Source organism: Glycine max, chromosome 9 (genome assembly GCF_000004515.6).
Source record: "Glycine max cultivar Williams 82 chromosome 9, Glycine_max_v4.0, whole genome shotgun sequence".
NCBI classification, from domain to species: Eukaryota; Viridiplantae; Streptophyta; class Magnoliopsida; order Fabales; family Fabaceae; genus Glycine; species Glycine max.
Window position 1 is genome coordinate 32,862,667 of NC_038245.2, and position 72,089 is coordinate 32,934,755.

General features: G+C 34.6%; 4 protein-coding genes, 2 long non-coding RNA genes and 1 pseudogene across 8 annotated transcripts in view; 2 read left to right on the forward strand and 5 right to left on the reverse strand.

Annotated features, from left to right (window-relative positions):
• The window catches only part of LOC102661603 (uncharacterized), a 14,465-nt gene extending 1,864 nt beyond the window's left edge, over nt 1-12,601 (reverse strand). For 2 of the 3 annotated variants that reach the window (XR_005886275.1, XR_005886276.1), the window contains exons 1-6: nt 12,459-12,601; nt 12,172-12,288; nt 11,636-11,839; nt 10,888-10,988; nt 10,510-10,589; nt 8,474-8,536 (exon numbers count right to left, since the gene is read on the reverse strand). This is a non-coding gene — a long non-coding RNA (uncharacterized lncRNA). Of the gene's footprint in view, nt 1-8,473; nt 8,537-10,509; nt 10,590-10,887; nt 10,989-11,635; nt 11,899-12,171; nt 12,289-12,458 lie in introns of all 3 variants that reach the window. The other variant, XR_005886277.1, reaches the window with a different exon arrangement.
• LOC100781269 (isoflavone 7-O-glucosyltransferase 1-like) lies at nt 5,409-8,032 on the reverse strand (annotated as a pseudogene).
• An 11,823-nt stretch (nt 12,602-24,424) lies between the features above and the next one.
• On the reverse strand, nt 24,425-25,272 carry LOC106794403 (uncharacterized). The gene is made up of 3 exons (XM_014761670.1): nt 25,195-25,272; nt 24,952-25,044; nt 24,425-24,871 (listed from the first exon to the last, which is right to left on the reverse strand). Exons 1-3 carry the CDS (start codon nt 25,270-25,272, stop codon nt 24,425-24,427), a joined length of 618 nt encoding a protein of 205 aa, XP_014617156.1.
• Nucleotides 25,273-25,374: 102 nt separating this feature from the next.
• LOC102667468 (uncharacterized) lies at nt 25,375-26,436 on the reverse strand. Its single transcript, XM_006588134.1, has 3 exons — nt 26,364-26,436; nt 25,668-26,020; nt 25,375-25,572 (listed from the first exon to the last, which is right to left on the reverse strand). The coding sequence occupies exons 1-3, from the start codon at nt 26,434-26,436 to the stop codon at nt 25,375-25,377; spliced, it is 624 nt and encodes a 207-aa protein (XP_006588197.1).
• A 1,510-nt stretch (nt 26,437-27,946) lies between these two features.
• LOC100807122 (UDP-glycosyltransferase 13) lies at nt 27,947-29,821 on the reverse strand. The gene has a single exon (XM_003533922.5). It carries the CDS (start codon nt 29,438-29,440, stop codon nt 28,085-28,087), a length of 1,356 nt encoding a protein of 451 aa, XP_003533970.1. The 5' UTR covers nt 29,441-29,821; the 3' UTR covers nt 27,947-28,084.
• Nucleotides 29,822-30,960: 1,139 nt separating this feature from the next.
• LOC102661881 (uncharacterized) lies at nt 30,961-32,144 on the forward strand. Its single transcript, XR_415995.3, has 3 exons — nt 30,961-31,084; nt 31,352-31,455; nt 31,963-32,144. It is a non-coding gene; the product is annotated as an uncharacterized lncRNA (long non-coding RNA).
• Nucleotides 32,145-40,593: 8,449 nt separating this feature from the next.
• Nucleotides 40,594-41,631, forward strand: LOC106794404 (uncharacterized). The gene is made up of 4 exons (XM_014761671.1): nt 40,594-41,127; nt 41,215-41,453; nt 41,536-41,575; nt 41,611-41,631. The coding sequence occupies exons 1-4, from the start codon at nt 40,594-40,596 to the stop codon at nt 41,629-41,631; spliced, it is 834 nt and encodes a 277-aa protein (XP_014617157.1).
• The last annotated feature ends 30,458 nt before the right edge of the window (nt 41,632-72,089 follow it).

Sequence of the window (72,089 nt, forward strand, 5' to 3'; positions counted from 1 at the left end):
GTAAATGAAGTTCAAAAAATAAAAACTCACAGTTGACAACACAACGCTAATCACGATGACAAAGGAGAAGAGACTAGCGGAGGAGAAACCACGTACATAGAGGAGCCATAGATTCAAAACACACCATGAGAGGACGAGTGCTTCGCGGAGGAGAAGGAGGAAAGGAATAGATGAGTGCACTTGGATGGTGTATGTTACCTTTTAAGTAAAGTGCAAAACTGTTATTTCACTTATTTGGCTAGGTGTACAAGAAAATTGAATGGTGCTGGAAGAATATCCCTCACACCTTTAGTTCTGACAAACACCGAGGTATAGCATGTTCTATGTCTTAGAATAGGAGCAACAGGCCTAGAATAAAGAATTCAAGACAAACTAATCATTGCCTTATTTTATCTCAAAGTAATTCAAGTTCAATCCAATTTTTTTATTTGATGGGGTTGGGCAAAACCCCAAAGACTATACAACTTGAACACTACAAACCGTAGGCCCAACAACCAAGTCCCTAAGCAGAAGAAGGGAACATATAGGAGGAGGAGGGGACTAGAGAACATACAACCCTAGGGCCTTGGAATAAGTCAAAGCTGCCAAAGAGTCAGCTACACTATTACTCTCCCTATACAAATGATTTATCCTCACAACCCAATCTCTAATTGTTGAGCTAAATGCACCAACGAACTACAAGGATGGAGGACAAACACCCCTTAGAAATAATCTCCATTGCAACCTTTGAGTTACAATCCAATAGAACACAACCTTTGAGTCACAATATACCATTGTTGCATATTTCACATATTTGTACATGAATCGATTTCTTATTATGGCTTAGTGAATCTGCAAACATCAAAGTTAATTTATAAATGGCTAAAATTCACAATTTTTTATGGGCTTTACTAGATAATATGCTTTTAACACTGTCAATTTAACATTGGTTTTCATGAAAACCAATGTGAAAATTTAATAAAAGTGTAGCTTCAAATGTATTACAATATTGATTTTCAAATAACCGATGTTAAAATATACATCGGTTTAAAAGCTGATATTGAATTTCAATGTTGCTAGATACAACATCGATTCAAAAATCGATGTTGAATGTCTTTTTGAAGTAGTGGGGGATTATCAAAATTGGGATTGTGATGGGAGGACAGACAACTGAAAATAAATTAAAATCAAAGGACTCGCCACCATAGCTTATCAAGGAAAAAAATTATTATTAAAAATAAATGTATTATGAAGAAAAAGACGATTGTTGTTGTATTGTTTTTTCACCTTTTTAATATATATATATATATATATATATATATATATTGATGTAGCTCCTATGTGGAGCTTGTATGCCTTGGATATTCTTCATCAATGGAGTCTCTTGCTTCTTGAAGATGAATGGTAGCGAAATGGAGAAGGAAGAAAGATGATTGAAGATACCACTTCAAGGAGAAGATGAGTCAAGAAGAAGCTCACCACCATAAGAAGTCATGGATAAGAGCATGAAGGAAGAAGAAGATGAATGGAGGGAGAGGGAAAGAAGGAGCACGAAATTTTGTGCCTCAAATGAGGTCTGAACTTTGAAGTGTAATTCTCAAATGATCAAAGTTGAAAAAATGCACACACGTGGCCTCTATTTATAGCCTAAGTGTCACACAAAATTGAAGGGAAATTTGAATTTCTATTCAAATTTCACTTGAATTTGTGGAGCCAAAATTTTACTAATTATGATTAGTGAATTTTAGCTATGGTTTAGCCCACTAATCCAAGATCAAGTCCAAGATTCTCCACTAAGTGTGCTTAGGTGTCATGAGGCATGTAAAGTATGAAGGACATGTACAAAGTGTGACTATATGATGTGACAATGGGGTGTAACAAGCAAATGCTCACCTCCCCCTCTAAAATTTAATTGGATTGGACTTCTCCCAATTCAATTAAATTTATTTTCTAACACACACATCAAATATTCACTTAATGCATGTGAAATTACAAAACTACGCCTAATACAAAAACTAGTCTAGGTGCCCTAATAAAACAAGGGTTGAAAAATCATATATTTCTAAGGTACCCTAACTATATTATGGAGCTCTAAATACAAGGCCCAGAAATAATGAAATTCTAATCTAATATGTACAAAGATAAGTGGGCTCAAACTAAGCTCATGGGCCCGAAATCTACCATAAGGCTCATGAGAATCCCAGGGCCTTCTCTTGCATCTCTGGCCCAATCTTCTTGGAGTCTTCTATCCAATGCCTTTGGGGGATAGGATTGCATCATTCCCTCCCCCTTGAAAAGGATTTGACCTCAAATCCAGATGTTCTTGAAACTCAGGGATTCTTTCCTCAACACATGTAAAAAGAATAAAAACATATATATTAGTGATGTTGGATATGTTAGAGTAGGAAAAGGACTAAAAACCCCTTTCCTAGCCATCTTCCCATGAGAGAACATAGGTCCTCACCAACTTAATGAGTGGTGCTACAGGTATAGAAAAATATGGGACAAACCTTTTGTAAAAGTTTGTTAAGTCATTGAAGCCTCAAATTTCCCTTATACTTGGTGGAGTAGGCCACTCAGGAATGACCTTTATTCTCATAGGATCCATACGAAGCCTTTGATCATTATTTAAAAAGTTAACGAAAGTAATGGAATAAAACATATCTTTTCTTTATTTTCATGTCGATTATTCCTACAAAAAATTACGACAAACCTAAGGTGTCCGATATGAGCGCCTAGGTTTTTATTGAAACAAAAAATAAACCTACCTAATGAGTCCCTATGTACAAAAATCATGAAGATGATGGGTGCATGAGTGATTTTACAAAAGAGGGTTGCACCACTCAACACATTCAGCATACCACCTATCATAGGGATTTGGTGCCTTATAATACCTATTTTGGGCACCAACAAGACACAAGGATTTAAGCTCTTACGAACCAAACCCTCATCAAATAACTCCTTTACTTAAGGAATAACCTCAAGCTCAAGAGGTATGGCGGTGCTAAGGGATGTTTCCCTTGATAGGAGAAGGTAGAAAGATTGTTTAAGGAGTGCTCTTTTGATATCACATTTTGTTGCAAAATTATTTTCCTTCTTAACAATCTTCTTTGAGGAATCATTTTCCTCTTTTTCCTTCCCCTTGGCCTTTGAAGACAAGGCCTTACTATCCTTCTTTTTCTTTTGGTTTTCTAGTTTTTCTTTCTCATCCCTCTTATCTTTCATAGTTAGTTGATCTTTGGCCACCTGTGAAGGTGTTTGAGGATGCAACACAAATTTAGTGCCAAGATGGGTGAGGGTAATCTTATTAGTTAGGCCATTGTAAATGATCTTCCTATCAAATTGTCATGGCCTTCCTAAAAGAATATGCCCTGCCTCCATGGAAACTATATCACAATTAACTTCGTCCTTATATGTCCTAATGGAGAAAGGTACTTTCATTTGTTGGTTAACTATCATTTCCCCTTGTTCATTGAGCCATTGAAGTTTATAAGGTTTTGGGTGGGGAATGATAGTGAGCTTCAACTTGGAAACTAATCTTGTGCTACAACAATTGCAATAAGATCCATTATCCACAATAAGAGAACAAGTTTTATCTAAAATTTTTGCATTTTGTATGAAAGATGTTCTCTTTTTGGGATTGAGATAGATCACAAGATTGACCTCCAAGGAGCCTTCTAACCATTAGGAGGTCACCTTTTTCATAGAGGTAGACTTCTTCACTAGACTCTTCACCCCTTACTTCATCTTCACTTCCACTAGAGGAAGGGGAAGAAGTAGTCTCCTCTTGACTACTATAAATGTCTTAACCCCTCATAATCATGGTTTTCTTTGTGGGGCATTGAGTGGCAATGTGACCTCTCCCAAGACATTTGAAGCATTTAATGTTGCTAGTCCTTTCTTAGGAACTAGTCTTGGGGGTGGATTTCTCTATGGTCTTACCCTTATCTTCCTTGGGTTTTGAAGGTGCAGCCCCCAAAATTCCTTGGGCTTGGTCCTTCCTTGGATAAGAGTGAAAGCCATAAGATTTTGAAGAAGACTTTCTTTTAAGTTGTTGCTCCACTCTTATACAAAGTTGGACTAGCTCATCTAGGTCCCTATATGGAAGGAGTTCAACCTTATCTCTCACTTCCATATTAAGCCCACTAAGGAACCTAGCTATGCTTGTTCTTTCCTCCTCCCTAAGTCCAACTCTTAAAAGGAGTAGTTCCATTTGCTGTCTATATTCTTCAACACTCATACTCCATTTTCTAAGCCTTTGGAGCTTGTCCATAAGCCCCCTTTCATAGTAGGAGGTAATATGTCTCTTCCTAAGGGCACTCTTAAGATTATTCCAATACTCTACTGGAGGATCCCCATGAATCCTTCGTTCTCTAACAAGGGAAGTCCACCAATAGAGGACATACCCTTGAAAGCTAAGGGTAGCCAATGGAACTTTTCTCTCTTCGCTAATATGATGGCAAGCAAAAAGTTGTTAAACCTTGATTTCCCAATCTAATGTTAACCTCTTGAGGCCTTCTATCCTTTTCTTTTCTTTGGGGATGATGTTTAGTATGTGAACTATGGCGCCCTCTATAATAGTCGCTAAGTTCTTCACTTAAACTCTTGCAAGAGTCATGACTACTATAGGAGGCATGTTTTTCTCTTTTCATTTCTTTCATTATTTTTCTTCTTTCTTCCTTTCTTATTTGTTTTCTCTCATCTTAATTTATTTCTACCCTCTCTTTTCCTTTTTCTTTTCTTTCTAGTTTTTCTTTCCATAACTTGAGGGAACTCAACTCATCTAAGATTCTAGATAGAGGGTCCTTATGACTAGTACCCTCGCCATTAACACTAGATGAATGATGACTCATGTTGGTTCCTAAGTTGTGGTTCTGTCTTGTTAGGGGTTTGAAAAAGTAAAAGTTAGGGTTCCAAAAGAACTCAAGATAAGCGTGATAAGCAAGAAGAAATTATTATGCAATAACAAGATAAGCTAGGTGTGACTAGTAAAGAAAATTAGCTATGGTTCAGCCCACTAATCCAAGATCCAGTCCAAGATTCTCCACTAAGTGTGCTTAGGTGTCATGAGGCATGTAAAGCGTGAAGGACATGCACAAAGTGTGACTAAATGATGTGGCAATGGAGTGTAGCAAGCAAATGCTCACCCCCCTCTAAAATTTAATTGGATTGGGCTTCTTCCAATTCAATTAAATTTATTTCCTAACACACACATCAAATATTCACTTAGTGCATGTGAAATTACAAAACTACCCCTAATACAAAAACTAATCAAGGTGCCCTAAAATACAAGGGCTGAAAAATCCTACGTTTTTAGGGTACCCTACCTACATTATGGAGCCCTAAATACAAGGTCCAAAAATAATGAAATCCTATTCTAATATATACAAAGATAAGTGGGCTCATACTTAGCCCATGGGTCCAAAATCTACCCTAAGGCTCATGAGAACCTTAGGGCCTTTTCTTGCATCTCTGGCCCAATTTTCTTGGAGTCTTCTATCCAATGCCCTTGGGGGGGTAGGATTGCATCACTCAGTCCCCCAACTCTGTCGCACTCACGAACCCTTCTTTGTTCTCGTTCACCGCCAAAGCCACCTTTATTTCCTTCACTAGAATCACTATATTCATCTTCTACTCTGCGTAGAGAGGCCACGCCACCATTGGCACCCCTTCACCAACTCTGTCACACTCACGAACCCTTCTTTGTTCTCATTCACCGCCAAAGCCACCTTTATTTCCTTCACCAGAATCACTCTATTCATCTTCTGCTCTGTGTAGAGAGGCCACACCACCATTGGCACCCCTTCACACATCGCCTCCAACACCAAGTTCCAACCGCAGTGAGTCACGAACCCACCCACCGAGTCATGACTCAGTATCTGAACCTGTGGGGCCTATTCTCTCACAACCAGCCCCTTCCTTCTCTTTAGTCCTTTCCAAAAACCTTTATGGCAGCAACTCGTTCAGACTCATTTCCTCCACCAAGTCATCACAACCTTCCAACTCGGTCCTCACGACCCACAAGAACCTTTGCTCGCTCTTCTCCAACCCAAGAGCAATCTCCTTCAACTGAGCCCTCGAGAACCTTCCCATGCTTCCATAACAGAGCAATACGACGCTCTAACTCAGTTGCGAGTTTAACCAACTCAAACACCCTTTGTCTTATTCTCCATACGGTGCAGAAATCATGGGTCTGACACAAAACAAGGGTGGTATCGTCACATCCTTGCTTAATGTTCTGATAGGTTTTTCTTCAATCCCTTCAAAGGTGTTTGTGATAATCCCAACACCATCCTCCATGTTTTCCGGTAACTGAAGCAGGGCCTGGTAGCTTTGACTCGAAGGGTCTTTGGCCTTGTTTCAAAAATCGTTGGTGGAGATTGTGGGCAATCCAGGGATTTGAATCTGCAGCGGTTGGTCCTTCACCTTTTCTTTAGTAACAATTTGGTGAATGATTGGGAAACGAATGTTAGACATGTGACCTCAGAAATCTTAAGAAGGAGGGGTTGAATTAAGATTTTACAAATTATTCCCCAATTAAAATTTCTATACAGATTTTGACCCAAGTGCTAAGATTCATTTTAAAATGAATTTCTAAATAATAATTCAAATTAAACTTACTGAATAAAAATAATAAGCAACAATAAATAAAAGAGTTTGAGGGAAGAGAGAATGCAAACATAGTTTTATACTAGTTCGAAAAAGTTCGTTGCCTACGTCCAGTTCCCAAGCAATCCTCTTGGGAGTTCCACTATCTCGCAAATCCTTTACACTTTCTGAAACACACAAGGACAACCCTTCCTTTGTGTTCAGATGCTTTACAACAAGAGACTCTCAATCTCTTAGCCCTTTGATTAGAAAGAGAGGAAAAAGAAGATGATCTTTCTTGAAAGAGATATATGTTTACAATGAAGCACTCAATTCCTTATAGAATAACACAAGTGTTTGACCAAGGAATGTTGGATGATAAGAGATTTTGGTTTGAGAGGATTATGCCTTTTTTTGAATAGGGAAAACTCTGAAGAAAATTCGTGCCCAAGTCACCTATTTATAGGCCTTTGATGGCCATTCAAAAATCCAATGAAAAGATGTGACTGTTGACAGATTTTCTGAAAACTTGCCACTAGTAATCAGTTACAATGTTGGTGTAATCGATTACACAGTTATTTTTCTTGAACAGTTGTGACTCTTAATTTAAAATTTGAATTTCCAATGTTCAGAGCCACTGGTAATCGATTACACGTTTTGTGTAATCGATTACAAGGTTTCTCAAAATATTTTTGAATGTTATAAGCATTGGTAATTGATTACTACCTTCTGGTAATCGATTACCAGAGAGTAAAATGCTTGGTAAAATTTTGGTAAGATAGAAACTCACTCGATCAATCATTTGTGCTTTTCAAAAACTTTTCTAAGAGTCTATCTTAATTCTTATCCTGAGATCTTTGCTTTTGCTTGACATCTTGCTTTCTTCATCCTTGAAATTCATCTTGAATGACCTTTGAAATTCCTTGGCATCATCAAAATAATTCTTGAAGCTTTGCTTCTACAACGAAGGAGTAGAGAGAGTGGAGGCGCAAGAAGTGTAGTAGAAGTAAATGGGGACGTTGTTGTTGAGATTTTTGGTGAGGGCTTTGGGGTCATTGAAGTTCATGAAGTCCATGACGAGGGCTTTGAGGTTCGAGGCTTTGGCGAGGGTTTGGAGTGCAACGGTGATGTTTTGCGTGCTGTGGCGGGTGAATTCGAGGGAGAGGATGTGAAGGGGGAGGGAGGGGGTGTTAAAGTTGAAGGGGACGTGGTGGAACGTGATGGCGGGGGTGGTGGCGGTGACAGTGGTGATGTATCTAGCATTAGAGTCGCATGCGATGGTAGTGGTGGAAGGGGTGATGGGAGGAGTGAGGATGAGTATAGTGATGGAAAGTGAAGGGTACTGGGTTAGAATGAGTTTTCCTAGCTCCACCATGGAGACTAGGTGTCCCCTACCAAGATTAGGGTATAGAACAATGGTGTCTTTCATGTTTGGAGAGGAATGAGATTTTGAGATGGATTTGGTTCTTTGGATGGAGGTTAAGGCACTACTATAAAAAGATGATTCTACATCGATTCTAAGACACTTAGAACTATCTTAGAATTTATTTTTAAAAAAAATAAAATAAAATAAAATTATGATTCTAAGACGATTCTTTAGAGAACCGTCTTAGAATGTATTTCATTTTTTTAAAAAAAATATATTGAGGATTCTAAGACGATTTTCTTATAGAATCGTCTTAGAATGTATTTTCTAAAAAAAATTAAATAAAAAAATATTAATTATAACTCTAAAGATTGCTTGTGCTATTTATAGATTAATTTATCATTAAATTATACATAACCAAATTATTGCATTTTTTAGACTAAATTTAAAATATTTATCTTTTAAGAACCAATTCACCTCAAATTTGTAACTTTAGATATAGAGAAATAATAATAAAAATAATATTGCAATAATACTCACATGGTCATCCCATGGCTTATCTTGGTTGTAGATAATAGCAGCTCCAAGACTCCTAGCAAGATCCTAGACAGAACAAAGATGCATCCACTGAGAAATTAATTATGCCACTTTCAAGGTTTGAAAACTAACTAACAATCAAAGAAGTTGACTGTAGTCAAAGAAGTTTGAAAACTAGCTCGCAATATAGGGCAAATTGACCTAACAAGGTTACTTTTACAAACAATTTATCAAATAGGGTCTCTTCCTAAACTATTTACGAACGGGTTTATTTTTACATGCATCCCACCATTTGTATTGGCGATAAAGCTAAGTCGTCACTCGCATTAGCGACATACCAGTTGACGTGGAGGGTGTTTCGCCAGCAGCATTGGCAAAACAGCTGCTAGTGTCAGAAAGAGCAGGCATGGTCTCGCTACCATGGCTGGCGAAATAGCAACAAAGGAGGTCTCGCTAGCATGGCTGGCGATTCCACTTTTTTTATTTTTTTTTCTTGTTCCGTGGAACAGTGAATGCAATGAAAGGGGCTGATTTGATATCTTGTGATGTCAAAATGAAAAGCTAACAATTTTTTAATCAGAAAACGAAAGAATGACAAATGAAAGGACGAAGCTTATCTTTAGACATGGCCAGGAGAATACAAAAACAGATTTTTTTTATTAATAATTACACGTTTTAATTGTAATTACATGTAAATTATTATTAAAAAATTATTTAATAAAATGAATTAGAATCCTTATATAAAAATCATTTTTATTAAAAAATCAGTTTTACAAGAAATGTCATTAGAAAATAACCAATTCGACCCTAAACTTAATTAAATCATGAAATATCTAAGAGTTTAATCACATGACATTATAAAATACTTTTAAAACATTCTTCAATCATATTATTAATATAATTTTTGAAGTAATTTTCATAAAAAATAATAAATTTATTATACACCATAAATTTAAATTATAATTAAATTTAAATTATGGTCTAAATTTTTTGAGTTTATAGTCCTTTTTCAATAACTAAACTAAAAAAATATTTAGATTCTTACACTTTTTTATACTTATATTTTATAATTAGTTAGATTATTGGTGCATTTTATGATCTTTTTAAATTCAATATTTATAATAATTCCTATTTTTTTCACTAAACAAATATGAAATATATAATTAGTTAATAAACTGAAAATAATTAAATTGTTTGAAAAATATTTAGCTGAAAATTATTTAATAAAATGAATTAGAATCCTTATATAAAAAATTATTTTTAATAATAATATATATACTAATAATAATTTAAAAAATCATATTTAGCTGTTGTGCTTTTGTTGGCAGCACCTAGAAATAAACTGTGTCCTTTCATTTGTCATTCTTTCTTGCTCTGATTAAAAAATTATTACTTTTCATTTTGGCATTATACGATATCAAACCAGCCCCTTTCGTTGTATTCACTGTTCCACGGAACAAGAAAAAAAATTAAAAAAAAGTGGAATCCCCAACCATGCTAGCGAGACCTCCTTTGCTGCTATTTCGCCAGCCATGGTAGCGAGACCATGCCTGCTCTTTCTGACACCAGCAGCTGTTTCACCAATGCTGCTGGCGAAACACCCTCCACGTCAACCGGTATGTCGCTAATGCAAGTGACGGCTTAGCTTTATCGCCAATATAAATGGCGGGATGCATGTAAAAATAGACCCCGTCCGTAAATAGTTTAGGAAGAGACCCTATTTGATAAATTGTTTGTAAAAGTGACCATGTTAGGTCAATTTGCCCGTAATATAGTAGTGAAGATTGAAGTGGCGCGTTTCCATGAAAATTTGCAATTTAGCGTTAAAAATGTTGCAAATGCAATAATGTTTTGAAAACAAAATAAAAATAATTTAGTGGTAATTATTTTTCAAAGTGGTCCTTGTTAAATAATTTAGTAATTTATTTAAAAAAAATGAATATAATAAGCTTAATCTTCATGATATACCAAGAACAAGACATGCTGAAATAATGGTGAAAAACTGAAAATCATATATCTAAAAGCCTTATGGAACTAACCTCTGAGGCAGGACTAAAATGTGTCTCCAATACTTTGGAAGCAATCTCTACATCTGATTTATCCACTTGGCTGCCTATGACTGTATACATGAAAAAAGTGATTGAAAGGTTTAGCATATGTATTTATTCTATTAATCAATACAGAGCATAAAGCAAAAGAATTTTTTTAATAATTTAACCAAATATAGAAGCTACAATTACAATAGTTGATCGAATGAAGGACAACCCAATAATTGAGTTTAGTATTCCTCCAAGACCTAAACTTTTTATGGAAAATAAATTACGAGATTCAACTATTATTCTTACCAATTTAGAACCTCAACTTTATTAAAATGTATATTTATTAATGAACTGATGAAAAGACAAAAAAATTCTTACCAATTAAGAACCTCAACCTCGTCACTGTCTTCCTCAATTGGCTGTTGTAATAGAGATACGTTTGAATATGGAGGAACAACAAACTCAGGTCCAACTACAACCTGAAAGCAAAAAATTCCTGGATGCATCAAAAGTTGTATACATAATAAATTATTGACAAAAGACAGTCTCTATATTTCCATCTCACAATGATTAATTGAAATAATTAAATAGACAAGAAACAAAGTGAATTTCAAACACTTATTAGAGACACTAACTCGGTCAAAATGAAAGTAAATCATTGCATTCATATTTATACAGCATAAGCAAAAATAATAGCAAACTTACTCTTATCACAATATCAAAATAGAATTTCAATAGGCATTTACAATATAACTTATATATTAAAATTATTTATTTATTATAAATATTTATAATATAAAAATAAACACTTATTTGTGCATTACACAAGCTAAGATACCAGTAATGATTAATATTATAACACTATGATTTCAATTATTCTCAACCCTTTCTTTTCGTCGGAACACCAGGTTCCAGAACACCCTCATAATCATTTGGTCATTCCAAATTTTCTCTTCTACAAATATGAAGATTAATAACATCAATGTGATGGAATCATACAATACAAAGGATTATTAACTATTGAGTAAGCTTGACAACAACAGACAAGCAGATTATATTCATTCTAATCATGAAAGACTAGTCGTGATTCAAACACAAGGAAAAAACCAACTTGAACACAGCATACCTGAGCCAACAATGTGGCGAGTGAATATCTTAAGCTACTCAAAAATCCTACTCTCTCGCCGATATAATCAGATGCAGATTGGCTCAGATTCTGTGTGGACGAACCTTGAACAGTGAGTCCACACAACAACTTAACTGTTTCATCAATAAAAGCCCTTGGACCCCTCTCAAATATCATGAAACGTGCCTTCTCGGAATCCGTACTCTGAGTGATAAACAAATAAGCAGTATAACTACTTCCCGAACAGACACAGTGTGAACTACCTGATTGGATATTTTTTTTCCATAAATACCAATAAGAGAAGAAGATTAGAAGCAAAATCGAAACAAGTTTCTCCATGAGCAAAAATTAGCTTCTGCATAAGCTAATTTATATAACTTTTCTCATATATTAGCTTCTCCAAGAAGCTTATTTTTAACTAACGCATAAGCTCATTTCAATTTTTCTTCCTATTTTCTTTCTTTTCCGGTAAGTGCATATAGAGAAGTTTATCCAAACAAACTCATATATACAGATATTTAAAGCAAAAACAGAACCTTAGCTCTGGACTGCCAAAAGTGCAGATTCTTTTGGACGCTGTGCAAATTTATCAAAGCACACTCTAATATATATCCTCCACAACATCATGCACTCTAGATCTCTTGGTCATGAGCCTACAAGGGAACACAACACAAAAACCTTAATATTCATCCATTCGTTCGTTCAATGTAGCAATGGAAACAGAGCTTAGAATCATCAAATCACAAATGATATTCAAACACGAACATTTGTTTATTTTACTTATCGTTGAATTTGAGGAAGTGAAAAAGGAGAATGAACTTACACGGGAGAGTCGAGTGAAGAGGAAGGTAGCGGATGCGGGAGACATTCCCGACGCTGTGTTGATCTTTCCCTTTATTCAGTCAATGATGTTCACTTCACGAAGATTCATCATGAACCATTGTAACAATATTGGTATTTCTTCATGTGTGGTTATTGTTGTCATAGTCACTATTGTCATAATCCAGTGTAGCAATGACTACAACCACAGTACTGGGTTCAAAATTTTCTTTGTCTGATGACACTAACTGAGGGGTCATTTTCATTTCTTTGCTTTTACCCCACAGCACCATGTACAAGCCACACACAATTAGCACCCCTCCAATTACACTGAAAATGTTTAAAAAAACCAAATCATAAAATAGTAAGCTGAACATGATTTCGAGATAAGCTATAGGTACAAGCTATTTGTAGAGAATTATAATGTCATCTGAATTAAATAATGGTGCACAAAAATATGAAATGATCTTAGCGCATACCTTCCTACATATAGGTTTTCATCCAACATCATGGAAGCAAAAATAGCCACTATAACAAGTGACAAAGGGCTGAAAACCAATGCATACAATGGACCTCTAAGCCTTACACACCAAGCAGTGACAATTAAAACTAATCCAGAGACCACAATTCCCTGCCACAATATTTTAATTTATTAATAATTAATTATTGGTATACTAATTCACCATCCATTGTTATATAATTATGAAATTAGCATACCGAAAAAGCTGAAGTTAGAAGCCTAATATTCCAGCCCAACTTCCATTGGCTCCAATCCTTCTCAATACAGAGTGCAAAGATTGTGGCTTGTATTGCCCCCATTGAGGTCATCAACGTTGTACACGAGTGAGGCCTTGGGTATTCTTTACTCATCTTAGTTTACAACCACCAAAGAAAAAATCACAATAACTTCATCAAGTATTTCGTACACAAGCACAAAGTTTTTCCGTAATAGAGCTTCATCAAGTAATAATTATTAATAATGTTCCAATGTTCCATATTCTTTCAAGCTTAAAGCACATTATAATATGCTCTACCTGGATATTAGTTTTTATACAAATATTATAATCTTAACCACAGGAAGTTGTATGCATTGAACAGGGATAAAGATTACCCCAAAAAGAATATGAGATAAAACTATTACATCCCAATCAGGATTTTTTGTATCCAAGAGAACAAGGACAATATCAAACCTACTTAATAAAGGACCAGAGATAGAGGAAGTATATATCAATTATTAATCCCTCACTTCATTATTGAAATTTTTAATAACCCGTTAGAACAAGAATCCCCCCTTTTTGTAAAGAGAAAAAGAAATAACCCCCTCGGGCGAAAATTACTGAACGTGCTAAAACTACAAACAGTTTTTTCATAAAAATTGAGATGAGAAACGATTGTGGTATCAGGTGAGAGTGTTGGAGAATCTGTCGGCGACAAAAGCAGAGAGAACCTTGACGTTAGAGATTCAAATTGGTGGAAGTTAGCTAGCTAGGGTGTTCAACTGCGGAAAGCTTGTTCCTTAATTAGAAGTGAGATGACCGAACAAGATGAAAAAACAAGATCTCTAACGTCAAAGTAAAGAAAAAAAAAAAAGAAAAAAAAAATTTGAAATGGAAAAAAGGATAAGAAGAAAGAAAGAAGTAGTAGTAAGAACCGGTGATGAGGGCTTTAATCAAAGTAGCTCTGCGACCCTTGAAATCCCTTAAGACCTCTTCGACGGGGAGGGAAAGAACTGAGTTGTATTAACTGGATTTGATAAAAGTCCATCGAGCCCATTACAAACTCGACACTTAAACAAAAATAATTGCAGAAAACACAATCTAAAATCACGTTTTCAACCGTTTATTTTTATTTTATTTTTTACGAAAATAAAATCCCAGCAAGAACGAATTACAAATTAAAAAAAAAAATATCATTGAACTATGCAACAAACCTTAAGAGCTTCACTAACAGGAACCAAACCTCCATTTGCAAGCTCGATGTAGCAACTTGGAAAAACACAATTCAAAAAACACAAAGGCAGAACTCCAATCTCATTTCAAAAATAGAGAAAACAATACAACTAAAACTACAACATCGAAGAGGAAAAAAATAAAAAATAAGGTTCTAACATTTCTCAGCTTCTCAGTATTCCTCGTTGCCATCTTCAGCTTCAACAGAGAATAAAGGACATCTGGATGTTTCGGAAGAGGATAAGCTCTTCTGAAAGCTTCTAGAAGTTAGTGGAGGCGTTCCACACCCGCCATCCTCTCCTTCGTGTCCTTCGCACATGACATTTCCAGTGCTTCATCCATTTCTTTCTTCGATTAGATCTGAAGAAGAGTGAACCACCTTCTTCAGAGTCCGTTGCTTGGGTCGAGTTCGACGTCCCCGAGGTCAAGGTTTTCGCTATCGTCAATGCATGTTAATTGTGGCGATGAAATTTTAGGGTTCTTTCTCTACTACGAGTGTGAGCTTGAGCGTGAGTGAGTGTGTGAATAAATGAGACGCGGGTAGTTTTGTTGAAAGAGAAATGAAACTATGATGGTCTTAGGAAAAACCACCATGGAACGCAGGTTTTTAATATGGTTTTTATATACTCGTCTTTGTTAAAGTCATATATATTACAAAATTGTCACTGCAATCAAATTTAAGACGGTTCAATAGGGACTGTTGTCGTTTTTGCGTCATAAAATGTAGCATTTTTAGTAGTGAGGGGATATCTTAGCTCTATTTATGAAGAGCAGAGAGTGGTGAGCCACAAGTTACAATAACTTTTTCACAAATTAATGATGACTAGTTTATTTATAGGTATGCCTATGAGATTAACAATTTGATATTCAATAACTAATAATGAAATTTAAATAACTAACAATAGAATTTAAATAATTGTCGTATTTTGAATATAATTATTAATGTCATCATTATCATATTTAATATTTTATTTTTAATTTTTTATATATTTTTTTATAAAATTTAAATTTTATAATTTTCAATTGAAAGTCAATAATTATAATTATAATAAAATACATAATATGCATATAATAAAATTATAAAATATTAAAATCTTAATAATTTTTTATTCTTATATTTTTATTCACCTTAGAAAAATCATTAATACTATGATTATCACATTTAATGTTTTATCTTTAATTTTTCTTTCATACTTCATCTAGTCTTAAATAAAAGAAAACATGACACACTAACTTAGAAAATTAATTAACCACGTTTAATTGCTTCAATTTTAATTAAAAAATATTTTTTTAAAATTTATCCTTCATTAAAACTTTGATATATCTAAAATAAGAAAGAGTTATTGAAACTTTAACCTTAATTAAATGAAGAATATTTTAGAGATAGTAGTATTAAATAAGGTAAAATTAATTAACTTTTCTTATATTTGAGACTAAGAAAAATATTTTTTTTATATTTAAGACTAGAGGAAGTATCATTTATGTGTCAAATTAAAACTTTATAATTTTTAATTAAAGTTTCATATATACTAAAATACATAAATATTTAATCTTAATATGTGTGTGTGTGATTTCACATGGGTTCCAAAGGTAAAATATTCCTATTATTTAAAGTTTTTATTATTACTCTAATTCTAATGTGATATTGTAATATTTTTTATGATTTTTTTTTCTTTTTAGACTTTTATGTATTTTGCTCTTTAAGAAGCTATTTTGACAAAATTGCTGAACACAAGACATACTTTTTGCATATGGCATATTGTGACAAAGTTATTAACTTGGTTCTCTTTTCCTTTGGGGTCAAGATATAACCACTTCAAATCTGAGTTTCATAGACTATACAATTTGGAATGCGCAAATGATTTTGAACAACAATGAAAATTAATGGTTGGACAATTTGATCCAAGTACACAACGTGAAAGCAATGACATGAATTTCACCACAATTAGTATGCACTCAAAGAACAAAGTGAAATGTATTCTATCAAAATTTCATCAAATTTAAGAAAAGGGACATAACTTATACATAAGAATCTACTATAAAAAATTACTCTTCCCAAACTGCCCAAACGGATAATTCAATACAACGATTAATCCAAGCTGTTGGAAAGAATCATTATATTCAATCTCAAATAAAAAACTAAGGTTCAATCATAATGAACGTAACTTGTATATAAAGCAATAGTCATTAATCACATAATACAGGTTATAAAAATATTCGTAACAAAAAAAAGTCTACAAAGTGTATGAAAGATAATCATACATGTGATGATGGTCACTAACAATCTCCAACAATTAATGTCATGATGGCGATGCAAACAAGAAAAGAAAAAGTGCTTATAAATTACGATTGTTAAAACGCAAGTTTATTACTTTATAGCCCAAACATTTACATAGTTAGAGAACGCAATTCGGATCATAAATATAACATGGTAGAGGAAAATTAAAAACGAATGTGGATATACAAATTAAAAAGAGGACAAGTTGAAGAAAAGAAAAAGCTTCATGAATATATAATCTTAGTATATATAGTATGGGACCTCTAGGAACATGCTGGTTCTCAAATCAGTATTATCTTACTTAATAAGAGACAACCAACATTATTAATTAATCTGAGTCATACTTCATGGCTAGACAAATTAAAGCACAAAAGGATCCTATTTATAATAGACAAATGTGTTTAGAGAACAACTAAATAATGGGGAATTTATGTGGACATGGAGAGATATTTAAATGTATGTATCATTTACAAATAGCCTATGTTAACATTGAAAAAATTAAAAAAAGAAAACCCACGGTAACTTTTCAATAAAATAAATAATAATATAAAAAAGGTTAGCATAATCAACTAAAAAAAATTATATATGTAATTTAAATACATGCAGTAAATATCACGTTTAAAAAAGGGATCGGAGGAAGGAGAAGTACAAAAAAGTGCATAGACAAACCTTAGTTATATCTAACATAAAGCCCAACAATTTAGATAGGAGAGAAAAGCAGCAGTATTATAAGAAATAACAATTAAGTTTTATATATATATATATATATATATATATATATATAAGCTATTTACTTTTTTTATACCAGTTCTAACACACATAAGTTAAAAATCAATTCAATCTAATAGTGAACGAATTTACAAATTATAATCTGAAAAATGTTTTTGTGCAAAAATCATAATAATTTTATCTTTCCTTTTTCTCTTAATGTTTTATCAATGTTTTTCTCTCACAAATGAATCCTAAGAAAGTCAGGCACTTTGTCATTTGTATTGATTGATCAAATTAATCACTTGTTGGTTGGCATCAAACACAGACTCTTATCTTTAAGGGATGAAGTGATGGCTGGTATCAATTCTCAATATTAGTGCAATGTCAATCGCATTGGAAAATCAATTAATCATGCAATACTATTGCTTCCATTAATTAGGATAGTTCATATTGTCAAAGTTACCACAGAACTATACAAAACAAATATAAAGGCCAATTTCAAATTTTTTATCCTAACCAATGATATACACCAGACCAAATATATATATAGGCAATTTCATATATTCCTTGCACACTAATATATATTGGCAAACTAACTTATCAAAGTCATTACATTAATTAAGCACGCAATGCAGCATAAACAGTAAATAATAACACGAGAGTGAGGTTCTATCTTACAAAATGTATTTTTTCTCTCTCACTAAATCACTTATAAACTTATAGAAATTATTCATTCACAGTTTTAATTTATACGAAATAATTCGTGACAAGAACAAAAAACGTGGTTCTCAAAATCAGTTCTACTCTAGCAAGCATCTTTGAAACTCGTAAAACATGGAGTCATCAATCACACTTGAAACGATGAAGTATGCGAAGAATTTACGGAAATGTCTGCTCATCTTTAGTCATGGAGGCCAGGTAACTTCAGTTGAGTTCTCCTCCGTCTGCTCAGCTTCAATCAAAATGACGCTTGCACCCCCACAACCTTTTGTAACGTCGTCACTGCTGCGAAGACCGAGAGTGACAGAAGTTTCGATGCCACAAGAGTAAGAGTGAGAGTGAGAAAAGGTTCGAGTGAGAGTGAGATAGGATTTGAGTAGTGGCAATGAGAAAGGTGGCAAATTGAGTGAGAAAAGATTCGAGTGAGAGGGAGATAGGGTTTGAGTAGAGCAATTTTTATAAAAGTTTGTACAACATCCATTTTTAAATAAAATTGATGTTGTTAGTTCTCAACATTGATTTCTTGAAAAATCAATATTAATATCAGCTCGCTAACATGGGTTTTTGAAATCGCTATATTGATATTGATTTTTTAAAACTCGATATTAATATCAACTCAATCCTTAACATTGATTTTTGAAGAATTGATATTAAAATGAGTTTATTAATATTGATTTTTTTAAAAAATTAATATTAATAAGCTCATGTTACTGAGGTTTTGTTAACATCAATTTTATCACAAACTAATATTAATGAAATGATGTTAAAACTATTCTTGTAGTGAATTAAAACTTTAATTTTATGTGTAAAAAAGTATTTTATTCAAGTATCCGTGTGAGTGAGACTCCAATAGTCTCCATCCCCTCCTTGATCGTGCATAACAGTTCTTCATAGCTGGAAACAATTATTGATGGGATGATGGTCCCGAAAATAGAATGCATGATTGGGGCCGGTCTTTCAGAAGAGCTTCTTCTACAACGAGCTTTTAGAACGAACGAGTGATCAAGATTACCTTTTTTTATAAGAGCTTCTAGAACCAGTGATCATGATTACGTTTAGAAGATCTTCTAGAACGCAAGTTCAAGATTATGTGAATGTGGCACATAACATAACATTTTTTTTTATTTGTAGGATGTGAGGAACAATACTCACATGAATATCTTAATATAAATATAAAAAAATATTATTATTAAATTATAAATATTATTTTAAAAAATAAATATAATATATTAAATAAAAATAAAATTTATATAAATATAAATATTATAATTTATGTGAAAATAAAATTTATTTTTATATATATTATATTTTAAAAGATAATATATAAGATTATAAAAATATAATAAATTAAAAAAGAATAAAAATTAAATTTTGAACTATTTTCGTATAAAATTTATATTAATATTATATTTTATATCAAATATTTAAATGAACACTTGAATATAATGATAAAAGAGTATGCTTCTTACCTCAAGGATCATGATTCAAAGAAATTAATCTTTTAAATAAATTTAAGATATTAATTTCTGAATTTTGATATTCATTCAAAATAAAGAAATAATAGCCCAGCGTCAATTGACATTTTTAATATATTTTTATTATTAAATAAAATTCAATAAATTTGATTTAATAATAAAGACTATATCAATACCAAGGTATGAAAATGTAATATTAATTAATATCTCTACTAAGTCTATTTAAGAAAATACAGTAGTTTATGTCTACATATTAAATAAAGAAATAATTATCAGAATTTCAGCCCATAGTATGAACAGGAAATGATGTTTTCAATATTGAGAGAATCAGACTGATAGAATTATTGAAGAATCATTTGAGGCTGTGCAGTGTACTGAAAGTGAAGTTAATTAACGTGTAGGAAATTGCTTGTTGTAGTGGAGGTACTTTGGATTGCTAGATAAGATTATTATCTTAACAAACTTGTTGGAATGTTATGGTTGGATTGATATTTCAATCTATACATGCTGATTATACTATAAAGGCGGCGTTTGAGTGGGTCAGGGAGTGAGAATTGGACTTATATCCTATCCAAGGCCAGTGCTAGTAAAATTCTTTTTTGGCCGCTAAAAAAATTAAAAATAATTAATTGGGAAAATTATATATCACTGAAATTAAAAGTATGTGTAATTATTAAGAAAATAAGTATTAATGTATAAGAATAATATATAAAAATAGTATAATATTTAAATTAAGTAAAATATAAATATTATGATCGTTTTAAGAAAAAAAAAGTAATTGTTTATGAAATAAATTATCTTTTCTAAGACGTGTCCAATTTTGATCGACAGAATAACTTAAATATTTTTATTTGATATCATTTTACAAGAGCAAAAATACGAGGCATTAAGAAAAAATATTTCAACCAAAAAAACAAAATATTTCAATTCATTTCTAAGTAAATTAAAACACTACAAATATTAGTTGTTTAAAAGCTTCACTGTCATTAAAATACTATTATGGGTGGACCCAAAAATATTAATTCTTATTTTAAGTTAAAATGTAATTTTAATTCTCTTATTTTTTAAAATTTATAATTTAGTTTCCTATTTAAAAATAAAAACATTCAGTCTATCTATTTTTTAAAATTCACAATTTTATGAGATAAAAAATCTTATATGAAAGTGAGAAAATTAAATTTAAACTACATAACCGTAAAAGGTTAAGACTTAATATCAAAAGATCATAATTTTTTAAGTGATCATATGATATGAAATTTTAATCATTCATATTTGATTATATAATTTAGATTTAATCTCTTATTCTTATATGAAATATATGTATATAAATAATAATAATTAAATTAAAACTACGCTTTAAAACAAGAACTTTTATACATCCCTAACTGGTTACCCCATGACCATCAACCAACAAACAAAACAATCAAAAAGACATCACCATGAAAATAGTAATAATACAATAAATTCTTCCCCTTAAAAATTGAAATAAAATTCAAATTTGGGCTATGGGTATGCGGCCCATATATAGTTTAATATAGGTCGAGAATTCGTTTAGGGGATTGCTAGGGGCACCCAGTAGAATTGTTGGTGCACCCAGTAAATTTTAAAAATCCCAAAAATGTCCCTGAGCGTTTTTGTTTTATAAAAAGAACGTTCTTCCGTTGACACTCGTGAAAGAACTTCTTCCGCCGGATTCCACGGAAGAAGGTTCTTCCGTGGATTAATTAGTTAAATGATTTTGTTAATTTTAATATTATTTTGTATTAGTTAAATGATTTTTTCCTCTCAGAAGTCGACCACTGGCCGATTCTTCTACGCACCGCATGATATGCGTCGGTCACATTTTTCCTATTTTTTTACAGTAAAATTAATTTTGGACTCCTCATTCTTCACAGTTACACACACTCCACACACGCACTTCTTCCTCTCTCCATTTCTCTAACTCTGAGCATGCAATTGGCATTGGTCTCATTGCATTCTCTGTGGAAATGATGAACAAGGCCAAAGGAAAAGGCAAGGAGGCTGCCGAAAAAGGTTTTTCCGGCAAGCGCAAGGGCGCCTTCGACGATGACAAGACCGGCGGCGGCCGCAAGAGAAACAAGCAAGGTGTCCTTCACTTTTTTTCTGACGACGAATTAAATGCCGCGCCAAGAAGGATGGACATGCCAGATAAGGGCCAGAGTAACAGCCCACGTGTCGTCCCTAAAGAGGAAATGTTGGCCCAAAACCAGCTTTTTTGAGTTTTGGGCCTTCCGTTGTAGGCCCTGTTCGAATGAACCGGTCTCTCCTGTTATTTTTTTTTGGATTCGTTGACGTGCAAACATAAGACAGACCACCTTTGGAGAGTCTCATGCTTTTCCCAGATAATTTAAAAAAAAAACCCCGAACAGGGGTACTTAGGCAAGTTTACATGGCCCGAAACCAACTTTTTTGAATTTTGGGCCTTCCGTTGTAGGCCCTGTTCGAATGAACCGGTCTCTCTTGTTATTTTTTTTTGGATTCGCTGAGGTGCAAGCATGAGATAGGTCACCTTTGGAGAGTCTCACGCCTTTCCCAGATAATTTAAAAAAAACCCCGAACAGGGATACTTGGGCAAGTTTACATGGCCCGAAACCAACTTTTTTGAGTTTTGGGCCTTCTGTTGCAGGCCCGATTCGAATAAAACGGTATCTCCTGTAAATATTTTTGGATTTTTTGGCGTGCAAACATGAGACAGACTACCTTTGGGGAGTCTCACGCGACCCCCCAGATAATTTTAAAAAAACCCCGAACAGGGGTACTTAGGCAAGTTTACATGGTCCAAAACCAACTTTTTTGAGTTTTGGTCCTTCTGTTGCAGGCTCGTTGTATCTTACCTCTACCGACTCTTCCACGCAAGGTTTGATGAAATAAGCAATTCTGTGAACTGGGTTTCACATTACACAATAGTTACTGACGTGACACGACAATGACTGATGTGACACGATAGTGAACGACGAGACACGAGGTTGCTTTAGTTTTACGCTTCAAAATGTAAAATAGTCATGGGTCTGGTAAAAGTGAAGCCATGCGCCTGCCTGGGCCATCTATATAAATGACAAATGGGCATGCCTATGGTACTTAACAACAACTGGTATTCAGAGTTTGTCTAATTAATTTTCGATAAACAATGACATTCTTAGGAGAGACTTCGTCTCAGACGATCGTGAACTCGAGGTTGGCATTCATTTTTCCAAATGGAACCGTCATTCACAACGAGTGTGGGGTTTATTTTCAAAGTTCTAGTCCAGTGCCCATATGAGTACCAAACCTATGCGATTTTTCAACTCTCAAAAGCATAATACACAACACCCTTCAGCTAAACAACAATGAAGTTGTGGATGAAATTCATTACCAGCGACCAGTGGAAGATACAGGTAACAACATTCACTTTGAAAGTATGCAATTGAAAAATGACATGGATGTGAACACCATGTTAATGTGTAATGATCAATTTTCATTTGTTAGATCGATTGAGTTGTTATGTACCGTTGGTAGAACACCAGATGCAATTTTAAACTTACTTGAACGCCCAGCATCCCTACACATGATGCAGTTCAGTATTACAATGGAAGGTGGAACATACCACGCCAAAACAACTTTGTGGGTTACGCGTTCACCGGAATAAATCCGAAAAAATTTGATATTCCAAAAGGATGTAGCATAGATCAACTGAAGGATTTGATCAAGCAAGTAGCACCTAAAGGGAATCCTCCTCATGGGATTCATGAATCCCAAGTTGTAAGGCGTTTGTTTTATCAACAACCTAGCCATTTGGAGTATTCTGAGAAAGTTTTAGAATTTGAAATTATTGAGCTGAAATGTGACGACGACGTGCTAAAGGTGCTGGTAGAGTCCAATTACTGGAAACAGTTTGTGCCAATAGAAATTTTGGCTCTCTTTAGTAAAGTGGTTATGGAAAATTAAGACGATGTGGTTACGCCCTTGCATGATTGAATGGTAGTTAAATGTTGTGGTGTTTCGTGCAAATAAAACTTGTGTCCATGATGTTTAAGTCGATGTAATATGTGTTACTGTGTCAATCTGTTATGTTTGTGGCCCGTTTGTTATGTGTAGTATGTATAAAAATGGATGGTTAATGTCGTTGGTTCTAATTTTTTGTTTTTAAAAAAATCTAAAAAAGGCCGGAAAAAGGTTTATAAGGAGTTACAAAGAGAAAAAAAAAAGGTGCAAACAATACTTTTATCCACTGCATTAGAAGCAATTGAAAATGAAATAACAAATAATTTTTTTTCCTAACAGTTTAACAAATACTAAAATTAACAATTTAAGTAAAAAGATAATTTAAATACATAAACAAATAGATACATTATCTAAGTCAATGTGTTTTAACAAATACAAAAATAAATACTAAAATTTAAATACATAAAAAAATACAATAAAAAAGATAAATCCTAATCTATGTGGCATCTCTGTCGCAGCCTAAGACTGTCATTTGGGTCGTCACCTCTAGCTATCTTCAAACAAAGATCCATGATATCATATAAGTCAGTCCCTTCAATGACCATCCTGAGGTTGATGACCCGCTCCAAATGCTCAGCAATCCTTACACATCATGTGCAATCAACCTGTCTCAGTGAAAATAACAAGTCAGTATGAATTTATAAAAAATAATTAAATTAACAAAAACTACACAAGTTATGCTTACCACAGAATGCGTAGGGAGATCCAACGCGACTGGAACCTCGGGGACAGGTGGCTCGACGAAGTCATCATCATGAGGGGGAGGGGGAGGCGCAGGTCTCGGCTCAGCAGTCTCCTCCGTCGGCGTCACAAAAAGGTGCGAAATCTGAAAAAGCTACTCCATGTAGTCTGGGGCCACCTGCCCAAGAACTACAGAGAGCTCCCCTGTAGGCACCAGATGATCTGAAAAGTGTACCCATTGGTCGTCTATATCAGTACCTGTCAACAAATCACGAACCGACGGCGGAGGAACGGTCTGAATGTACCCAAACTGCCGAACCACCCTCTCTGGTCGAATGTAGACAATGATCTGACCCCATCTGACTTGGCCCGTGTACGAGGAGATCAACTTATAGCTCCGAACTCCCTGATGCTCAGCATACGACATCCAATAGACGTCGGTCACTTTCAGGGCATCAATACGTGCTCGGTACGGGGCTCCCTTAATCCCCGTCATCTGGGCCTTACCCGTAAGCCACCTACAGGCACGTGGGCTAGCCTTAACATAACCATCATCGACGACACATCGATGGACCGACGGAAAGTGCTCGTAAATCCAGCACTACAAACACAAAGTCAACATCAACAAACAAACATGGATTAAATTTTACTTTAATTTAAATTACAAGCAGCGATACTCACCTGAAGTAGTGAAATGTAATCGGCCATCTGCCGTGTAAGGGCCTGCGACGCCTCGTTAAGATGATCGTACAAGTGGACCAGGTCCCTGAAAGCCTGCAGGTGCACAACATGGACATGGGTTGCACTCTTGTTAGCAAAAAGAGTGCAACCAACCAAATGAAGGAGGTACGTCCGAGCTGCAGCAACCCACCGCTTGGCCCGGCACCTACTCTAGTACATGTCCCGAAGCCAGGACAACCGAACATGAGGCCCACCTGCTTGACGTGTCTCAGCTATAGCCTCATTTGGGGTGACCTCAAGTAGCTCCGTCAACAGGGCCATTGTGTCAGATGTAACCAGCGGCTTGAATCAATGCAGCGCGCCAGTAATCGGAATGTGCAGGAGTGACGAAACGTCATCTAGAGTGATCGTCAGCTCTCCTACTCAGAGGTGGAAGCTGCTCGTCTCCCTATGCCACCTCTCAACAAAGGTGGATATAAGTCCAGGATCAGTGGTGATTACAGAACACCTGATCAGTGGACCAAATCCGGTGGCCGCAATCATACCTTCAATCTCAGCAGCCGGTCTCCCAAATTTATCTACTTTCCTATCATAGGAGACCAACTTGAGATCGGGTCGTTCCTAAATTGAATAACAGTTTATAAATTTGTGTATTTCAAAATAAAAGGAACTACGAGACATTTTTATCTAATTACTGGAATAAAAAAAGTATGTACCTGTCCACTCCATATGCTATGTGCCACATGATCAGCAAATCCTATCAAAACAGATGGGTCGCGTGGCCCACCGGGGAACCCCTCATGATTAGCAGGTGCCCCCAAGCTCCCATCACTAGCCACTCGATCTGTCTCAACACCATCGGCGGTGTCTGTCATCTCTGGGCTACCATCAGACACATGAGGCACATCCTCAGGCAACTGAGGAACATCCTCGACTCTCTGGGTAAGGTCCTCAGGCACAGGAACCCGTTGCCTACGTGCTGAGGTAGTGGGCCTACAACGCCGAGGAACATCAGCCTTAGGCTCATCCTCACGAATGCCTCTGCCTCTACCTGTGTCTAACGCACGATCTAGACCTCATGTTCTAAGCACGATTTGAAATCATGAATAACATTTACTTTTATTCGTCAAATTGAACATTCAAATAATTGGTAACAAAGCTTTGGAATCCTAACTAATCCACATAATTTATCCAAATCCACAGATTATATATTTAGTTCAACATAATTTATCCAAATAATTGACATTCAAATGCATTTATAAATCACACCAAATATAATTTCAATTTACATATAATTCAATTTTTAAGAGCAACTAAATAACACAAAGTAAGCCATCCGCGGAAGAACCTTCTTCCGTTCGAAGACGACGACTCATTTTACACGCGCGGAAGAAGGTTCTTCCGCCGTGAACCTTCATCTTCTCCTCTCCCTCGCGCAGAAACAACTCCTCTACTGATGAGGACATAAGCAAGGGCAAGGACCATGAAGCACTTGAAGGGCCCATGACCAGAGGCAGACTTAAACAAGCCCAACACGTCATAGAGACAAGGCTGGTCATTTGTATAGCTGTCATTGATGATGATTGAAGGCCCAAGTGGAGAAAGATGAAGGCCCAGAGGCAGAGGCATTACCAAGACTACTAATTGTTGCTGAAGGCCCAAACTAACTTGAAGACCCAAGTTAAATAAGTTTTTAGTTTTAATTTATTTTTATTGTAATTTTTGCCCAAACTGTTTAGAAGGCTCATGTCTATTTTTATCTTTTTTTTCAGATACACTATAAGTATTTGTTTTTGTTTTCAATGAACAAAAACTTTTGGCATTTGATAAAATTTGGTGAGAGTTTCTCTCTGAGTTCCTTGTTGAACCAATTTCAGACTTATCAAGATAATTCTTGTGGCGTCTATCTTGACTTATCTTCCTTCACCGGAAGTGGTGTCATCCAAACTCTGTAACCTGTATCAAGCGATCCGCTCCTACTCAGGTTCACATCATCTACCCTAAGGTCCTCTACCCTAACCAGTACACTACCATTACAAAGGAAAAGAGCTTAGGACACTAACCTGGAAGGAAGAAGAAGACGAAGCTCGAAGTTGGCGGGAGAAAGGAGTCAGCACAGGCGTGTAGAAGAAATGGAACGAATGCAGAGTACCATTCAAATTTTTCTTTTTTATAATTTTTATTAAGGGGCATTTTGGTCACTTCATGTAATTGCTGGGTGCACCAGCAATTTTGCTGGGTGCACCTAGCAGTAGCCATTCGTTTATAGATATGTAAGCCCATATAACATGAACATATAAAAATATCCCTAAATGAATGTCTTTTTTTTTTTTTTTTTTTCATTTTCAGTAAAACAAATTCTCATACGTTTTTTTGGCTAATAAATTACTTACGTGCTACTATTGTATTTGGTCATTAAAAGTTATAAAACAAATTTTAAGTAATTTCTTTTATAATCATTTATCCTATTGGAAACACTCATCATTTTTAATTTGGAAGCACAATTTTAAATTTTTTTTAATTGATTTAAGACATAATTTTTTTTTATTAGATTCACCTAAATAAAAATTATAAAATTTAACTAATATTCTAGAAAAAAATAAACATGATAAAAAATTATGTGAAAAGTGAGTCTCTCCAACATTTTAGTCTTTAATTTTGGTTTTATAATTTTTAGATAAATATAATATAACAAGGTTTACATTAATAATAACAGTGAAACAAAGTGAAACTGTGCGAAAGTAGTATTTCTTAATGCTACATGGAGGGTTGAATTGTTGATAGTAGTAGTGGGGATCAAGTGCTATATTGAACAATTTTGACGAAGTGCTATAGAAACCAACCAAAGTGGCGTGTAAAGAGCATGCTTATAAATAGAGACAGAAAAGCCATTATTAGTTCATCCATCACCCAATTAACGTTTTTATACAACACTTTAAATTTCATATTCGTATATATACTCAATAGCATTTTCGTATGGATGGTTGACTCCTACTTGTTCAAACTTGTACATACCCTAATATTAAAATGCTATTTTTTTAATTGATACACAATGAGAAGTAGCAACTTGTGAACTGGTTGACCCAGTTGACTTAAAATAAAAGCAGGAAAAAAAATAATACTCTTTTAAGCATCATTGCATCCACAACTCAACCAAGTCATTCAACTCAACCCGTGAAGATCCACCATCGCTGAGTGCAGCTACAGCATCATATCTCGCGCTCAAAACTCTCTCTCTAACCTCTTTCCCTCTCCCTCTCTCCGAGTCCATAAGCTCCCTAACTCGCTCTTCCAACTCACTAGCCCTAACAAACCCATCTTCGTTCTCCTTCAACGCCAAAGCCACCTTCATCTCCTCAACCATAACCACCCTATTCAACCTTTGTTCCGCATACAAAGGCCACGACACCATAGGCACACCCCAAGAGACCGCTTCCAACACCGAGTTCCACCCGCAGTGAGTCACGAACCCACCCACCGAGTCATGACTCAGAATCTTAACTTGTGGCGCCCAATTCTTCATCACCATTCCCCTCTCTTTAGTTCTTTCCAAAAACCCTTTTGGCAACAATTCCTCCAAAATCAATTCACTTCTCTCATATGGGTTCCTCATAACCCACAAAAACCTTTGTCCACTCCTCTCTAACCCTAACGCTATCTCCCTTATCTGACTCTTCGAGAACCTTCCGTAGCTTCCAAAGCTTAAAAACACAACGGTTCGACTCGGTTGCGAGTCGAGCCAACTCATGCAACCACTATCATCATTATCATGTTCACCTCCACCGTTAGAAACAAGTGGGCCCATGCAAAAGACACGTGGGTTACGTGTTTCTGGCGTTGAAGAATGAGACTTATGTGTTTCTAATGACATGCAGATCCCATTCTTCAACGCGAAGAAAGCTTTATTCTCAAGCTTCTCGAACGTGTTAACGATTATTCCATCTGTTTTTCTCATTTGAATCGACATGTTGGCGAAGGACTCGAAGCTCCGGCGGTCGAGGAGGGAGGTGGGCATGTCCTCCGGCGACAGTGGCGGCAAACCGGGGATGCGGCGAAGCGTGTCGCTGTAACTGGAAAAGCCTTTCTTGGTGTTGTAGTGGATGGTTGGGGTGTAAAGGAAGAGAGCGACGCAACTCGCGGAGTTGGGGAAGTAATAGTAGGTGGGGATTTTTAGGGTTCGTGTGACATCAGCAGCGGAGTGGTTGAAGAAGTCTAGGATGAAGGCTTTGGGTTTGGAAGATTGGGAGATGAGGGTTTGGAGGACGTGGAGTAAGTGTTGTGAGGGTGAGAGGTGGTGGAAGGTGATCGAAGGCGTGGTGGCGGAGACGGCGGCGATGTATTGAAGGGTGGTGGAGTTGGGCGGCGAAGGGAGGAGGATTTTGATGGGGAGGTTTTGGTGGTGGTGAGTGTATATGAACTTGCCAAGTTCTACCATGGGGACTAGGTGTCCCCTACCCATGGCAGGGTGTAGAACTATGGTGCCCTTCATTTTTTTTAGTTTAGAGAGAAGAAAAATAAAACGATGTTTGAAGGATTTGTTTTTCTGTGTAATTGTTTGATGGTTTTTTCTGAGGATTTAAATGTTGTGGAAGATACAGTTTTATTTATTTATTTATTATTGTTTCGCTTTGGAGTAGGGAAAAAGATAATTGGATGCCAACTAACATGGTCATTGGTCAACCCTAAACTAGATCTGGTAAAAGGTTGGAGAAAACTTAGAAGTCAATAAAAAATGTTGTGGCGTCCGATAGTTTACATTGGTTTGATATGTTTGTCTAGAAAGAAAAAGTTGAATAACTTGTTTAAACAATCATGCCAAAAGGAAGTCTGGATGGTCTCATTGCGTCATTGCATATGTAACAATAAAATGTTGTTTTCATAGGTTTTTGTTTTCGTTCTTTTTATGCTCTTCTAGAATGCATTAGATGAAGGTTTTCATTTAAGATTGCATCTAAAAATGTGCTACAGATCTAATTGTCTTTTGTACAAGAAATTAATAAATATATAATTTATTAAAATTAATAAAATAGTTAAATTTGTTAATTTCAATCAATAACGTAATAAAGTTAAATTTTATTTTAAAAATACTTATGGAATGAATTAGTATAAGTAACGATGATTAAATATAATAACACAACTCATAATTTTTTCCACCGATATGAATTATATTGTTATTATATAATTTAATAAATACATATACTTTGAGAAATGAGTGATAGGTTTGTCATTATAGACTTCATAATAAATTATTTAGAAATATAAAAAATTAATAATTAATTACTACATTTGAAAGTAGTTATATGTTACTTATGATTAGGATAAAAAATAATTACAAAAATAAAATAATAAAGTAATTAAATCAAACTAACATCACAAAGAATTTCGAAAAACAAAAGTACAAAATGAAATAAATTACCACACATAATTATGCATGGGTGCCAAAAAAGTCATAATAGATGATAATGAATGAAGGTTATCGATCTATTTGTGTATCTCTAATCTCTTCGTTGCAGTCCAATTATGATTTATTCAAGTGAATAATTACTTGATATGGATCTCTTTTTCTTTGCGGTGGGGGTTACGAATTATTTTTGGTAAGCATATAGACAAAAATACCTGAGGTATAGTCACAAAATTTGCGAAGGGGAAATCCAAAACCAGTATAGTCTCCAAATTACCCATATCAAAGCATTACACTCGAGGAAGTTATAAGCCTAAAACAAATAACAGCCATCAAGGTTTGAATAGCAAGCTATAATACATAGCAAAAAACACTACTAGAAAAATGATTTTTGATGTCGCCAATTCTAAGACAGTTCTATAAAATCATCTTAAAATATGTCGCAGTGACAATTTTGTAAATAACGGAATATAAATTAATTTTTACGACACTTTTTAAGACAATTATAAAAAATTGTCTTAGAATATCTTTGGATGACAATCTTGTAATTATGTGAAATTATAACAACAATGATTTTTTAATAGAAGCCGTCTTCATATTGTTTTCGCAAATAACCCGAAATAACCTCATTCCCCCTCTCAAACGCGTGTAATCCTATTGTTCACCTCTGTCAACCTATGTTCGCCGTCTCTCGTGCACGTCGCACCGCTGTATGTTGTATGTGGTATACAGGTAAGCACCACGATATTGTGGGTTAGCTCTCATTTGTCGTGCTTTCATTTTGAACTAGTCTACACAAGCCTGCACAACCTTTTGTCTTGCTCGTATTCTCTCTCCTTGCTGCCACAATTACTCAACCTTAATAACATAGTGTTCTTAAGGATTTACTCTTCAAACTTATAATATTTAGAGCATGTTATGATTTTCATTATTTCTAGGGATATATTTTTTTCAAAAGTTCTCTCATAACATCATCGAAACACACTTGTTACCTATTAGGTGACTACCTACTCTTTGCTGGTTGAGGACGTGCTGGAAGTAGTATCCAAAACAGTTGTTGTGCATGTGAAGTTGCAGCTTTACGAATTTAGAGGCTTTCTAAGGTGTGTTTAGTTCAACAATAAAACTGCTACCAGGTTTGCTTGGTGATATACATGGCTTGTGTTTGTTAGCTCCTGAAATTGTTGCTTATGAGATTCTAGTGACTCTAAATCCATAGTACTTCTAGTTGTCTTGTTGGATACATAAATATACGCTCATGCTTTTTATGGATAATGCATAGAAGCATACAATTTTGATGCATGCGTTTGATTTATCCTGCATATGGCGTATTAATTATTAGGTTCATGATTTAAGTAGAGTCATCTAATTATATTTGGTATTTTTGGCTTTGTCCAATTTTATCTGACATAGTTGATGCCATAGTTTTAAAAACTACATTGGATTGGGTCAGTTTGATTATTGGGTCAAGAACCAATTTATTATTTGTAATAGTAGGCTCCATATTTGTTTCTCATGTCGGCAGATTTGTGGACCTCTCCCATCCTACACGTGGCATCGTTGTTATGTGCCTTGCTATCGTTGTTTAATTTTTTATTTTTTTTGTGCAGGCATGTTAGACTAAGAGGGACTGGTTTTGTGCACCATTCAAAAATTTGGGCCATGCTCATTATCAACTGTTATTGAGTGTGAGACAATTGCTTCAACTACTGAATTTATTTTACTTGTATACTGTTATGATTGACAAACTTGTTCTGGACAATAATAGGACCTCGTCATAGGTTTTAATTCACATGGTTTGCAAATTGAATATTTAAAAAATTCATGACTGGCCACCCTTTGATTTGAATGCAAGGGGAAATGTACGAAACACTTTCCTTGTCTTGTGGCCACTTACGTGGGTGAAGGAACCTAAAAGCACCCACAAAATGGTTATTTTGAGAAAAAAAATAACGCTGTTGGACCTTATGATCCAAATAATGTGTACTAAGATGATAGTATCATTATAACTACTTAAGTTTTGTGGTTAGCAAATTATACTTAAACTTCGAAGTTCTACAATTACATTACACCTTAATTACCTTTTATTTTTGGACAGGCAGGACAAAAGTCGTTTAGATATATTGTTGTTATTTATAGAAAATTTTTCCTTGGCATTTGATTTTCTTAAAATATCAGTCAATAAAGTGTCTGAGAAAAATTATGCGCAAAGCTTACACAAGAAAGCAAGACGTTAATGACATTGACCAAGTTTGGCAAGGACATCGTTCAGAGAAGATACAGTAGCAACATAGTACTTCTCTGCTTCGAAACTTGGCTAGATTTGGGAAAATTCACATAGAATCAGTCAAAAGCATGAGTCTGCAAACTTAGCTAGTCACTACTACAAAAAGTAGTTTTAACATCGGCTTATTAACATTGGTTTTATACAAAATCGATGTTAAGTTAAACGCAGTGACATATTTGTAAATAAAGTATCCTTCTTAACATCGGTTTTCCAAAAAACCGATGTTAATGCATACACGTTAACATCGGTTTTTGGAAAACCGATGTTAACTAATGATGTTAACATCGGTTTTTCAAAAACCGATGTTAACGTATAATATGTTAACATCGGTTTTTTAGAAAACCGATGTTAATGCATACACGTTAACATCGGTTTTTCAAAAACCGATGTTAACGTATGATATGTTAACATCGGTTTTTTAAAAAACCGATGTTAATGCATATACGTTAACATCGGTTTTTAAAAAACCGATGTTAACGTATCATACGTTAACATCGGTTTTCCAAAAATCGATGTTAATATAAACTTTTTTTTTAATTATTTAAATATTTTTAAAAAAATCATATATTGTGTTATTAATTATATTTTAATTAAAAAAATATAATAATTAAGAAACAATTATAAATTCAAAAGGTAAACATTTAAAAATTAAACTACATTTTTAAAATGAATTTCGTAATTTTAATCTTATTATTATTTAATCAACAAAATTTGACCAGACTTCGTCATATTTTTTATCATTTGACTAAGCAAAGTTATTTATAAAAAATTATAAAAATTAATTTAAGATATGATTCTTGCATAATACTAAATACATGCCGTTAAGAAGATGCATATTTTAAAAAATGTGATTATATCCCATGAAAATTAATCAACAATTTATTATATAAAAAATAATTGTTAATAATTAAAATGCACTATGCCTTGTATTTAAGGATTTTTTTAAAAATAATCTTATATTTTTAAGAACAGATGAGGAAGTATATCATAAAGAATAGAAAAATTATTGATAAATACCTAATATGCTAACAATACCTAGTGAGAGAGAAAGAAAAGTAAAAAAAAAAGTATAAATGTTATAGGTAATGAGATTTGAGATATGAAGAGATAAATAAGAGATATTGATTAGATATATAAAAAAAAACATAAGTATCCATGTATTCCTGATTTTTTTTTTAATTTTTATTTAAAAACTTTGATTATAGAAAAATAAATCAAATATTAAGTTGTATATCGATAAATTGTTGGTCCAAATAGTAGTGAGTTAAAGTAAGATTTTGGATTTGGATCTTGTAGATGAAAAAAAACATTGTTGGTCCAAATTTCTTTGACTTTATTATGAAATTTGATTTTTTTAGAAGTCGTTGGGCCGGTGACTTTTTAGTTTTCTTTTTTTTTAATATGTTTGAAATAGAGGTCGTAGAATATGTAGGGATTTCTTTCTTTTTTGAAATAAGTATTATTAAAATAAAAATTTATTTAATTTATTTAATATGATTATTTTAATATTAAGGATAAAATATTTATTTACTAATAAAAGGTAAGAAAAATAACAAAAGGATTTATTTGAAGATAAGTGGATAAAATTTAGAGTAGACAAAAGTTGTATTTAATATAGGAAATAACAAAAGGATTTATTTTCTAGTTTTTTCTATTTTACTAATAAAACAGCAAACTGATTTAACTTAGTCGGCATGTATTTAATATAGGAAATAACAAATTTAGAGTAATTACTGGTAATACTAATTATTCAACAAACTTTTCTTTCCGTATTTTAGACGACAAAGTTTAATTGGATCAAAACAATTTAACTATTAATTTGGTTTTAATGAAAACTAAACGTTAATGATGTTGATCATGATTAAGTCTATTAAACGTCTAATTGGGTTCATTTTTTATTCTAACAATTCCTTCTAGGAGCAGCCACATTGATTGTTTGGGTCATGTCGTAATAATTATGAAAATTCACATGGGTTAACTAAATTCGACTACTTTATTGGGCATACATTGTACTAGTAATTAATTAACTACCAATGTAATCCAAATTCTTGAAGAAAGGGGAGAGAAAGCAGCCACTCGCGCGTGAGAGATTTAAATATTACTTCCATTAAAATCTGGTGTAAACGGTCCACAGATTTTGAGTAAATGAAAAAAAAAATATTCTCTTTAAAATGATTAATTATCAGAACTTTTTCAATAATATTATTTTAAGACCTAAATTAAAAAAAATTGAAAAAAAAACATGAAATAATTTTTAACTAATATTTTAAAACACTCATTAACAAAAATAATTTATTTAAAATTTCTGGCAGTTAAAAAAAATACTTCTATTTAATTACATAGATTGTCGTGTATAATTTAATTGGTAGTTTTTATAATAATTACATTAATTATCATATTTAACATAATTTATAATTATTTAATAGTTTAAAATATATTTGCATTAATAGTGTATGAAAATTTAACTTAAATAATAAACACAACTTTATTATGAAATAAACCACTGAAATTATTAAATGTGAAGATAAATTGTTTACTTGCTTATTCCATAATAAATTTCTCGTATATTTACATGAATTTTATGCACACCTAAGTAAATTTAATTGCACATAGATTCTGACAATACCAATTAATTGATTCTCAAAGAGCATGCTTGAATTGTTTTTATAAATATGAACTTAAACAATTTACTTAAGGTTTAAATTTAATTCTAATGGCCACGGTGTAAAAGAATGAATGAATAAATAAATAATTTAATTATGATTTTTATATTATTAGCTAAGCATGTTTTTTTATAATTAAAATTTATTGAATTTTGTAATAATTATAATATTATATTTAAAATAATTTTAATTAATTAAAATATATTTTATAATAATAATAATAATGTATTAAAATAAACTCATAAATAAATACAATAAGAAAACGTGTTTCATGACACATATTTAAGAAATGACTGCTTATGAATAAAAAAAGTCTGATGACATTCATCATCGAATTAATTAAAGCCAAAATATGTTAATTCACGTGTAATCATTAAGTATTTGGGGGTGCTGATGATGTAGGATCCATCATGAAATTGAAAGTGTAACATTTCGTTCGTTCTAAACTAAAAGAGTGCTAGACACGGTCAAAAAAGAACAATTGTAGACAAAACCCATCAGTCACTACACAGAATCGCGCCTCTCTCGCTTCTACCCTTTTTACTCTCACTCTCTCAAACCCTCTCTTCTTCTTCTTCTTCTTCGGTACGCTTCTTCTCTTCCCTTCTCACTTTTCCTTTTCCTTATTACATTACGCATTCTCTATTCATCATACTACGGAGTCGTTGTTTGTATAGGATTATATATATATTTTTTGTTTTGAAACGAGAAATTAGAAAAAGGGATGTAATATTTTAGGTTTGGTTGGTTTGAACTGTATTAATCTAATTGGATAGAAAACCTATGTTACGTTGTGATTGAAGTGAATGTGCCTTGTTTTCCTTTTAGTGTTACCAAATCGATTGCGTGTCAGTTCTTAAGGACTTTTTTTTTTGTGTATTGTTGATTGTAATTTTAACTGTGGGATTTAATAGTTGTGGTTTTGATGTTTGAACTTGCTGAATACTGATTGATATTTGAAGTTTGGAAGACATTTGTTATGAGAAGCTTGAAAATCAAACATGCACTATTGCACAGCCATACCATTGTCCAAGAGTATAGCTTGGCCTGGCTTTCCTTTTTCACTTGGTCAGGACACATTAACCACTCCCTCCTATTAGCTTAAATGCCAAAAGGATTTATTTGAAGATAAAACTAGATATAGTTATTTATTTTTTTAGTGTTATTCTTCTGTCAAAATTTTATCTTAATAATGTACAATAAAGTTTGGTTAACAAAAAAAAAAATAAACAACTGGCACTAAGATGGCACTGGTTTCCGAAGTAAAATTTTAAAAAATCTATATAATCAATGTTTAGGCTATTATGACTGAAAAGCTTTTTTACTTTAGTATAACACATCTTTTTTGTTTTATTTTTTTATTAGGAATCTACACAGTATTATCTCCAGAGTAGACACTTCAGGATTTAAATCCCTGATATCACAAGTTACTTCTACCTTAATCAGTAAACTTGTATGATTGCCATACTAGTGACAAAATCTATAAACTTGTTTATGTTTTTTAGTTCATGATCTTTAGTGTACTTCGTAGAGTTCATTAGGCTATTAATAAATTTGCAGACTGGCCCCACCACCAAGAAGATATTTGTTTGTGTATTTGTTCTCTTTTGCCTTTTAAAATGGAATCGCTAAAATAAAATCTGACAAAATATAGCTCAAATTTAATCAATATATCATTGGGATTGATTTAGCGTATCTTGATAATGTTGGACAAGATTGAATCAATATGCTACTAAGGGGACTTATAATACACTTTACTTTTTCAAAAATACTAAGGAGAGAGGGTAATACAAAAATAGCAGATTATGATTTATTCTGAGCATTGACGGCATGCATTGCACAGGTAGTTGGAACTTGGAAGATGAGAAGAGTCGTGGGTAATTAAGATTGAAGACTAACAACTCAACTAAAGTTGACGGTACTTTTTTTGTTTTTATTATTCTGTTCTCACAAGCTGACAATAAAATTACTTGTTACTACCCATTAAAAAAAATTATATTTATTAATTATTTAGTGAGATTCATATCTTATTATTTTATTAATTTTGTGAGATTCATCTTATAATTTAACAGTATTCTGAATTCCTACTATTACCCTTTTGTTATTTATGTTCCGATCGAGTGTACTACTATTATTGGATGAGTTTGGTTATATGAATAATGAAAATTGTGTCACACGGAGACAGAGCAGAGCAGTTTATATTTTCAATAAGGTTTAACTCGTTATAAAAAATTTGATTAAAAGAATGCTTTAAAAAAATATATAGGTTTTTAACACTTCTCGTTATAATTAAATTAAACTCATGTCATGTCATTTTCTAATGAGACATGCAATAACACGACTTGATTCAATGACAGGGATACTAGTGGATGGCACAACGTTTGAAGCCATAAAGAAAGTGGGGGACCCTGTGACTGGGCCTGTCCACAGTGCAGTTCTGTGATCTTCTGAGAGGTAATAGAAGTTGTGTGTGTGCGTGTGTGTGTATATATATATATATATATATATATATATATCCGAAAAGAGAAAGAAGTAAGACATTTTTTTTGATATAATTTAGAATAAATTGTTTTCATATCTTCTGAGCGCTTGTTATACTTAATCTTACTCTTTTTTTTTATCATACACAAAATTGTCTTATGTAGGTGTTCATTCAGTTATTTCTTTGATTCTTGCTTTCATTTTGGACCGTGCTGCTCATCATCACAGGTACAAATGTTTGTTACCAATGAATATTTTTATTACGTGTTCACTGCCATTAATGACAATTGATATATGCTATACAAATTGTGTTCATGATGAGTGAACCTTAGATTCCCGTTTGAGATTGGATGCAATGATTCTTGCGGACAGTTTGCATTAATCATTGTATTCAATCTTGAATTGTCCGTTTGGACAGTTTGGGGAGACTGATATTTTTATGGTAGATTCATGTGTTAAGGTTAAAATTATTTTGTTTAATTTGATGAAATTTTGGTAATGCATTTCTAGTTGTTCTCTGAGTGCATACTTGATTATCGGGAAATTAATTTCACCGATTTCATGTCGTGTACTTAGAGACCAATGCGAAATGCTGCCAAAATTTTGTCAAATTTAACAAAATAGAATTAACCCTGATGTATGAAGCTACCATAAAAGACGGTCTTGCCGAATGGGATAGGGCCACACCTTTAATAAAAAAGTGAGATTTTCATGCATCGAATAACTTTGAGAGTATGACCGAGTTATTACTTAGATGGATCGAAGTTGGATGAATGAAAGTCGCATCAGCCCAGAATATGAGGAAGGCGTCGAGCAATTCTTACAATTTGCTTCAGAAAGAGGTCAACCGGATGAAGATGGAAAATATTATTGTCCTTGCATCAATTGTTTGAATGGAAGACGACAAATACTGGATGACATACGAGAGCATCTGTTGTGTGATGGAATTAAGAGGAATTATACGACGTGGATATGGCATGGTGAAATGACAGACATGCAGAGTGGGCAACAATCCGAACCGTTTGATGTAGAAATGGGAGATCGCTTGGAGGATATGATTCGTGACCTTGGACAAGAGTCTTTTCAGCAAGCACATGCCCCTATGTATGATACATTACAAACTGATTCAAAGAAACCTTTGTATCCGGGGTGCAAGAATTCGTTGACGCTGTTGTCGGCAGTTTTAAGTCTGGTTAATATCAAAGCCAGATATGGGTGGAGTGACAAAAGCTTTAGTTCACTGCTTCAAGTAGTGCACGACATGCTTCCAGAGGAAAACACATTGCCTAAAAGTTACTATCAAGCAAAGAAAATATTGTGTCCCATGGGTATGGAGTATCAGAAGATTCATGCTTGCCCGAATGATTGCATATTATACAGACATCAATTTCAAGAAATGTCGAAATGCCCTAGGTGTGGGGTATCACGGTACAAACTCAAGGATGATGAGGAGTGTAGTAGTGATGAAAACTCAAACAAGGGCCCCCCAGCGAAGGTGTTGTGGTATCTTCCGATCATTCCAAGGTTTAAGCGTATGTTTGCTAATGGAGACGACGCAAAAGACCTTACATGGCATGCAAATGAGAGAAACTGTGATGGAATGCTTCGTCATCCGGCTGATTCCTTGCAATGGAAGAAGATAGACCGTTTGTATCCGGATTTTGGCAAAGAGGCAAAAAATCTTAGGCTTGGACTAGCCACTGATGGAATGAATCCATATGGCAGTTTAAGCACGCAACACAGTTCGTGGCCAGTTTTGCTAGTGATTTACAATTTGCCTCCTTGGTTGTGTATGAAACGAAAATACATGATGTTGTCTATGATGATAACGGGCCCAAGACAGCCAGGAAATGACATCGATGTTTATCTCAATCCCTTGATTGAAGACCTTACAAAGTTGTGGGACGAAGGAGTTTTAGTGTTTGATGGGTTTCGAAATGAGACATTTAATTTACGTGCAATGCTTTTTTGTACCATTAATGATTTTCCAGCATATGGGAATTTGAGCGGTTACAGTGTTAAAGGCCATCGTGCATGCCCCATCTGTGAAGAAGACACAAGCTACATACAACTGAAACATGGAAGAAAAACAGTTTACACTAGGCATCGACGTTTTCTTAAACCTCATCATCCTTACCGACGATTGAAAAAAGCATTTAATGGAAGTCAAGAGCATGAAAATGCACCGGTACCGTTGACTGGTGACCAGATTTTCCAGCGGGTTCAACACCTAAATACAATATTTGGAAAGGTCCAAAAGAAAGACAAAAATAAGACTTGCATATGGAAGAAAAGGTCGATTTTGTTTGATCTTCCGTATTGGGTTGATCTAGATGTTAGACATTGTATTGATGTTATGCATGTGGAGAAAAATGTATGTGATAGTCTCATTGGGACGCTCCTTAACATTCACGGCAAGACAAAAGATGGTTTGAATACTCGTCAAGATCTAGCTGAGATGGGTATTCGAGCGTCGTTACATCCAAGGTCTGATGGTAGAAAAATATACTTGCCTCCAGCTTGTCATACTTTGTCCAGAAAGGAAAAGTTCAGTTTTTGTCAATGCCTACGACGGGTCAAAGTTCCACAAGGATACTCTTCAAATATTAAGAGCCTTGTGCATTTGAAGGATCTTAAGTTGGTAGGCTTAAAGTCTCATGATTGTCACGTCTTGATGCAACAATTGTTATCGGTGGCCATACGAGACATTTTGCCTAACAAAGTCAGGCTTGCCATAACTCGGCTGTGCTTTTTCTTCAATTCTATATGTAGCAAAGTTCTTGATCCTGTGAAGTTAGACGAACTGGAAAATGAGGCTGCTATTATATTGTGTGAGTTGGAGATACTTTGGATCAGCTTCAAGGACCTCCTCCATTGCTCCCGAATACCTGCAACAGTTGACGCAACAAATCAAGGACCAACTAGAGGATTCAATCACAGAAAAAGTCACTCGACGACTAATGTTATCCCTCAGCCAAATGCAATCACAGGGACTCGCACTGCCTCCTGAACCTGATGTTGGTCCTTCAGCTGCTCGTGTCAGCACAAAGGAGAGTTGTGTTGATCCCTCAGGGAACGATCTAGACACCGGTGACTCATACAAATGTGGGTTGTATATTGAAGAATATCCTTCTCGCCTGGTTGCCCTGGGAAGAGTTTATGAGGGATCTACAACAATTCACAACATTCCTTTGTTGCATGATCAAGTTAAGGTTGGTGTTGAGGAGATTAGAGATGTAGATGCTCCCATTCCTGTACCCACTAAAGAGGTTAAGGTCGTGGGACAGGCTCTTAACACATTCCTTGCTTGGCCGACACATCTAGTCAAGCGTTTATCAGAACAGGTATTTTAGTGTCATTAAATGCTTATTTTTCCAATTAAAATGTTTACTGTGATTAAATTATGTCAATTAATTATGTTGGATAAACAGGGAGCTGTGAGACCCGCGAAACCTGCAGATAGGCCGGATGATGAGGTCGATGATCCGCTATATCTAATGACATTGACCATTCCACAGCTTTTTCTGAAGCCATTGCAGGTTATGTGGGATGCTACCTTGTTTGGCCTATTTAATGAAAACTTTCCCTTGTACATAAAGCATGAAGATCTGTCTGAAATTGCACATGGTGGTCAATGTCTCAGCATATCTGTTATACAGTTGTGGATTCTGTAAGTCAATTTAGATTATTGTTAGTTACCTAATTTATTGTTTTACCTTCATGCATAATTTACTTTGTGTTAACAATAATAGGCATATGACTGAGACAAGTATGCGAGCTGGGAATATCGATGTGTATGGATTCCTCGAGCCACAGTCTATCCAGAGATCTGGCCAATCACAATTTGAATCAGAAAATTACATTAAGAACTGGATGCAAAATTCAAAACGAGATGTGTACCTAGGAGCCTACTTGAATGGGTAACTTAAACTCAACAAATGAATTTAAATAATGTATAATAGTATAATAACATATATTGGTCTCCACTGCAGTGCACATTGGCAAATGGTCGTCATTTTGCCTAAGGAAAATGTTGTCATTTGGTTTTGTTCGTTGCATAATAAGCCAGACAACTACCTCAAAGGCATAATTAATAGGTCAGTGTTGTTTTTTAATATATTTGCATTAGCATTAGTCAGGTAAATCAAAATTTTAAATGTACAATAAGAATCTATGTTTGTATTCAATAGTGCTTTGAAAGGACTTGACGATACTCAACAAAGTAAATCCAAGACTCCTGCTAGGTGGATTGTTGTTAAAGTAAGTTATTTAAACAATATGTTTTCACTTATATTTTAGTATTGTGTAGACTAATTTGTACTGAACGTTGCATATCTAAATTTCATAATGTATTTAGTGTAATAGACAAAAAGGAAGCACTGAGTGTGGGTATTACGTCATGCATTGGATGTCAACTATAATCTTAGGAAATTTCCAGAATAATTGGGAAATGGTAATTTTTAATTTACCAAATTTCATATTATTATGATTGCTAATATATTATTAACTTATGTTTTATTATATCATGCAGTATTTCACTGATCCTAGACCATTGGAACCAGAAAGATTGAAGGCGCTTCGCAACCAGTGGGCAAAGTACTATTTGAAAGTGAAAAATGAAACTTAGGATGTTTAGACAATCTTGTAATTGTAGTTTATATTTACTTACTTAATTTACAATTCATGTCTCAACATTAAATATGTTTTAAATTCATAGTAATTAGTAAATTTCTTATTGAATTTTCTGGTAAAAACTGTTTCAAAACAGAATGAAAATTATATGTTGTGTGGTCTGATTTTAAAATTTGCAGGTTATTTTTGGGATTTATTGAAAAAACAGACATCATGTTAAAAATAAATTTCTAAAACAACATCGGTCTTTAAAAAAACTGATGTGAAATGTTACTTACAACATCAGTTTTTTTAAAAACTGATGTTAAATGTCACTTACCTCAACATTTTTTAACATCGGTTGTTACATGTCACTAACAACATCAGTTTTTTAAAAATCGATGTTGATTTATAGATTTATAACTTTTTTTTCTTCATAATTCATATCATATAACATCGCCTATTTAAATAACTGATGTTAAATATCACTTACAACATCAGATTTTTAAAAAACTGATGTGAAATGTTACTTACAACATCAGTTTTTAAAAAACCGATGTCACATGTCACATTTAACATTGGTTATTTAAAAAACCGATGTTAAATGTCACTTACAACATCAGTTTTTTAAAAAACCGATGTTAAATGTCACTTACAACATCAGTTTTTTAAAAAACCGATGTTAAATGTCACTTACAACATCAGTTTTTTAAAAAACCGATGTTAATTTATAGATTTATAATTTTTTTTTTCATAATTCGTATCATATAACATCGCTTATTTAAATAACCGATGTTGTATTTATTAGTTAACATCGGTTTTGAAAAACCGATGTTAATGATACTACTTTCCACATCGGTACTTTCAACATCAATTAATAACCGATGTTGAAAGTCTTAAATAACCGATGTTAAAACCTTATTTTCTAGTAGTGAGTGTATGTCAAAGACAGATATATGCCCTAAAATTGCCTAAAATAGACCTGTTTTCACAGGCTTCATTATTATTTTTAAACATTATGTGTTTTCCTATCCCAATTAGGACTGCTAATAATTTTTTCTCATAAATCCTTATCGAAGCAATAGTTTGTGCATGATTTTTTTAAAATTTTAAGCCTGAAAGAATAACAGTTGAACTTTGATTCCAGTTGAAATCTAATTATTCAGTTTGGACAAAAAATGTAGGCTTGATCAAAGTAGGCTTCATCAATGTGTTGCCAAATCCTTTCTCAAAGCTATCCTTGTTTGTAGTAATTTAGGAAGCCGTTTAAGTTAAAAAATGTGAGCTCCACTCTCTACTCTCTACCCTCCATCATTATGTACATATATATCTTTGGCTTGTTGCTTGACTCTGAGGTGAAAAAAGTAAATTGTCAATTACTCAATTTTCAAATTTTAGTATTATGAGATTGGCATACTATGATACTGCAACTTATATATATGAATTAATGATTACCTGAACAGCTACTAAAAGAACTAGTCAAAATAAGAAGGGATACTTATATCTCTAGAACAATATGTGCACGAAAAAAAGATATGATTAATCATAACAACTTAAGTCAGGGTTTTATTTCTACCATGGTTTTCATTAAGATGTGGCATTTGTCAAAATGCAACTTACATTCAGAATCAGTCTTGACCCATTTACAGCCATCACCATTTTTGTCATCCGATTCATCCTCATTCCTCTGTTGGAAATAAGGCTTTTTATGTTTAGGAAAAGTGTTTAAGAATATTGGAGACTTTGAATAGAAACTTGATAGGAAGGAGAATTCTTTATGAAGGAGAGAACTTTGTATTTTTTGCTTGATACAAATGTGTAGGATTACATCTCTATTTATACTACTCTAAGGAGAACTCTAGACACACTAATTCTAGAGAGTTCTCAACTCTAGAGATCCAAAGAGTATTCTAGAGAATATTACAACTATAAGAAATATCTAGACACTCCAAACACTACAAGAATTCTCTAGAAACATGACCCATAATTACTTAAGCCCAAAATAACTAAGTCCAAGGAACCAAATAATTAATTTGGGCCCAAATTAAGTTTATATTTCAACATCCCCCCTTAAACTTGATTTGTGACTCCAAGCATACTCCTTAGCTTCACGAAAGTTTCCAACTTAAGTGGCTTTGTGAAAATGTCGGCAGCTTGATCTTGAGACATCACATACTTCAACTTTACCTCCTTCTTCTCAATACATTCTCTTATGAAGTGGTAACGGGTGTCGATGTGCTTACTTTTTTCATGAAAGACTGGATTCTTTGCCAAAGCGAGTGCTGATTTATTGTCAACATATATATCCATAGGTTCTTCTTGTGACATTTTTAACTCTTTCAACAAGTTCCTTAGCCAAATTGCATGACAAACGCATGATGTGGCAGCGACATACTCGGCTTCACAAGTTGATAGTGTGACTATTGGTTGCTTCTTTGACATCCAAGTGAAAGCAGTATCTCCCATAAAGAACACAAAACCAGTAGTGCTCTTTCTATCATCCAAGTCTCCACTCCAATCGCTATCACTATAGCCAACAATGTCATAATTGTCAAAAGAGTAATAGTGCAAGCCAAAGTTTGTTGTACCTTTGATGTATCGAAGGATTCTCTTTGCCGCCTTGAAGTGAGTTGTGGTTGGAGCTTCCATGTAGCGACTTACTACTCCTACAACATAGAGAATATCCGGCCTTGTACATGTCAAGTAACGTAAACTTTCAACCAAACTTTTGTAAAGAGTTGGATCCACATTCTCTCCTTTATCATGCTTGCTCAACTTGCTGCCACATTCCATCGGGGTGCCAACTGGATTGGCGTCATCCATCTTGAACTTCTTAAGGACTTCTTTGGCATAGCCTTCTTGGGTGATGAAAATTCCTTTGTCTTCTTGTTTTACTTCGATGCCGAGATAATATGCCATGAGCCCCATATCCGTCATCTCAAATTCATTTGACATATCTTTCTTGAACTCTTCGAACATGCTTGGATTGTTCCCTGTAAAGATCAAGTCATCTACATACAAACACACAATCAAAATATCTCCACTTTGCGCTTTGATATAGAGCGCATGCTCATATGGACACTTGATGAAGTTCTTGTCTTGAAAGTATTTGTCGATTCGAATATTCCAAGCTCTAGGTGCTTGCTTGAGACCGTACAACGCCTTCTTCAACTTCAAGACTTTTTCTTCTTGCCCTTTTACTTCATAGCCCAGTGGTTGCTCAATATAGACTTCTTCTTCGAGAAAACCATTCAAGAAGGCTGATTTCACATCCATTTGATAGATCTTCCATTTATTTTGGGCTGCCAAAGAAATGATCAGTCTAATAGTTTCAAGATGAGCAATAGGAGCAAATACCTCATCATAGTCAATTCCTTGTCTTTGACTATAGCCTTTAGCCACCAATCTTGCTTTGTATCTCTCCACTTCTCCTTTAGCATTCTTCTTTGCCTTGCACACCCATCTTACTCCGATTGCTTTGTGTCCTCGTGGAAGTGTAGTAAGTTCCCACGTATCATTCTTCGTGATTGACTTGATTTCTTCGTCCATGGCGTCTTTCCACTTTATGTTTTCCGCCGCTTCTTGATAGCTTAGAGGCTCACAATCACCAAAAAGACAAAAGAGGTTAATGTCGTTTAGGTTTTTGGTTACCTCATAAATCTCTTCAATGCTCCTTAGTCGCGGTGTCCTCTCACTTGAACTTGTTTCATCCAGCCTTGATGTCGGGTGAGGCAGGTGGTGTAATATGTTCCTCTATGATTGGTTGTTCAATTTCATCATCTTCTTCAAAATAAGGAAGAAAATCATACTTATCTTCTTGAACACTCCAATCCCAACAATCTTCTTCGTCGAACTCCACGTCGCGACTTATGACGATCTTTCTACTATTTGGATTATAGAGCTTGTACCCCTTGGATCTTGAGTCGTAACCCACAAACACATACTTCTCGCTTTTATCATCGAGCTTTGTCCTCTTTTCGTCTGGAACATGGGTATAGGCAATGCTTCCAAACACTTTGAGGTGAGAGATCCCGGGCTTCCTTCCACTCCATGCTTCTTGTGGTGTCTTCTCATGCACGCTTCTTGTTGGGGAACGGTTTGTTAGGTAAACTGCACATGCCACTGCTTCAACCCAAAACTCCTTCGGCATCTTCTTGCTCTTGAGCATGCTTCGCACCATGTTAAGTATGGTCCGGTTCTTTCTCTCTGCTACTCCATTTTGTTGTGGCGATCTTGGCACTGTCAGTGGGCGACGGATTCCATGGTCTTCACAATATTTGTTGAACTTATTTGAAGTGAACTCTCCTCCTCGATCAGATCTCATGGCCTTGATGGAAAGACCACTTTCTTTCTCCACGAGGGCTTTGAACTTCTTAAAGTTTTCAAACACTTATGATTTCTCCTTTAAGAAATAAACCCAGGTTTTTCTGGAATAATCATCAATAAAGAGGAGAAAGTACTTATTCTTACCAAATGAATTGGGTTTGATTGGTCCACAGACATCGGTGTGTATGAGCTCTAGCGGCTTTGTTGCTCTTGTTGTTGATTCCTTTGGAAAACTTTTACGAAATTGCTTCCCAATTAGACATCCTTCGCAAAGTTGGTCTGGGTGGTTGATGCTAGGCAAGCCTCTCACCATCTCCTTCTTCGCTAAACGTTCTAGACCGTCAAAGTTGAGGTGCCCGAACCGTAGATGCCATAGCCACGAAGAGTCGGTATAGCAAGCCTTGAGACACTTTGCCACATCATTTTGAATGTTCAAGAGGAACATTCTATTCTTTGACATAGGCACCTTAGCAATCAAGTTATGTCTACAATCTCTTAAGAAAAGACTATGTTCTTTCAAATGGATGTCATAGCCTTTCTCTAATAATTGTCCCAAGCTCAAAATATTATTCTTCATGTTAGGCACATAGTAGACATTGGATATGAATTGATGACTCCCATTCTTCAAACGTATGAGAATTTTACCTTTGCCTTTGACTAGTATCTTTGAGTCGTCTCCAAATGAGACATCGCCAGTTGCCGCTTCATTGATCTCCACGAACATGCTTTTATCGCCGCACATGTGGTTGCTTGCGCCGGTGTCGAGGTACCACTTGTTTCTTTTCTCTTCAAATTTGTTTTGGCACGCGAGTAGCAAAGTTTCTTCTTCTCCGCCTTTTTCTTCTACAAAGTTAGCTTTCTCTTCAACCTTCTTCGAGAATCTACACTCGGATGCATAGTGACCAATCTTGTTGCAATTGAAGCACTTGATTTGTGATTTGTCATACCTCGACCATGAATTTCCTCTTCCACGACCTCTTGTTACTTGTGGATTCCAACTTCTTTCTCCATTGTTGAATTTGTTGGAGTGGTTGTTGTAACCACCTCTTCCTTCTCCTCCATGTCCTCGTCCACGTCCACGATCTTGGCCGCGACCTCGTCCTCTTTGGCTCTTGTAATTTGCATAGTTTGCTTCCTTTACGTTGAGTTGTAGTAGTTGCTCCGTAGCCTCCTTTTGTTTAATTTTTCTCTTTTGTTTTTCTTCGTATGCTTGTAAGGAACCCATGAGTTGCTCAATAGTCATGGTCTTTAAATCCTTGTTTTCTTCAATGTTGGTAACAATGAAGTCAAAACTTGGATTTAAAGTTCGAAGTATTTTTTCCATGACCTTCACCTCATCAACATCTTCACCATTTCTTTTAAGTTGATTGACTACGACCAATACTCGAGAAAAATAATCAGAAATTGACTCGGACTCCTCCATAAACAAACACTCAAAGTCACCTCTAAGAGTTTGAAGACGAATCTTTTTTACCTGCTCAACTCCTTTGTTGCAAGTTTGAAGCTTATCCCATGCTTCTTTGGCCGTCGTTGCGTTGGATATCTTCTCAAATGTATCTTCATCCACCGATTGATAAATGAGAAAGAGAGCTTTCTTGTCTCTCTTTCTTGACTCCTTCAACGTCTCCTTTACACCTTGGCTTAGCGAGGCTTCATCTTGCTCCTCGAAGCCATTCTCTACGATATCCCACACATCTTGAGCTCCTAGTAGCGCCTTCATCTTGATACTCCAATTATCATAGTTGTTCTTTGTGAGCATCGGCATTTGGAAAGGAAAACCTCCATTCGCCATCTTTTGAGGATCTTGAAGCTCTGATACCACTTTGTTGGAAATAAGGCTTTTTATGTTTAGGAAAAATGTTTAGGAATATTGGAGACTTTGAATAGAAACTTGATAGGAAGGAGAATTCTTTATGGAGGAGAGAACTTTGTATTTTTTGCTTGATACAAATGTGTAGGATTACATCTCTATTTATACTACTCTATGGAGAACTCTAGACACACTAATTCTAGAGAGTTCTCAACTCTAGAGATCCAAAGAGTATTCTAGAGAATATTACAACTATAAGAAATATCTAGACACTCCAAACACTACAAGAATTCTCTAGAAACATGACCCATAATTACTTAAGCCCAAAATAACTAAGTCCAAGGAACCAAATAATTAATTTGGGCCCAAATCAAGTTTATATTTCAACATCCTCTTCCTTGTCATCTTCTTGTCCTTTATGCACTTCTTCACCAACGGTGACAGAGAAGATTTTTTTGTGTAAATTTTCTTGTGAAGCGTTGTCCTCAAAAGTTGTATATTTTATATATCACAGGTGAGTAAAAGCTAAATCATAGATAAACTAGAATAGCACCTAGTCTAGAAATTAATCTATGGTCCGAGACCAGACCTCCACATGCCTATAGCTCTGGTCAATTTGTATGTGATACATGACGAAGTTTTATTAACTCTCTCATAACTTGAAAAACTCAACTACTTGTCACATGGAGATTAACTTGAATCATGAACATGTGGTGATCTCATACCATACAATATTTTGTCCAGCTAGTTAGGAAAATGAAAGGTTATCAGAAAAACAAAAGGGTACTTTCTCCATTCTTGACTCTTGAAGGGTATCTCTTAGGCTAGGTGTTGGACAGTTTCTACTTCTACAAACAAATATCTTCTTCATAAGGAAAGAAATGGATTTCTTCCCAATTGCTTTATTTCTTTTATCTGCATAAATGTGTTTGCATTTATCAATTATGACACTCAGTGTTCTCTCAATATCTTCTTCCTTATCTTTTGATTCACTGCATAGGGCATTACTGATTCCCCTATCAACCTCGAAGCTTGAAGGGTAGTTAACAAATCTGTCTAGAGGGAGCTCAGAAATTTCCTATATATATATATATATATATATATATATATATATATATATATATATATATATATATATATATATATATATATATATATATATATATATATATCAAATAAGACACACTTACCAAGAATAGCATTAATAAGACTAACAGGAAAGTAATTGGTTAATATTCAAAATTGTTCCTGACATATTATTTCTTACAAAGTTCTCTTTCAAAGTACAAAGGACGTGTTCACGGATTATATAAAACTCTGCCAGTGACCCATGGGAGAATGTTTACCAAAGGATCGGCCATATCGTACCACTCCCTTAGATGTTCTTGGTGCCTGTATATGAGCATTAAGATCGGCATGAGGAACAAAACCAAAAATATATGACTAAAAGGAGAATAGAGCCACATAATTCTTTTACAAATTTCTACAAAATATATCTACAAAGGAGATAATATATAGAGATTAGGGAATAGCAATGAAAACCACATGGGATTTATCAAGTTCCATAACGATACAATCACTAAAATTAAACAATTGCCAACTGCATTTCAACAAACTTGTTTAAATAACTAAAGCATTGATGCCAATTGTTTCTTCAAGTATTGACCTGTTGCTTGAAAAGAAAAGCAGCATATTTAGCTTCTACCTTGCGTGCAATATCCAATGATGGGGTTGCAATCTGAGGAATAAGGAGAAGAAAAAAGGAAGCATAGACAAAAGAAAAAAAAAACAAAAAAACAAAATTTTCTAGTTTTAAATCTCTATTGGTGGTCCATCTAGCCTTACCTACCAACATGTGATGCAATCTTACCCCCCAAGGGTATTGGATAGAAGACTCCAAAAAGATTGGACTAGAGATGCAAGAGAAGGCCCTAGGGTTCTCATGAGCCTTAGGGTAGATTTCGGGCCCATGAACTAAGTATGAACCCACTTATCTTTGTACATATTAGATTAATGTTTCATTATTTTTGGGCCTTGTATTTAGGGCTCAATAATGTGGCTAGAGTACCTTAGAAATGTAGGATTTTTTAGCTCTTGTATTTTAGGGCACCTAGACTAATTTTTGTATTAGGGGTAGTTTTGTAATTTCACATGCATTAAGTGAATATTTGATGTGTGATGGAAAATAAATTTAATTGAATTGGGAGAAGCTCAATCCAATTAAATTTTAGAGGAGGAGGTGAGCATTTGTTTGCTACACCCCATTGCCACATCATATAGTCACATTTTGTGAATGTCCTTCATGCTTTACATGCCTCATGACACCTAAACACATTTAGTGGAGAATCTTGAACTTGATCTTGGATTAGTGGGCTAAACCATAGCTAAAATTCACTAATCATAATTAGTGAAATTTTGGCTCCAAAATTTGGCTCCATAAATTCAATTTCAAATTCAAGTGAAATTTGAATAAAAATTTAAATTTTCCTCCAATTTTATGTGACACTTAGGCTATAAATAGAGACCATGTGTGTGTATTTTTTCAACTTTGATCATTTGAGAATTAAAGTTCAAAGTTCAGACCTCATTTGAGACACAAAATTTTGTGCTCCTTCTCTCGCTCTCCCTCCACTCATCTTCTCCTACCTTCAAGCTCTTATCCATGACTTCTTATGGTGGTGAGCTTCTTCTTGACTCATCTTCTCCTTGAAGTGGCATCTTCAATCATCTTTCTTTCTTCTCCATTCCACTGTCATTCATCTTCAAGAAGCAAATGAATCCATTGATGAAGAAGATTCAAGGCCTACAAGCTCTACATGAAGCTACATCAACATGGATGATCATAGAAACCATTTTCAAAACAGTGTGAGGGAGCACCACACTATTGAAGTTGAGTGATTAACATGTTTTTTGTTATACCTTCCCTTTTGCACCAAAATGGACAAAATGAAGTCAATCATTAGCAGTGAGTAACATATTGTAATTCAGACAGGTGAATCACTCTCCATTAGATACTGATATGATAGTATGATAAGACCATCTGCTAAATAACAAATAGTAATTCATCAAAAAGTTGATGTGAATGACAAAGATTAGAGTACCAATCTTCTTATCAAGGTTTTTTTCCATTTTAATTAAAAAACTCAAGGTTAATTGGAGTAATATCTATTTTGCTATTCAGCAATAGCCTATACAACCTGCCTAGAATCAACACTTGTAGGTTCCATGCCAATGATGCGGAGCAAGATTAGAGCTTCCTCATGAAATTATATGTCGTTCACAGTTTCTTGGTGGATAAGTTATGCACTGCAGTTTTAGTCAATGGCATGCATATCTGCTTCCTCCAAGACCTTTGCTACACCCCTTTTTACCAAAATCATTTAATGGGACAAAAAACTCTTCAACACGTATTTTTCTTTCCATGAGACTCATCCAATGTTATCAGAACCTATCATCGACTGGTATAAGAAAATCCCACTTAAGGTAAGCCAACCTATTGTCACTTGGAGCAATAGGCAATGGTGACGGGACTATGATTTGTTATCATAATTAAAATGAATAAATAAAAATTAATATAACTATGTTTAGATAAATTTGTCTATAAGTATATATAAGAAGAGAAAAAAATATATAATGAATTAAACTTCTTGCATAAGTTAAAATTAATTTATGTGCCCAATTATTATATAAACTTTTTTTTTGTCTAACTTCTCTAAAAATTAAGGTGCATAAAATTGATTCTAGTTTATGAAGAAGCTCAGTACATTTTATCTTTTTGTTTTTTTTTTAAATCTTATAGGTAGTTGAGAAATGCTATCAACACACTCTACATGTTCTTTTTCGGATTTGTTTTATTGTTTGATTTGTGCACTGATTTTTGTAATCACTAATCAATCATGCTTTTGTTCATCATCCTTGCTTCAATTTCTTCTACTGTTTTTTTTTTTTTAGTTTCTGCCTAGGTTGATTTACTTACATGCATTGATGGGTCCATTTTTTACTTTCTGATATAGTGATATACAAACATTGATTCTGCAAGATGTGGTTCCTTATTTCGCTAACTCACGCTGTTCTAATAAGGAATGATAGGGAAATCAATGTATGTAGATTAATAGGAAATCTTTGATCAAGCTCAACCTTCATTGCCTTTGTTTGCCATCTTACTCGTGGCTATTTGGCTCAGTTGGAATGTGTTTTGTGATGTATAATGCTCAAATTTGACATGTTCTATTTCTCTCTCTCCATTTGGTTTGACATTTGCAGGTTGTTCTTGGCATTGTTTGTTGTGTTCATAGCTGGTTTGTTGTTATTTTGACTATTGTATGAATCCTATAACATATTGTATAAATCTTTTCCAATGCAGCTATAACATTGGGGAGGGAGCGAGTTTTGATGGTGTTTGGCTTCACCAGCCTCTTTAGTTGTAGACACAAATTTTTCCTTGTCGTCTCCTCCATTTCAAGCCATTATCATCTGGCACTTTGTGAAACATGTGTCTCAAATGCAGTCTAGCCTTGCTAGACCCTAATGCTAGATACAACCTTTATTTTCCATTTCCGTTCACAGATTACACTTCAAACTTTCTGAATCTCTCGATTTCATTTTATTGTTGTTTGAATCTTCCAAATGTTGTTTTAGGGTGTCTTAAATCATCTCTAAGAAATAGTTTCCTTGTTTTTTAATTCCATGATTTGTTTCCTTACTTAATTATGATCAAAATTATATCATTAGTATAGTTAAAGCTTAGTGCTTAGTCTTTTGGATCACATCCTTCACACAAATATCAATATAATTTTGTTATTCATAGTACACCAATGCTAAGCTCATTTTAATGATGTCAATAACTTCCCCACAACCATCAGGTCAGAAGACAAAATTACACATAATTCCAATCTAACAAATCATAGATCAAATCAACAAAACAATAACAATTACAAGTTACAACAACACCCCTCCAACATCAACTCATGATTTCATACTCAATGAGTAAAAAATTGTAGCTTTGGGTGGCATAGATCCCAATGAGAAATAGCAGCAAAACATATTGGATCACATTGGATCAAGCTGCAAGAGTAAACCTGTGGTGGCAACCTCCATGCCTTAGTTAGTGCACCTATTGTGGCAAAGCTGGAACACATGTCATCAAGGTTCTCACTGGTGCAACAGCTGCACTTTGAGTTATGTGAGCATTGAGACTGTGCCACCAAATCTCCACTTTGGGGTGCTTATTCAAACACAACCTAAATTGATTGATTCACTCATGTGTTCAATGGTAGCTTCTCAAAGATAGAAAACATTGAAGGAACCCTATGCCACACTCTTTAGACATAAATCTAGGCCAATTTTTGTCGAGTTGTTGTGAATTAGGCCTTCCTGGTTGTGCCCAGATCAAGAGAAGGAGCTACCATATTAATTATTATTTGGTTTGGTCTGCAAAGACATAATAAATGGAGTAATTGCTTGTTCAACCTTGTCAATTATGCTTTATATGGTGCAATATTCTTGTTATTACCACAACATATAGAGTGATATTATCCGATAAATTTGTGGCTTTCTTCAACTTATACTATGTTAAAGTTAAATTTCTTAAACTTCTAATCTACCATGGAAGACCCTAATATAGCATGGAAGACCCCATTAACGTTCTTTCCTGCAATTTTGATACTTCTAATTATAAGAACTGCTAGCTTGGTGCTAGTATCTTTATTGAGTTGCAAAGAACTTTAGAGGATATGTTGAGAGAATATCTTTGTACATAAAAAGCCACGCAACTAATGGCCATGTCATATGTATTGCTTAGTTAGAATATGTTGTACTTTAAAGAGTAGTTAAAGAAATATTTCCCGTTGAAAAGCCATATGTACTCTCTTTCCTTATTTAAATATACAAATATGCTATGTGTTTCAATTAATCCTGTTATGACAATTGTATTCCTACTTTTATGTTAAACAATTTGTTTTTCTTATAGGTACTACTATTTGACTTACTTACGAATCTAAGTGTTGGATCAAGTGGCATCTGAATAATTAAGAAGGGGGGGGGAGGGGTTGAATTAATTATTAACGAACCTTTACTAATTAAAAATCTACCCTTCTTAGGCTTTTACTAAAATGTTAAGAAAGTAAAGAACAAAAATAGAAACTTAACCAAAAGTAAAAGCGATAATTAAAGTGCACAGCGGAAATTAAAGAGTGTAGGGAAGAAGAAAACAAACACAAGAATTTATACTGGTTCGGCAACAACCCGTGCCTACATGCAGTCCCCAAGCGACTTGCGGTTCTTGAGATTTCTTTTCAACCTTGTAAAATCCTTTACAAGCAAAGATCCACAGGAGATGTACCCTCCCTTGTAACATCCCATTTTTCATAAGCCAATTTAAAAAGAATTTTTATTTCTAAATAAATAGAGTTTTAGAAAAATGATCAGGTTTTTATAAATAAATAAATAATGAGAAAGAATGATTTGAAGGAAAAAAAAGGACATTTGATTTATTCATTTGATAGGGAATAAAATAAAGTTCTTTTTTTATAAAATATTAAAAACAAATAAATAGAGTAATAATAATTTGTGTGTATCCTAGGTGTAAATAGCGATGTTAGGTTAGTTTTCAGACTGATGATGCCTCCTCTTCCCCTCATTTTCGTTTTTCTATCTTCCTCCCCCAAAACCCTCTCTTTTTCCTGCAGACCACCAAGCCTGTCTTAGTAAAATGAAGATCTCGGACTCATTCATTGTTGGATTATCTTGAAATTTAAACAGCATGTTCACAATCCAATTCCAAGCATTCTCACCGTTGGGAATATTTGTATCATATCTGAGCTAAGAGAAATACCCTTTGCATTGTAGCCTTTTCCTTTCCCGCAGAAACCCAGAGCTATCTCGGTAAAACTATGATCCCAGTTTCGTTAACCGTTGGATTGTTGTGAAATTTTGATATGTTGTTGGAAATTCAATTGCGCACGCTTTCATTGTTGGGATTTGTGAAAGAATATTCGTGGATGGAGAAAAAGGAATCGCACGAAGAAAATACAAATGGAGGCTTCAATCTCTTCTCATTCTCTCTAACGTTTGAGAACCCTATCAGAGCAATCAGAGGAAAAAATTGAGGAATCTTAGGAACTTGCTAGAGATGCCGCTATCGCTGTCGGAAGACACGTGAGTTCGCTTAGAGGTAAGGGATGGGTTATTCACAATTGGGGTTAGTGAGAACATGTATAGGGATCCTTAGAGTATCAATTGGAATGAGTTTGGGTGTTTTTCGCAATTTTCATTTTATCCTTATAATTATTACGGTGAATTATATATGTTTGATGAATTAGTTGATGTCCCAATGAGAAATTGCTGTGAAATTGATGTGTTCTTGTGCTGAGTGTGAACCCCTTAAAAAAATTAAGATCTTTTTATTAACGTAAATTATATTTTAAATGATATTATTCAATGACTTATTTTATACAAATTATTATCTTGTTCTAATTTTTCTACGACGATGATCAACATGTTATGTGTATATAATTATTGTAATACTAGAATAATAAATTAAAGAAAATTGTAAGGTTAATGCCTAGTGGTAATTTCTTTTAATGTAATATTAAATTAATTGTTATAGAAATTCTTTGATTAAAAATAGTGTAGTTTAATTTACTATATACATATACATATATATGTTTTGTATCATGCAAATATTATTATTGTGTGATGTGTATATGAGTTATAAGGTGTAATAAGTTATTATAATGGTATTATAATATTATTGTGAAGATTGAGTAGTACAAAGTTGAATGCGTCAATTTGTGAGATACATGTAAACATGAGATGGTTGATGTGATATTATGAGATGTTAAATTTTGGGCATGATATTTGATTGTGAATAAGTGTGTGTGTTTGACACTTGATGTGACAATAATTATATTGTGAGCTATGAATTATACAATAACCCGACCAGTGTCATCTTGAGAAAAGCGTTGATGCGCAGTGTTTAAGAGAAAGTGTAGGTTTTCTATTCAGGAACCAGTGTTAAATTGTAGCACAATGTGTAAAACGTGTTTGAAACACGAGTGTGAGGTTGTTGGTATTGTATAATTCATGAGCAGTGCTTATAAATGAAATATGTGATGAATTGTGGAATAATATGTTGCCTTGAGATTATGATATTGTTATTGAGATTAAGTGTAAGTGTAAAGTTGAACATGTGTTGAATTGTGAGATACGTGAAAACATGTGATGGTGGATTGTGACATTATGAGATGTGAAATTGTGAATGAGTTTTGGTTGTGAATAAGTGTGTGATTAACTAATGATGTGACATTATTTGTGTTGTAAGCTGTGAATTGTACAATAACCCGACCAGTGTTATCTTGAGAAAAGTGTTAATGCACGGTGTTAAAAAGAAAGTGTAGGGTTCCTGTTTAGGAACCAGTGTTAAAAAGAAAATGTAGGTTTCCTATTTAGGAACCAATGTTAAATTGTAGCGCAATATGTTGTACGTGTTTAAAACACGAGTGTGAGGTCGTGGGTATTGTATAATTCACGAGCAGTGTCTATGTGCTAAAATGATTTTAGGGGTTGGACCTGAATCAGGAGGGAGAGGCCCTGACGGACTCTTCGGAGTGTAGGCCCTGGGGGTCACCGGGTTTGAGTGCTCCTTTAAGCCTATGCTGATCCCATATGGTTGGAGCATTCTCACAAAACATCTTGACCCTGACTGGTCTCCCTATGATCTTACTTAGTGAGAGTGACCTGACAAACCCATTGTGTGGTGTGTCTTGTTATGTACTCCTACGCGCCCCAGGGTGGTTTTTCACTGACATGGTACCACATTGCATATAGGATTGAGTCCTAGCATAATTGTTGCATACGCTTGCTAATTGTTTATTATGAAATTGATATGTTATTATGTCTTGATCGGAGTGTGTGATTCTTGTGTAATGTGATTGATGATTGAAAGGTGAATTTTGAATGACAAAGTGGTGGAATTATGTGAGTCATATTTAAGTAAGTTTTATTTGTTTATATGATATGTATATCTAGTTGTCTTGTTTCTCTCTAGTAGTTAGGAATGTGATAACTCACTCCCGGTTTGCTGTTTGTGTTTGGATCCTGTGATGATCTTGAACTTTGTGTTCAGGGGAGTATATGACTAGGTGAACAACTTTAAGGAATATTATGCTGAAGGATGTTGGGACACAACACTCTGATAAGATGTGATATTGGGACATAAGTTTTTATATTAATTTTATGATGTTAGTCTATTTTATTTTACCTCACTGATTTAACAAAATATTTTTGTAAATTTTGACGGCCTTATTTTGAGCCGAATATGTTTTTAATAAGTTTTATTTGGTAATTGAAGTGAATGTGAACCTTTTACCCATGTGATTTTGTTTACCAATATATTTTTATATATTTTATTTATTTATATATATGTCGGGGTAGAGGGTGTCGTTCTCTTTGAACAACCAAGTGGATGTACCCTCCACTTGAACTGATCCACAAGAGATGTATCCTCTCTTGTTTTCAGTCACAACAACCCAAGTAGATGTATCCTCTACTTATACCGCAAAGGATGTACCCTCCAATGTGTTAAGACAAAGTTCTCAGGCGGTTAGTCCTTTGAAACTTTGTGAAGGGAAAACAAAAGATATCTCAGGCGGTTAGTCCTTTGAAATCTTTTTTTTAAGGGAAACGGAAAAATCAAAAGAATTCTTAGACTGTGTCGTTTTGAATTCTTTGACAAGGTAGAAGGGAGATACAAAAGAATTCAGGCGGTTAGTCCTTTGTTCTTTTGGAAAAGGGAGAAGAGAGACACAAAAAGAATTCAGGCGGTTAGTCATTGGCGAATTCTTTTTGGCAAAGGGAGAAGGGAATAAAAGATATAGCACACTTCTATTTTCAAGGTTTGGAAAACCAGAAAACTTTAGAAAGCTTTTGCAAAGGAAGAAGAAGAAGAAGAAGTTCAAGAAAATGTTCAAAGAGATTCAAAGGTTGTAAAAGAATATGTGGAAAAGTTGTTTGTAAAGGTTGTAAGTGTTGTTCAAATGCAAATCAAGGTCTTGCTTTTATAGACTCTTCAAGTCTGGTCAAGAAAATCATTGGAAGAGTTATAACCTTTAGAAAAACCTGAAAACCATTGGAAGAGTTACATCTTTTGATTTTTGTTCAAAACTTGTCACTGGTAATCGATTACCAAATCCTTGTAATCAATTACAGAAAGCTTTTTATGAAAGGATGTGACTCTTCACAATTGAATTTGAATTCCAACTTTCAGATACATTGGTAATCGATTACCAATATATTGTAATCGATTACACCATTTAAAAAACAATTGGAACGTTGCAAATTCAGTTAAAAGCTTTTGAAATCAAACTTTGCCACTGGTAATCGATTACAGGAAATTGGTAATCGATTACCAGAGAGTAAAAACTCTGGTAACTTAGAAAATTTTGAGAAAAACTCTTTTGAAAAACAAAACTGTACTATGTTTGTTTTTTGAAAAATCTTTTCAATACTTCCCTTGTGAAGTCTTCTTGATTTCTTCTCTTGAATCTTGAATTTATCTTCTCTTGAATCTTGAAATCAAACTTCTCTTGATTCTTGAATCTTCTTGATTTCTTCTCATGAAACTTGAAATTAATCTTGATCTTGAACTTGTTGACTCAATCTTGAAATCATTCTTTGGGATTTTTTTCATCATCTTTTGTTATCATCAAAACATCTTGAATCAACTTGATTTATCATCATGAAGCTTGCTTCTACATCTTCAATTTTTACAAAATTTGTTTTCGTTGTAGGTACAACTTTTTGACTGAAACATAGGAACTTAACTCGTTCGCACTGCCCTCATCACACGCCTTGTTGTTATTAGTGCCAATATTTCTAGGTATGTATTTGTTTGTCCCACACCTGTGATTATTATATGCCTGTTGATATATGATTATTGTTTTATATAAGCGGTTATGTGCATTGCGAGTAAGCCTTAGTTTGCTGTTTAAGATTCAACACAATGATTAATACAAACATTTGCATTAATTGATGTATTGAATCTTGAATTATTCGTTTGGACAGTTTGGGAAGACTCATTTTTTTATAGTATATTCATATGTATAGGTTAATTGTGCTTTCTTAAATTTGACGATAGTTCAGTATAGTGCATTTCATATTGTTCTCCGAGTGCATAGTTGAATGTGGTGGATGATGACATGCCACCGCTATCATCTCATGTACTTTGAGACCAATGCAAAATGCTATCGAAATTTCACCAAATTTAGGAAAACACAAATAACCTTTACGTATGAATGTACTATAAAAATTACTTCCTAAATGGGATAGGGCCACACCTTAAATGAAAAAAGTGAGATTTTTCATGCATGTCCAATAACTTGATGAAGCCTCACAGTAAAGGGGAAACATGGATCAAAATTGGTTGAAAGCATCATGCATTAGCAACAAGTATGAGAATGGGGTTGAATAATTCCTGCAATTTACTGAACATAATGCACTATCTTTGTGGGGGAAATTTTTCTATCCATGTGTTAAATGTGGAAATAGGAGACACCAATCAGTAAACGACATAAGATCACATCTTATATGTGACGGGATCATTCCAAATTACACTAAATGGATATGGCAAGGGGAATTGCCAGACATGCCAACAGTCTCTCACACTGAGCCGATTGATGTAGACTGTGGAAGCAATGACTTCCAAGATTATTTTGATGATGCCAAAGAATCAAGAGTTAAGCAAGTTCCAAATAATTAGGAGTCAAAAAGCTTCAAGAATCAAGATTCAAGAATAATCAAGTTTCAAGAATCAAGATTCAAGAATAATCAAGATCAAGATTCAAGACTCAAGACTCAAGAGAAGACTCAATCAAGATAAGTACTAAAAAAGTTTTTCAAAACATTGAGTAGCAAAAGATTTTTTCACAAAATCTTTTACCAAAGAGTTTTACTCTCTGGTAATCGATTACCAGAAGACAGTAATCGATTACCAGTAACCAGCATTGTTTTCAAAACTAATTTACAAAGTTGTAATCGATTACCATAATCTTTTAATCGATTACCAATGTTTTAAAATGTTAGATTTCAAATTTCAAGAGTCACAACTAGTGATAAAACAGTTTCAAATCATTTTAAACTTGTGTAATCAATTACACAATACTTGTAATCGATTACCAGAGTTTCTAAACATTTTGATTTTCAAAATTTAAACTTGAAGAGTCACATCTGTTGATGTGTAATCGATTACACCTTGATGGTAATCGATTACCAGTGACTAATTTCAAAAAAGAGATTTACAAAAGTCACAATTCTTAAAGTGACTGGTTTCTAAAGATTTTTTCAAAAGTTACAACTTTTTAAGTGACTAGTTTTCAAAAGAGTCACAATTTTTAAAAGGTGACTAGTTTTAAAGAAATTGCCAAGAGTCACAAACTTTAACTTGAGTCATCAAATGATTATAAATATGTGACCATGGCATGAGTTTCATAACAATGTTTTACAGAACTTTCTAACTCATTTCTCTTCATCTTTCAACAAGTTCTTTACAAGAAATTTCTGATTCATTTCTCAACTTCTTTCTAAGAGTTTTTGTTCAAAACTTTCTCTTCCAAGAAAAGTTCATTGTTAAAAAACTTGTGCTATTCTTCTTCTTCATTCACTTCTCCCTTTGCCAAAAGAATAGAAGGACTAACTGCCTGAATTCTTTTGTATCTCTATTCTCTCTTTCCAAGAGAATTCAAAAGACTAACCGCTTGAGAATTCTTTTGATTCTTCCCTTCCCCTTAAACAAAAGATTTCATAAGACTAACCGCCTGAGATATCTTTTGTTTCCCCTTACAAAGATTCAAATGACTAACCGCCTGAGAATTCTTTGTCCCAACACATTGGAGGGTACATCCTTTGTGGTACAAGTAGAGGGTACATCTACTTGGGGGTTGTTATACTGAGAACAAGAGAGGGTACATATCTTGTGGATCAGTTCAAGTGGAGGGTACATCCACTTGGTTATTCAAAGAAAACAAGGGAGGGTAAATACCTTGTGGATCTTTGTCTTGTAAGGGATTTTACAAGGTTGAAAGAAATCTCAAGAATCGGTTGGTTGCTTGGGGACTGGACGGTTGCACGGGTTGTGGCCGAACCAGTATAAATCTTGTGTTTGTCTTCTTCTTCCCTACACTCTTTAATTTCTGCTGTGTACTTTTAATTGCCACTTTTACTTTTGGTTAAGTTTATGTTTCTGTTCTTTACTTTCTTAACTTTATAGTAAAAGCCTAATTGAATCTAGTAACATTAAGAAGGTTAAATTTTTAATTAGTCAAGACACATTAATAATTAATTCAACCCCCCTTTCTTAATTATTCCGAGGCCACTTGATCCAACATAGACATGTGACATGGTATAGAGAACATGATTTGTGATCTTGGGCAAGATTGTTTTCAGCAAGCACATGCACCTTTGTATGAGAAAATAGAAAATGATTCAAAGAAGCCTTCATGCACCTTTGTATGAGAAAATAGAAAATGATTCAAAGAAGCCTTTGTATTCGGGTTGCACAAATTTCACAAGGTTGTCAACGGTGTTAGCTTTGGTCAGCTTGAAGGCACGATTTGGGTTGAGCGACAAAAGCTTCACTGAATTGCTTGTGTTATTGAAAAAGATACTTCCTAAAGATAAGACGTTGCCGAAGAATCACTATGAGGCAAAGAAGATTTTATGTCCAGTTGGAATGGAGTACCAAAAAATCCATGCATGCCCTAATGATTGTATTTTGTATAGATATCAATTTACAGAAATGTGAAGTGCCCCACATGTGGGCTATCATGATACAAAGCCAAGTATGACAAATTTAGTGATGATACAAACAACAATTGTCCAACAAAGGTGTATTGGTATCTTCCAACAATACCAAGGTTTAAGCGATTGTTTGCATGTGGACATGATGCAAAAAACCTTACATGGCATGCAGATGGCAGAAAAAGTGATGGATTGCTCCGACATTCAAATGATTCTCAACAATGGAAGACAATTGATCATTTGTATCTAGATTTTGGGAACGAGCCAAGAAACCTGAGCCTTGGTCTTGCTATGAATGAAATGAATCCTTTTGGTAGCTTTAACACTAACCACAGTTCATGTTGGATCAAGTGGCCTCAGAATAATTAAGAAGGGGGGTTGAATTAATTATTAATGAACCTTTACTAATTAAAAATCTATCCTTCTTAATGTTACTATATTCAATTAGGCTTTTACTGTTATGTTAAGAAAGTAAAAAAAGAAATAGAAACTTAACCAAAAGTAAAAGCGATAATTAAAGTGCACAACGGAAATTAAAGAGTGTAGGGAAGAAGAAGACAAACACAAAAATTTTATGCTGGTTCGGCAACAACCTGTGCCTACATCCAGTCCCCAAGCAACCTGCAGTCCTTGAGATTTCTTTTCAGCCTTGTAAAAAACCTTTACAAGCAAAGATCCACAAAGGATGTACCCTCCCTTGTTCTCTTTGAACAACCAAGTGGATGTACCCTCTACTTGAACTGATCCACAAGATATGTACCATCTCTTATTCTCAGTTACAACAACCCAAGTAGATGTACCCTCTACTTGTACCACAAAGGATGTACCCTCCAATGTGTTAAGACAAAGTTCTTAGGCGGTTAGTCCTTTGAATCTTTGTGAAGAGGAAACAAAAGATATCTCAGGTGGTTAGTCCTTTGAAATCTTTTGTTTAAGGGAAAAGGAAGAATCAAAAGAATTCTCAGACTGTGTCTTTTTGAATTCTTTGAAAAGAGAGAAGGGAGACACAAAAGAATTCAGGCGGTTAGTCCTTTGTTCTTTTGGAAAAGGGAGAAGATAGAAACAAAAAGAATTCAGGCGGTTAGTCCTTGTCGAATTCTTTTTGGCAAAGGGAGAAGAGAATGAAAAGATATAACACACTTTTGTTTGTTGTGAAAGAACAAGGTTTGGAAACCAGAAAACCTAGAAAGCTTCTGGCAAAGGAAGAAGAAGAAGAAGTTCAAAGAGATGTTCAAAAAGATTGTAAGAGTTATTAAAATGCAAATCAAGGTCTTGCTTTTATAGACTCTTCATGTCTGGTCAAGAAAACCATTGGAAGAGTTATAACCTTGAGAAAAACCTAAAAACCATTGGAAGAGTTACATCTCTTGACTTTTTATTCAAAACTTGTCACTGGTAATCGATTACCAAAACCATGTAATCGATTACATAAAACATTTTATGAAAAGATGTGACTCTTCACAATTGAATTTGAATTTCAACGTTCAGATACACTAGTAATCAATTACCAATATATTGTAATCGATTACACCATTTAAAAAACAATTGGAACGTTGCAAATTTAGTTAAAAGCTTTTTTGAAATCAAACTTTGCCACTGGTAATCGATTACCAATTACCAGAGAGTAAAAATTCTGGTAACTAAGAAAATTTTGAGAAAAACTCTTTTGAAAAACAAAACTGTGCTATGTTTGTTTTTTGAAAAATCTTTTCAATACTTCCCTTGTGAAGTCTTCTTGATTTCTTCTCTTGAATCTTGAATTCATCTTCTCTTGAATCTTGAAATCAAACTTCTCTTAAATCTTGAATCTTGAATCTTCTAGATTTCTTCTCATGAAACTTGAAATTAATCTTGATTTAATCTTGATCTTGAACTTGTTGACTCAATCTTGAAATCATTCTCTTGGGCTTTTTGTCATCATCAAAACTACTTGAATCAACTTGATTCATCATCATGAAGCTTGCTTCTATAGTTCATTGTCTGTTTTGCTAATGATTTACAACCTCCCTCATTGGTTTGCATCAAGCGAATGTACATTATGCTTTGTATGATGATAGTGGGTCCAAAGTAGCCGGGAAATGATATTGATGTGTATCTTAGTCCGTTGATTGAAGACTTGAGAAAATTGTGGGAAGACGGGGTTGATGTCTGGGATGGGAATTTGCAACAGACCTTCAGGTTGCGTGCAATGGTATTTTGTACCATTAATGACTTTCCAGCAAATAGGAATTTGAGTGGATATAGTGTCAAAGGACATCACGCATGTCCTATCTGTGAGAAAAATATGAGCTTCATCCAACTGAAACATGGGAAGAAAACAATATATATCAGGCACTGAAGATTTCTTAAACTGTATCACCTGTATCGGCAGTTGAAGAAAACTTTTAAAGGAAGTTAGGAAAATGAATATGCACCGAAACCATTATCTGAAAAACATTTTTATGACCGGGTGAAGGACATCGTCACTATATTTGGCAAGACCCAAAAGAAGCCATAATTTGAGACCAACATATGGAAGAAAAGGTTTATATTTTTTGATCTTCCATATTGGTCAGATCTTGATATTAGACATTGTATAGACGTCATGCATGTGGAGAAGAATGTTTGTGATAGTTTAATAGGCACCCTTCTTAACATTAAAGGCAAGGAAAATGATGGTTTCGAATGTCGTCAAGACCTGATTGACATGGGTATATGAGAGTAGTTGCATTCGATATCACAAGGTCAATGAACGTATTTTCCCATAGCATGTCACACAATGTTAACAGAAGAGAAGAAAAGTTTTTGTGAATGTCTATGGAGTCTAAAAGTCCCACAAGGATACTCTTCAAATATCAAGAGCCTTGTATCCATGAATGATCTCAAATTGGTTGGTTTGAAGTCTCATGATTGTCATGTGTTAATGCAACAACTATTGCCTGTAGTGATTTGTGGTATCTTGCCTGAGAAAGTTAGGGTTGCCATAACTTGTTTGTGCTTTGTTTTTAATGCTATATGTAGCAAAGTCATTGACCCTCGACAATTGGATGATTTGGAGAATGAGGCTGCCATTGTCCTTTGTCAATTGTAGATGTATTTTCCTCCATCATTTTTTGACATAATGGTTCACTTAATTGTTCATCTGGTAAGGGAGATTTGGTTTTGTGGTCATGTTTTTTACGGTGGATGTATCCAGTTGAGCGGTACATGAAGGTTTTAAAGGGTTATACCAAGAATCAGTACCGACCAAAATCTTCCATTGTTGAAGGGTACGTAGCTGAAGAATCTATTGAGTTTTTCTCCCAGTACATTGAAACAATTAAATCTATTGGGCTTCTTGAAAGTCGTCATGATCAGACACTGGGAGGTCAGGGGTACATGAGGATACAATGTTGTCACAATGACTCAACACGAGGTCACACATACACACACACACGCACACATATATATACATATACATATATTAAACAACACGGTAGAGGTGTTTCCGTACATAGAGGGTATTGCAAGAGCACAATAGAACTTTCATCAACTAGTTTAGAGAAACAATCTTTGTTGATGGCAGTGCTTCCAAAACATTAAGATTGTTAACTGTTGGTCCAAATCTCAATGTCCCTACTTGGAAGGGATATGATATCAACAATTATTCCTGATACACAAAATCCCAGGATGATAAAAGTAGTGTGCAGAATAGTGGGGTGAGCGTTGATGCTGATTCGGATCACTTTTGTAGTGTATCAGACCACAATCTGATTCGAGCATCCATGCCTTACTTTGGAGTGATTGAACAAATTTGGGAGCTTGATTACAATGAATTTAGAGTGCCTATTTTTAAGTGTCAGTGGGTTAATGGAAATACTGGTGTGCATCAAGATGAATTGGGATTTACTGTAGTAGACCTTAATAAGGTGGCTTACATGGATGAACCTTTCATTATGGCAGAACAAGCTAGACAGGTGTTTTATGTCCAAGATCCATGTGATTCAAGATTGTCAGTGGTTCTACAAGGAAGACCTAGTGGTATCATTAACCAAAATGATGATTCAACACTTGACATTTGTGAGACGCCCATTTTTTCTAAACGAATGCCTTCTATAAATGAAGAACACAACATCAATGATGTACATGCAAATCATAATGATCATGATGAAGGTTTATGGGAGAACAATCATACGTAACAAATTGTATCAAAGTAATGTATATCATTTTTTCGTTATTAGTAACCTATTTTTTAAATGTCGTTATTTACAATTTGTTTAGTATATGATATTTGCACAGGGTCATGGGAACACCGCCAAGGTCCCCTCCGGCTTCAGATGGTCAGTTAGAGGCTACATCTAGGAGGAGTAGACAATCCACACGACTAAGAAGGTTGACTTTAAGAACCTTGGGTCAGCCCAGACCAACGGTTAACATCGAACCTGCAACTGGGAAAGGATCAAGCTCAATACTGCCATTGGGTGATCGGACCATGGAGTTCGTGTTCATGCAGCAGGGTCTGGTGTGACAATTAATCAATACAATGGAAGGGCATCATGTGGCTCCAGCAGCTCCTCTACATCCATCACCCAATAATAGTTGGTTGAGATAATTGGAAGCCTTAAGGAACAGTGGAAGAATGAGGTAGTAGGAAACCTTAAGGAATAATGGAGGAATGAGTTTGAAGAATAAAAAAAATGGAGCTTAGAGAAAATGAAACATGAGTTGAAGGAGGCCATAAAAATTGAGTTATCCGAAAAGGTCTCATAGTAGTTACCCTCGATTGAGGCAGATATATAGGTATTAGGTGCAAGTGTGATCACAAAGGGGAGCAATGATGAAACTATTGTCAACCCATCAGAGGAAGAACATGATGGTAATGTGATACCGACTATGGGGTTGTATGGGCAAAGTGATAATTGTACACACCTAGTGGCGTTGGGAAAAATATATGAGGGAGGGTCTACCATTCACAACGTGGCTTATGCAGATGATGTGTTAAGGGTCAGTGTTGAAAAAGTTTTTGACGGTGATGCCTAAGTCTTGTTCTCGACATTAGAGATACAGTATGTAAGGTAGGCCCTTGACACATTCATTGCATGGCTGACAAATCTTGTGAAACTTGTATCACAGGAGGTAATTTTTATTTTTCTTAACATGTATTAAGACAATTGTAGATTGATATAAATTAGTTACTAACATTAGTTTAATTCTTGTTTTCATTAACCATATAGGATTCATATATTACTCCAAAGAAAGTGATTAAACCTGTTCAAAGGTCCAATAATGTTGCTGCAGATGATCCCTTGTGTGGCTTGATTAGGAGTCTTTATGATTTTTATGACAACCCTATTGAGTTGTTGTGGGATGGAACTAAATTTGGAATCCCAAATGTAGATGCATCCTTCTTCTTAACATACTATGATGTAAATGAAATAATATCAAGTGACAAATGTTTGAACATAGTTATACTATAGTTGTGAATGATGTAAGTAAATTTGTTATCATTTGTCTAATAATTAATATTCGTTATGATATACATGATTATCAATTTTCATTTGAAATGTTTAAAATAAGTTTATGGATTAATGGAGTTCAAGCTTGGGTCATGGTTTGGTGTATGGATTCCTTGAGCCTCAGTCCATATACAATACAAAAGATAGACGTGCTTAATGTCAACATTACATCGAAACATGGGTTAAGGAATCCCAAAGAGAGGTCTACCTTGGAGCTTACTTGAATCAGTAAGTCAAATTTATGAAATGCTTGTAAAGAATGTTTGTATTATGTGTACTTACTTGCATTTTTTGAATTCAATGCCCATTGGCAGCTGATTGTTTTGTGTCCTACGAAGGATGTTGTTGTTTGGTTCCGTTCCTTGCATAAGAAGCATGATATTCATATAAAAGTTGTAATTAACAAGTTAAGTTTTATATTATAACTCATTTAATCTATCGTAAATGCCTTGCACAAATAGTTTTGTCCTTGTATATATGTTGATGTTTTTTTCTAAGCAGTGCAATGATGACATTAAAGACTACTTTGGATGGTCAATCTATTCAAGTTGAACCTCAATGGATTAAAGTAAAGGTTAGTCATATAATGAATGTTTATTTCCGACTGATGATGTTTTGTAAGTTCATAATTGTCAAATTCATGTATTTTTCGTATTGAATGTAGAGTCATGTGCTAAGTGGAGGCTATGAGTGTGGCTATTATGTCATGCATTGGATGTGGAACATAGTAAGCGGGGAGTTGAAGAATGATTGGACCATGGTATATTTAGTTTTCTAAAAAAGTTATTACTTGATCATCACTTTTTATTCATTTTACATGTACATGACTGATTTCAATATTTCATAATTTGTAGTGGTTTGATGATGGCACGCCATTAAACATCGAGACCATGACAACAATTCGGAAGAAGTTGGCAGCCTATTTTTTAAAAGTTAAAAACATATGCTCTAGAAAGCTTTAGATGAGATAAGAAGAACTATTATGGTGTATTCAGTGTTTAATGTAAATATTATAAACAAGTTTGTACAATAATTTGAGAATAAATATACTTATTTATTTATTTCATTTTCTCTGCACCAAAGCCCTTCGACAATGCATTCTATTTGGAAATGGTAGGTGTGCTGACAGGATTAGTGTTTTCTGGGTGACCAAGCTACTAATTTTGTAGGTGATTGTGAAGCCAAGGATGTCGATAGTGTTGATGATAGCCTAATTCACATCAACAAATATGAGGTTCGACAACTATAGTCATTCCCTAATGATATGAAGGTTTTATTTTTCAATTTTGTTCATTACCAATTCTTTAAGTAATTAATACTATAAATTATTTGTTAACATGTCCTTGCTACGTCAAAATTACAAATCTCAATGGGCGGGTGGAGCCATGTGTCGCAACCTACCCTTCGGCGGGAGGACGACGCGTGACTCGCGGGATGCATGTTCCACGAAAGGAATACGCACGGAGTCGCCACCAACGTTTATTTGAGGAAAACGTCGGAAAAACCGGAAAAGACGCGATCTACGAACTTTTAAGTGAAAGGTTCGGGAGTTGTATTTACGCACGGGGAAGGTATTAGCACCCCACACGTCCGTCCCGAGGGACGGCAGCCTTTAATCGAATGTACAAACATGACCTTGATTTTTATGTTCCCTTTTTATGTCTTTATATCCTTTACACTTTTTTTATATTTTTTCTCTTTTTGTGGTCAACAAGGGTGTTTCCCTTTGCTCCTACGTATTCCTCAATTGCGATGAGGAAATCAGACCTACGTAGTTCTTTTTTTATCAAGTGATTCTTTTTTACTTAAAAGGTGATCATTTTAAGGCGTTGGACCTTGAAAATGATCCATTTTTACTTAGTAAGAAATTGAAATGATAAACTTCAGAAACCTATTTTTATGGACGAGCTTGACTAGGCGAGTTGATTTTAGCCTTAGTTTCACTTTAGTTATTAGTCAATTCAATTAAGAATGAGAAATCCCAAAGAGAAAACGTCCGATTGATTTTCCGCTTTATTTTACTAAAAGACGTTTTTTTTATTATTATATTATTATTTTACCTCTTTTTTGATTTCCAACGTGGTTACGGCACGACCGAACGGTCGGAATTCATTTTAACCGAGTTTAACAGATAATAAAATTCAAACGATCGGTGGAAATTTATTTTATTTTTAGGTTAAGCGAGAAATGACTTAAATAAAATGGCTTAAGCACGTCAAAAGGGGGTATAAAAAGTAAATGAAACGAGAATAAAAATACACGAAACACAATGTGGACCACCACGGGTACATAGAATGAATCGAAAAGCTTGGTTCGAGGTACTTACCCGTTGAAGATCGAGGAACGATGAAGAACGAATGAAGAACGTCGAAGAACGGTCGAAACCTTCGCGAAATTCCTCACGGAAACGTTACAGAAACGTTTCGGAAGCGCCTCGGCTTGGATTTTCTTCACGGAAACAATTTTTCCAAGCAAATTCGAAAGAGAGAGAAGTGCCTAAAGGGCGGAACCCTTTTTCACTTCACTTCTCCCCCTATTTATAGAAAATTGGGGGAGAAGCTTGCCACCCAGCTCGCCCAGGCGAGCAGGGTTGCTTCCTCCAGAAGCAACAGCCTTCTGGAGGGCCCAAGTGGGTTTGGTTGCTATTTGCACCCCCATTTTTACTAAGTACACCCCCTGCCTTTTTTTGGTGATTCTTTTTTCGTAAAGTTACGGAAACTTACGAATTTCGTAACGATACTTGTTTTCTTTCCGTAATGTTACGGAACCTTGCGGATTACATAATCATCCCCTTTTTGACTTATGGAATGTTACGGAATCTCACTTAATTATGCAACGATGCTTCCATTTGATTTCCGGTGTGTCACGGAAACTTACGGATTGTGCATCAATATTTTTTTGGTTTTCCGGCATGTCCTGAAATTTCACAAATTGCCTAATGATGGGTGCCAAGCACCTCACAAGGACCAAAGAAAGGTCGCATGTCATCAAGCAAAGGTCCCCGGACGAAATTAGGGTATGACACCAATCTATCTAATGGTTGAAGACCTAGTCCATGAGCCTCTGGTATGTAGCTCTAGCATTTTTGAGTCCAAAAGGCATAACCCTATAACAAAATTTGGCGTCTTCAGCGATGAAGGCGGTTTTTTCCTCATCTGAGAGGTGTATCCTGATTTGATTGTACCTTGAATAAGCGTCTAGGAAGCTCAATAATTGGAAGCCGGACGCGTTGTCCACGAGCTTGTCGATGTTGGGCAGGGGATATAGGTCTTTGGGACATGCTTTGTTGAGGTTTTTGTAGTCACTGCATGTGAGCCATTTTCCATTGGCCTTCCCTGTTAGAGTTTTGTGGTCTTAGTCCCACATCTCTTGGATTGTTAGAGTTTTGTAGTCTTAGTCCCACATCGCTTGGTTTGTAAAAACTTGTGTCTCATTAGTATTATATATAGAGACACCTTGTAAGCTTTTATATGTGCAAGTAATAAAAATTTATCCTAGTGTAGCCGTGGACGTAGAGACATACATTGTGTGCTGAACCACGTTAAAACTTGTGTCTTTTCTTTCTTCCCTTTATTTCTTTCTCTTCTTTTATTGCTCTATACTAAAAACTGGTATCAAGAGCTTTTGGTTACTCCACGGGATTTCCTTAGTTTAAAGGAATTAGTGGGAGTCTTCTTAGTTTAGAGGAGGTTGATTCTATTGTCATCACTACCAAATAGTTGGGTTGCAACTGTTACTGTAGTTAGTAGTTCTACAAGGGAGAACACATTAAAGCTTAGTGACATCCGTGACTTGATCTTAAGCGAAGATGTTCGCAAGAGAGATTTAGGAGAATCTTCCAATCATGTTTCCAATTCAGCATTGAATACTGAAGGCAGGGGAAGTACTACCCAAAATGATGCAATCCTACCCCGCAAGGGCATTGGCTAGAAGACTCCAAGTAGATTGGGCTAGAGATCCAAGGAAAGGCCCTAGGGTTCTCATGAGCCTTAGGGTAGATTTCGAGCCCATGGGCTAAGTATGAGCCCGCTTATCTTTGTAAATATTAGAATAGGTTATTCCTTCGTCTAGGCCTTGTATTTTGGCTATTCTAGTAGTATAGGGTTTTAGCCTTGTATTTCGGGGCATTTTGAGTTGTCTTTGTAATAAGGACTTTTTTTTTGTTATTTTCATGTTTTTTGTCATGGGGGTGAGCTTAGCTATTATAGGGGGTGTGTAGCTAAGCTCTAGCTTCTCATCTCAAGGAGGTGAGCTTAGCTATTAGAGAGGTATGTGTAGCTAAGCTCTAGCTTCT

Excerpts from the sequence above, each read along its gene's own strand:
- LOC106794403 (XM_014761670.1), bottom strand. The coding sequence starts at position 25,272 with ATGGCCCTGTTGACGGAGCTACTTGAGGTCACCCCAAATGAGGCTATA. Across the intron at positions 25,045-25,194 it reads GTCAAGCAGGTGGGCCTCAT|GCTTTCAGGGACCTGGTCCA; the intron begins GTTCGGTTGTCC and ends GTGCACCTGCAG. Across the intron at positions 24,872-24,951 it reads ATTACATTTCACTACTTCAG|TGCTGGATTTACGAGCACTT; the intron begins GTGAGTATCGCT and ends TTGTGTTTGTAG.
- LOC102667468 (XM_006588134.1), bottom strand. The coding sequence starts at position 26,436 with ATGGTCCTTGCCCTTGCTTATGTCCTCATCAGTAGAGGAGTTGTTTCT. Across the intron at positions 26,021-26,363 it reads AGGGAGAGGAGAAGATGAAG|ATCGTGCGTTAGACACAGGT; the intron begins GTTCACGGCGGA and ends CATGAGGTCTAG. Across the intron at positions 25,573-25,667 it reads ATAGCATATGGAGTGGACAG|GAACGACCCGATCTCAAGTT; the intron begins GTACATACTTTT and ends TATTCAATTTAG.
- LOC100807122 (XM_003533922.5), bottom strand. The coding sequence starts at position 29,440 with ATGAAGGGCACCATAGTTCTACACCCTGCCATGGGTAGGGGACACCTA.
- LOC106794404 (XM_014761671.1), top strand. The coding sequence starts at position 40,594 with ATGAGGCTGCTATTATATTGTGTGAGTTGGAGATACTTTGGATCAGCT. Across the intron at positions 41,128-41,214 it reads TCAAGCGTTTATCAGAACAG|GGAGCTGTGAGACCCGCGAA; the intron begins GTATTTTAGTGT and ends TTGGATAAACAG. Across the intron at positions 41,454-41,535 it reads GTTATACAGTTGTGGATTCT|GCATATGACTGAGACAAGTA; the intron begins GTAAGTCAATTT and ends TAACAATAATAG.